The 64,907-nt window shown below is 48.1% G+C and overlaps 1 protein-coding gene across 1 annotated transcript; it reads right to left on the reverse strand.

Moving 5' to 3' along the window:
• Positions 1-4,240: 4,240 nt before the first annotated feature.
• On the reverse strand, positions 4,241-28,200 carry IFNLR1 (interferon lambda receptor 1). Its single transcript, XM_040229612.1, has 7 exons — positions 28,067-28,200; positions 23,099-23,222; positions 17,088-17,272; positions 11,428-11,570; positions 9,492-9,651; positions 8,773-8,906; positions 4,241-7,600 (listed from the first exon to the last, which is right to left on the reverse strand). Exons 1-7 carry the CDS (start codon positions 28,122-28,124, stop codon positions 6,830-6,832), a joined length of 1,575 nt encoding a protein of 524 aa, XP_040085546.1. The 5' UTR covers positions 28,125-28,200; the 3' UTR covers positions 4,241-6,829.
• Positions 28,201-64,907: the final 36,707 nt, after the last annotated feature.

Raw genomic sequence — 64,907 nt, forward strand, 5'->3', positions numbered from 1 at the left:
AGTGAAAGAGTAGAGTGAAAAAGTTGGCTTAAAGCTCAACATTCAGAAAACGAAGATCATGGCATTTGGTCCCATCACTTCATGGGAAATAGATGGGGAAACAGTGGAAACAGTGTCAGACTTTATTTTTGGGGGCTCCAAAATCACTGCAGATGGTGACTGCAGCCATGAAATTAAAAGATGCTTACTCCTTGGAAGGAAAGTTATGACCAACCTAGATAGTATATTCAAAAGCAGAGACATTACTTTGCCGACTAAGGTCCATCTAGTCAAGGCTATGGTTTTTCCTGTGGTCATGTATGGATGTGAGAGTTGGACTGTGAAGAAAGCTGAGTGCCGAAGAATTGATGCGTTTGAACTGGGTGTTGGAGAAGACTCTTGAGAGTCCCTTGGACTGCAAGGAGATCCAACCAGTCTATTCTGAAGGAGATCAGCCCTGCCGATTTCTTTGGAAGGAATGATGCGAAAGCTGAAACTCCAGTACTTTGGCCACCTCATGCGAAGAGTTGACTCATTGGAAAAGACTCTGATGCTGGGAGGGATTGGGGGCAGGAGGAGAAGGGGACGACAGAGGATGAGATGGCTGGATGGCATCACGGACTCGATGGACGTGAGTCTGAGTGAACTCCGGGAGTTGGTGATGGACAGGGAGGCCTGGCGTGCTGCGATTCATGGGGTCGCAAAGAGTCGGACAGGACTGAGCGACTGAACTGAGCTGAGAGGAGGCTCGACTGAAGCGACTGAGAGCGCTGCACGCGCCCCGTGACCGGCTTCCCAGGTGGCGCTAGTGGTGAAGTAACTCCTGCCAAAGCCGGGGACATAAGGGGTGTGGCTCCCGGGGCAGAAATAGGCGCTAGCACCAACCAGTATCTCTTGAGCAACTGATTCACGGAACTGATTCACTCATTTAGAGAGAGGTATAACTTCTCGAAAAAGTAAGAGGGTTCCAGGAAAACATCTACTTCTGCTTTATTGACTATGCCAAAGACTTTGACTGCGTGGATCACAACAAACTGTGGAGAATTCTTAAAGAGATGGGAATACCAGACCACCTGACCTGCCTTCTGGGAAATTTGTATATAGGTCAAGAAGCAACAGAACTGGGAATGGAACAACATACTGGTTCCAAACAGGAAAAGGAGTACGTCAAAGCTGTATATTGTCACCCTGCTTATTTAATTTATATGCAGAGTACATCATGAGAAATGCTGGGCTGGATGAAGCACAAGCTGGAACCAAGATTACTGAGAGAAATATAAATAACCTCAGATATGCCGATGACACCACCCTTATGGCAGAAAGTGAAGAAGAACTAAAGAGCCCTTTGATGAAAGTGAAAGAGAAGAGTGAAAAAGTTGGCTTAAAAATCAACATTTAGAAAACTAAGATCATGGCATCTGGCCCCATCACTTCATGGGAAATAGATGGGGAAACAATGGAAACAGTGACAGACTTTATTTTTTCGGGCTCCAAAATCACTGCAGATGGTGACTCCAGCCATGAAATAAAAAGATACTTGCTCCTTGGAAGAAAAGCTATGACCAACCTAGATAGCATATTAAAAAGCAGAGACATTACTTTGGCAACAAAGGTCCGTCTAGTCAAAGCTTTGATTTTTCCAGTAGTCATGTATGGATGTGAAAGTTGGACTATAAAGAAAGCTGAGCACAGAAGAACTGATGCTTTTGAACTGTGGTGTTGGAGAAGACTCTTGAGAGTCCCTTGGACTGCAAGGAGATCCAACCAGTCCATCCTTAAGGAAATCAGTCCTGAATATTCGCTAGAAGGACTGATGCTGAAGCTGAAACTCCAATATTTTGGCCACGTGATGTGAAGAACTGACTCCTTGGAAAAGACCCTGATGCTGGGAAAGATTGAAGGCGGGAGGAGAAGGAGACAACAGAGGATGAGATGGTTGGATGGACATCATCAACTCAATGGACATGAGTCTGAGTAAGTTCCAGGAGTTGGTGACGGACAGGGAAGCCTGGTGTGCTGCAGTCCATGGCATCACAAAGAGTCGGACATGATTGAGCAACTGAACTGAACTGATAACTTCTCATCTGTTTTTTTTTTTTTTTTAATATTTATTTATTTGGCTGCACTGCATTTGGCTTGCTGGACGTGTGATATTCTATCTTCATTGTGGCATATGGGGGTTTTTTTAGTTGTGGCATGTGGGATCTAGTTCCCTGACCAGGGATTGAACCCCTGTATTGGGGGTATGGAGTCCTAGCTAGTGGACCACCAGGGAAGTCGTTGGTTTTTTTTTAAACCCCAAACTCCCATCACTTTAGCTTGATTTTGTACACACAAGAATGAACTCCAGGAAGCTGTAAGCAAGCAGTCAAAGATGCTAAGTTTACAGAAAATAATAGATTACAGGTGGGGGATTAAGGGCTTCCCTGGTGGTCAGACAGTAAAGAATCTGCCTGCAATGCGGGATACCTGGCTTTGATTCCTGGGTTGGGAGGCTCCCTTGGGGAAGGAAATGGCTACCCACTCCAGTATTCTTGCCTAGAGAATTTTAGGGACAGAGGAGCCTGGTGGGCTATAGTCCATGGGCTTGCAAAGAGTTGGACATGACTGAGTGACTAATCTGGGGAGGACAGAAGGGAGAACTCTCCTGCTCTACCTCTTGCTATCAATTGCAGACTCCCCAGAAAGAGACAGAACCTTGCATTGCCCGACAGGAAGAGGGCTACTATGCTACTACCCAGCGGGAGGAGGAATTTCTCTTTGCCTGGCAACAGCCTAGGCAATGAGAGACTGTCCTAACTCAGCCAATGAAGAGCCACTACCCTTTGAACTCCCAGTTTCCTCCAATAGATGGTTTATAGTGGCCCCTCTTTCCCCTGTAAACGAACATTCCTCTCCTTGTTCTTTGGACTCTCTTGTTCACCATGGATCGCATGTCATAAATGGCAATTCTTTGCTCTTTCTGAATAAATCCATTTAGCTGATAAAATGACAGGCTTTTTTTCTTTTTTGTTTAGGTTTTCAGAAGTTACCCTGAGGGAGAATTGGTGGGAGCTGGGAGACCCTTCCCCCGTAGAGAGCTACTGGAATGAGTTTAGGCTCATAAGGCTGCCACATAGGGTATTCTATATCTTTCTGTAGGCCGTTGTTGCAAAAAGGTAAGCGGCCAGGGTGGCCACACTGTGGCACTCGTCTTGTGCCCTCAGTTTGATGGACTCCAATTGCAAGTACCCGGACCTCTCTGGGAGGGAGTGGCTCTCTACACAGGACTCTTTGGGGTTGGTGGATAAATTCCCCAGTTCCTGCCCCTGGTAGTGGAACATATCTAGGGGGCCCAATACTGAACTCCCAAAGCTCCCTAGGAGGACAGAGTCCCACTTGCTCAGAGGCCTTGCCTGTTTGATCGTGCACCTGGACTGGCTGCCTCCCCTCCCTCTCTTCCACTCTCCTGTTGGTGCTTTCTGAAATCACTGCACTGCTGTGTACCCCAAGTCCTTGTCTCTGGTCTGCTGCTGGGGACCCAACCGAAGACCTTATCCAGTAAAGCCCCTACGTGTGAATCTTCAAACCTTTCAAAGATACGAACATGCATCCGATTCCAGCAAGGAACCAGAACCTATGTCCAATGTCAGATATGAGTGAAACTGCAGCTTGCGCTCCATCTCCTATTGCTGACGGTCCTTCAGCTCTACCACCTCCCATCTCCTCTCTCTCTTCCAGTCAGTAGTTCTTTTTGCCTCTCCACTCGATGCCAGCCCTGTATGCCAGCGGGTGTACTTTTCAAGGTACTGTGCGTGGGTTCTCAGTTGTGTCTGATTCCTTGAGACCCCATAGACTGTAGCCCACCAGGCTCCTCTGTCCCTTCTTTAAGGAAGAATACTGGGGAGGGTTGCCGTTTCCTGCTCCAGGGGATCTTCCTGACCTAGGGGTTGGACCCTCGTCTTCTGTGTCTCCTGCACTGGCAGGCAGATTCTTTACCACTGTGCCACTTGGGAAGCTTCAAGGTACTGTACTGTAAAGTGAAATATATGTTACTTTTTGTGTTTGTATGCATTATTTATATGAGAAATATTATAAATCTATTACAGTACAGTATAGTGGATAGTGTTAGCTGGGTACCTAGGCTAACTTCTTTGGACTTAATGAAAAAACTGGACTTACCAATGTGCTTTCAGAATGGAACACATTCGTATGTAGGGGACTTACTCTAGTCTTAACAGTCAAGACTGGTGAAGAGCCTTTGAGAAATAAGAGCACACACTTTTCCGTTCGATTTTGCCTTTTTCTCTAAAAATAGAGCTCTTTATTTAAAACAGTTCAGGGTAGGTCCCAACAAGCATTAGGAAATTATTTAAATATAATATAAACATAAAATAAAGCTAGAAATAAATACAAATATCTCAGAGCAATATATAAACTTCTCAGTAACCTAAAGAATCGGAATGTTGCTTTTACTTAGGGTATCACCTGCTCCACCCCCGCTGTCCTTCACATGTGGCCTGGAGCTCAAGCTGTGCAGTTCCTGGCCAGTGAGTTTATGAAAGGGCTTTGTAAACAGTTCAGTGCTGAGTACACCTAACAAATGATAATATTGGCCAGCATGTTCTTTCCTAATGCTGCCCGTAGTTTTTTGTTTATAACTTAATGACCATCAAGGAGCTGGACTTTTAGAATTCAAGGAGGGTTCAGCCTATGTCAGAAATTAAACTTTGAAAAAAATACTTAGAAAACACACAAGGTTTCAGAATACAGTGCTTAGTTACTTGACACCAGCCTAAGACAACAGTGATGATAGCTTTTAGGGACTTGGAATTACCTTCTTGAAGCAGCTCAACAGGTTCCAGAAAGGTATTTCCCTGGGAACTGGCCCTGGGCCTTCCCCAGTGCCACAGGTACAGCTTGTTTTTCTTCTCCTGTGTTGAGTGATGGATGTAGACAAGCCTCATGGGAGAGAAACCCCTGCAGACAGGCACGTGTGTGTGCCTGAGCATGCAGGTATGTGCACGCCTCCCAGCGGTGGTGAAGGCCCCTGCAACCCCGTGCCCCTTGCTGAGACCTTGGTACTGTCTACATGGCCAAGGGGATCGGGGTTGCCCAGGCGGGCCAGAGACCTGACCTTACTCTTAGCGACGTATACAGTGAAGTCAACATTTCTGCTTCCTCATCTGAAACAGAAGACAGGATTTTCAACTTCAAAGGGGGTTTGCTAACTTTTTCTTTAGCAGTGGAGACTCCCAAGCACCACTGCACGTGGAAAGTGCTGGAGAAAAAGGAGGGGTCCAGGGAGGCTGCTCTGGTTGAACCTGGGGGAACCTCCAGCTTCCCCTGAGATTGAGAATCCTCCTCCCGTGAAGCCCAGGGTCTTTCGGGAGCACAATTTGAGGAGGCCTGGAAGTTTGAGAAGCTTTTCCAAATCATTCTCTCGATGCTATACCTTTATGCTGACTTCTAAACAGCACAGCCCTGTGGGTACAAAGCTTATGAAGATGCTTTTTGCATCAGTGGAAAAACGTATTAAGTCCTGGCAGGTGAAATGGCAGATCCAAGGTTTGTTCTGATCTCTGTGGTGCCTGCAGGGCCACAAAGCTGACAAAATTAGGTTACCGAATCAGTTGTTTGAGAACATCCATCACTACCCCTGGGGAAGAACAGTCACCTATTTCCAGAGACAGTGGTTTCTCAAAATTGCAAGGGGAAATGGGACATCTTTACAACCACAACGGGCAACTGAAGGGTCTAAAGTGCTAAACTGGGGGTCACAGGCCCAGGGGCCCAATTCCCTGCTGGGTTGCTTCCCCACCACCAATTAATCAGACTCCCTAGACAGTGGGCCATCTGGTTTTTTCTTTGCCATGAAAAGGGAGAGGGACCAGGGACCCCCTTGACTGGGCTTCAGCTTTTGAGAACTCAGTTTCCTGACCACAAGACGGGGGGCAGTGAGGGCAGGAGGTAGATGGGAGACTTGGAGTGAGAATCCAGTCACTCTGAGTTTGGGGCCACAGGTGGGAGATGCCCAGGGGTCCCCCCACCAGCCTGGAGCCTGGGTGGATGGGAGAATCCTACTGGTCACCACGTGATGAGGGCCAACAATGTGGCAGGCATCAGGCATCTGTCGGACCTCTCGCCATGCCCCAGGGGGTAGCTGCGGAGGGGAGACTCAGGCACAGAGGAGGAGGGTGTCTCCCCGCCGGCCACACAACTGGTAAATGGCAGGGCTGGGATCTGGACCCAGGTCTGTCTGATATTCTAGATTGTGAAACGCGTGACTCAGAGACTGGGCTTTCAATGACGACGCCCTTCCCCTTCCTCTGCCTCTCCAACACCCAGGGACAACTAGACTTTTCTTCACCGGGGCCCACCCTACGGAACTCGTAAACCAGAAGGCTGAGTTCTGCGGAGGAGGAAGCCCAGCGGATGCTGGAGAAAGCTGCGAGTCTCTGCTCCACCGGGTGTGCCTCCAAGTCCTTCTCTCCCCAGAGCCGGGGGCGCCCTTGTGCTGTCGGCCTTCGTGTCCGCTGGGACCTGACGTTGCCCATTTCACGTTGTCCAGAGATAATCTTTCCAGCTGGCCTATCACCCCAGGGGCAGTGGGGTGATCTACACCCAACCAACCTCTGACCTCTGCCCATTCTTGTCTCCACCCCTCCTGGTGCTTGGTGCAAAGCAAGCAGGTCATAGGGCGGGTGGCTTCTGACGGCTCAGCCTGGTGGACGGCTTCTAATAGCTAGGGTTCCCCAAGGTGCTCTGAGGACCCTCTGCTGCCCCAGCAATGATGCTCCTGGGATTTCAAGTCTTGGTGATGTCTTGGGTCCTCAGAAAGCTCAGCAGCAACCGGACTCAGAGGCACAGCTCACCTGGCCAAGTAATGCCCCAGGGGTCTGACCTCGGTCCTCTGGAGGCTCTTAGCCCCCCAGCTGCTAGCACTGCTGTGCTCACTTTCTGACTCCCTCCAGCCCTCTTCCTCCTCTTCTTCCTCCCCCTCATCATCCTCAGGACTACTGTCCCAGCAGAAAGTCAGTGTCCGAAGAGAAACTGGGGGTTCTCCGGGGACTAGATTCAGCCCTGGTGATGATAAGCCCCAGCTGGTCCAGGAAGAGAGGTTGTCTTTGGGGGGCTCCCCCAGGGGACTGGAGTCCTTGGGTGGTGGGAGAGGCTTCTGGTGTTCCTCCCGACCCCGCCCCTGGCCTGGCCCCTTCTTGGCCAAATAGCCGGAGGATCCAGCCTCATCCCAGGGGGACGAGGACCCTGCAGTGCTGGCCCAGCTTCTGCCTGAAGAACTGCAGGTAGAAGAGCCTGCCCCCTGGACCAGAGGAGTCCAGGGCCCTCCTGCCTCAGCGGGCCCCGGGCTCTGGGGTTCCTGCCCCAGGAAGGGGGGCGGTTCAACATAGGGCTGGAAGCTAACACCGGGATCCGGGTCCTCTTCATCTGTGTTCTCCTCACCGTCCTTCTCCTCAGCGCTGTCCTTCTCTGGTCTGGCCTGGACGGGGGCTGGGGCCCTGACTCTAGAGGTCAGCCTGACCCTTCTGGTCACTTCCTTTTGGGGACAGAGGATCAAGTCGTGCAGGCACTCTGGGCCACTGGGCTGAAAGGTTGCCGCATAGAGTCTGTGTCCGGAGAAGTTCTGATTTGGGGAGAGGAGAGAAGAACAGAAGATTCAGCCTTTCAGGAAACATGACTGTTCTAATTTGGGTTCCCCGGAAAGAGACAAGGGATTCAAATGGAAGTCGTTTCTCTGGGAGGTGATCCCGGGAAGTGACAGCAAAGCACAGCAGCCCGTAGCGGGGTATGATGAGTCGGGTCACCTCGAGGGAAGCTGGAGCTGAGCCTTGCTGGGGACTTGGAGCCGCTGCAGCACTCGGGCCTCAGAGCACCAGTGGGGGAGGGATGGAGGGGCTGGTGGCGTGAACTCCCTGGCACACACAGCCTGTGATGTGCACAGGCAGAGTGGGCACCAGAGGCCAGAGAAAGCGTCCAGGTTGCAGGTGCTGGCTTTAGGAGGTTGAGCACCGTTACCATGTAACGGGAAGGTGGACAGACGAGCTTGGTGGCTACGGTCCATAAGGTCGCCAAGAGTCGGACGTGACTGAAGCGACTACTCACGCACGCATGCTCGGGAAGGTAGAGGGATGGGGCAGGTGCGGGCACGTCTAACACAGAGGTAGTCTTCCAGTTAGTGGGAATTCCCTGCAGGTCCAGGAATGTCAAACACTTCCGTCTGGCAAACCCTCAGAGCCTATCCTCAAAGTTCCCACCCAACCCAAGTGCCCACCGAGCCCCATGTATGACTCAGCTTCCCTTTCCAGGCCTTCACTGAACAGATCTGACCTCTCCAGGCTTCCCTTGTCCCTGTGGCCCCAGGTTCCAAGTGAGTGAGCCAGCAGACCAATGAAGAAATTGCGGGGTCTGCCTGTGCAAGACTTACCCTCGGTTAGATGGTGAACAAAGTGCTGGGACCTTTTTAAGATGTCTCCTTTCCATCCCACCCTCCCTGCCTCCCCTCCCGGCATCTCTCCTGAGTCCCAAGGCTGGGGGTTCTGCTCTTGGCACTTGACAAATCCTTAGCAGAGATGAAGTTATTTTAAAAAGGAACTTAAGGCACTTGTCCCTCCCAGGCTATTTTAATTTGGTGCCAAAGGAATGAATCACTAATGGTGAAAATTTAGATGGGTAGATGGATGTTTTGTGGTCTAGGCCATCTTAATATTCTACCTGAACTACCTACCAAGTCTAGCTCCACTTCATTCCTCTTGGATAACCCTCCCTCTCTGTCCCATGCCCCCAGATTTGCCATACCAGGGCCTGTGGCATCTCTGTCTCCTGAAGCCAGGGGTTCCCCCTGAGGGTCTTCCACATCACAGGCCCTATGGCAACAGCCAACAGCAGTGGAAGCAGAAGTGGTAGCAGCAACAGGAGGGCCCAGGTGGATCCTAGGAAGAAAAAAAATAATGACTAGAGAAACGGGGCTCCTGTCTATCAGTTGCATCTGAGCTGAGGCTTCATATACGTCATCCTGTCTAATTCTCACAAGAATAAGCCCAGGACATCCCTGGTGATCCAGTGGTTAAGAATCTGCCTGCCAACGCAGGTCACACAGGTTCAGTCCCTGGTCTGGGCAGCACACCACAATGACTGAGGCCCACAGTCTAGAGCCCGCGCCCCTCAGTGAGAGAAGTCACAGCAATGAGAAGCTGCTGTACCCCAAAAAGAGCAGCCCCCACTTGCGGCAACTAGAGAAGAACCTCTAGCAGCAGTGAAGACCCAGTGCAACCAAAATAAATGAATACATAAAACTTAAAAAGAAAAAAAAAACAGAATTAAACCCATCCTACAGATGGTGGAAAGCAAGGTTCAGAGAGGTATGTAAATTGCCCAAAGATACACAGTGAGCAGAGGTGAAGTGGGGATTTTAATGCAGGTGAGTCTATCTCTAGACTTGGGCTCTTAACCGCCGTGTGATGAAGATCCTAAGGCCCAGGGGGAAAGTCCTCACTTCTGTACCACCTGGCGCTCACCTGGGGCCTCCAGGAAGAAGCAGGAGGGCTCAGAGAACTCGCTGTATTTAGGATTGCCATAGGTGTAGATGGTTCTGGCGCTGAGGCAGTGGCGCCCGCTGGTGTCTGGCTGGAGAGGAATCTGGACTGGCTGGCCATGAGGAGTGGCTGGAAACTGGGTCTGTGTGGAGAAAGAGGAGGATGGACGTGCGGGGGAAACTGGCTCCATGCAGTCAGGATGGGGTGGGCTTGGCAGGTATGGCACAGCTGGGATTCCCACAACTTCTTTATTTGCATTAAGGCTTAAGCATTCAGAGAGCACTTCTCAACACTATCTGGCTTCTCTTCTTCACTGAGTCTCAAGGTAGAGATGGTCTGGGTTCAAAAGCAGCCCTGCCACCCAGGGTCACTCCCAGGCACACTCTACCAGGGCCCAGTGGTCCTCACTTTCGGGGGCAGTTGCCTCAGGTTTCCCACCCTGAGGGCATGTCAAAATATTAGGGTGGAGGAAATCACCCCTGAAGATTCACTGGAAGGACTGATGCTGAAGCGGAAGCTCTAATACTTTGGCCACCTGATGCGAAGAGCCGACTCATTGGAAAAGACCCTGATGCTGGGAAAGACTGAAGGCAAAAGGAGAAGGGGGCGGCAGAGGAGGAGATGGTTAGATAGCATCATGGACTCAACGGACATGAATTTGAACAAACTCCGGGAGATAGTGGAGGATAGAAGGAGCCTGGTGTGCTGCAGTCCATGGGGTTGCAAAGAGCTGGACCTGACTTAGTGACTAAACAACAACACGGGTGTGGTCCCTCAGCCATTACAGACACAGAAAACTCTAGGGCTGCTTGTCCAACACAGTAGCCACTGGCCACATGGGCCTACTGAACACTTGAAACGTGGCTGGTATCAACCAAGATGGGCTCCAGTATAAAACACATACCAACTTTCATGGGAGACCAACCCAAAAATCTCGGTAATTTTTATATTAACTACATGTTGAGATGATTACATTCTAGTGAATGAAATAAAATCGACTATGAAAACTAAATTCACTTGTTTCTTTTTACTTAACTGAATGTGGAACATTTAAACGACACAATGTGTTCTACATTATCTTTCTACTGGACAGTAGAAAGAACACAAGAACACCTGTGAGGTTCTTGAAGGCAAGGACCACATCAGATGAAGATCTGGGATCCAGAGTGTGCAGGAGGTCAAGGTGAGAGTCTGGGTTCAGTAAAAGACAGAATGAATAAGAACAGGGGTCCGTGGACTTTAACCTCACCTTTCTTTGAAAATAGTTTTCCTGGAACATGGCTATGCCTCTTCATTTACCTATTTACTTAAGGCTCCTTTTGTGTTTCAGCTAGAGTGGAATAGATGTGAAAGACGATATGGCCTGCCAAGTCAAAAATATTTATTCTCTGGCCAATTACGGAAAAAATTTGCTAACCCCTGCCATAAACAAATAGATACAGAAACAAGTCTGAAATTGTATATATACCAAAGAGTTATTTGAAATCATCTCTGAATACTTTTGGTTTTCTTCCTAGAATTTATCTGAATTTTCTAGTGCTTTTTTTTCCCTAATGAATCTGGTGCCTCAGCAAGTAGGCCTCCCAGAGCCCATCATACTTCAATCAGATTTTATTTTTTTAAAAAAGTTTCATAATTCAGAAAAAAAATAGAAAACTGTTCTGTTGTTACTAGCTGTAATATGCAGGGGAAGGATGTCCTGGATTTGGCCCCTTGGGGGCGGGGGTTGGAGCAGAGGTGAGCCACAAGTCAGTCACACTGCAAAGTCAAGGGGGTGACTGCAGCAGTGAGGGGTAGGCATGGAAGGCTTCCTGGAGGAGGCATTCAGGGACAAGGCTCGGAGGGTGAAGAGCATGGGGATCTGCTGGGAGAGTGAGGAAGGGGATTCAGCTTGCAGGGGCATGAGGGGGCTTCTCACCTTGTTCTTAGTCCCCTCCTTCCAGAAATCCACCTCATAGCTCAGATCTGGTTGGGGCACACAGTGCGGCAGCTGGTATGTAGCATTGACAATCAGAATCTCCTCTGTCTGGTTGAACACCAGGACGGGTGGGGCTGGCTCCACTGGAGGAAACAGAACGGGACCTGTCAGGACCTTCCACAGGCCACAGAGCACGCATGCCCCTGCCTCCAGGCAGGCCTGCTCCTCACCCAGCGCGGAAACAGTCAACCTGCCTTGACTGGTGTTGCCCTGGGTGCCCTTCCCCTGCCACTGGCCTGTCAGCACCCTGCCCGTCTGTATCAGTATTCTGTTGCTGCCATAGCATTGCCACAACCTTAGTGGCTTCTGTCAACACAGATTTATCATGTCCCAGTTCTGGAGGCAAGAGTCTGGGTGGGCTTGATGGGGTTCTCAATGCTAGGTGGAAATCAAGGTGTCAGCTGGCCTGGGCTCTCCTCTGGGATCTTTGGGGCAGAATTTACTCCCATATTCAATATTGTTATTAGCAGATTTCAGTTCCCTGTAGCTGTGAGGCTGAGGTTTATTTCCATGCTGTTTGTTAGCCGGGGGCCGTTCTCAGCTCCTGAAGACATCTGTGCTTCTTCTCTTTTTAAATAATTTTTTGGCCACACTGCATAGCATTGTGGGAATCTTAGATCCCTGACCCAAGACTGAACCCATGTCCCCTGTCGTTGAAACATGGAGTCTTAACCACTGGACTTTCAGGGAAGTCCCAGCACCTGCATTTCTAATCACGTTACCCCTTCGTCTTCAAAGCAGAAACACCACATTGAATCCTTCTCACATTTCAACTCTCTGATTTCCCTCTTCTTCTGCACCTCTTCTGCCTCCAGCTGGAGAAAGGTCTCTGCTTTTAAGGACTCAAGGGACTAGACTGGACCCATTTGGATAATCCAAGATAATCTCACTATCTTAACACACATAAACTTAACTAAAATCCCTTTTGCCATCTAATATTAGCATTTAACGTATTGAGAGGTTCAGGGATTAAAGCATGAAGATCTTTGGGAGGAGTCATTCTGCCTGTCATGGTCCTCCGTCTGACTCCTGAGACACAGACTGAAATTCCTGTCTCTCTCAAGGGCAACGTACATTCACCCCATCCTGTGTGTGCAGGCTTGGTCGCTCATCTGTGTCCGACTCTTTATGACCCTCACGGACTGTAGCCCACCAGGCTCCTCTGTCCACGGATTCTCCAGGCAAAAATACGGGAGGGGGTTGCCATTTCCTTCTCCAGGGGATCTTCCCAACCCAGGGACCGAACCTGCATCTCCTGTGTCTTCCACACTGGTAGGCGGATTACCATTGAGCCATCTCACCCCATCCCAAGGCCCCCCAGGGTCTCATCCCATTACAGCATCAACTCAAATTTCAAAATCTCGTCTTCTAAAGTATCTAAATCAGGTTCAGGTGAGAGTCTGGGTACAATGCATTCAGCATGACTCCTGGACTCAATTCCTGTCCACTTGTGGACCAGTGAAAATAAAGTACAAGTTATCTGCTCCCAATATAAAGTGAAGTCGCTCAGTCGTGTCCGGCTCTTTGCGACCCCATGGACTGTAGCCCACCAGGTTCCTCAGTCCATGGAATTTTCCAGGCAAGATTACTGGAGTAGGTTGCCATTTCCTTCTCCAGCGGATCTTCCCAACCCAGGGATCGAACCCGGGTCTCCCACACGGCAGGCAGACGCTTTACCATCTGAGCCAAGGACGTGGGATAGGCAGCCGACAATAATCATGGACATTTTGGTTCAAATAGGGGGAAACAGGAGGTAAAAAACTCACTGAGCCAAAGCAGTTTTGAAATCTAGCTACACAAACTATTAGATTTTTAGGCCTCGGAACTACATCTGCTTGGCTTTCAACACTGCTCTCTGGGATCTTGGTTCCACTCTCTGAATAATCCTTCTTTTTCATGAAAGATATTTGCAGGTAAATAGTGTACAGTCTGCTTCTTTCCAGTAGAAATTGGGGGACCAATAGCCTTCTTTCATTTCATATTCTCTCTGCTTTTCACCCAAACTGACACTGTTTCTGCTGATATAAAATTCTCAAGAAGCTTATGGATCTCCTACAGATGTCAGGGGGACCCACTGCATTCAACAGAAGCCAGTTCCACATATCTTTTTGAGAAGAGCCGTTTCTATTTTTGGCTTTAGCTGAGCTGGCTGAGGGATAACACTTCAGCTTTCTTGATTGAAGGGAACTGTATGTCATACCCTTAAATCTCTTCAAAGAGCCCTTTTTCTGGACCAAACACTTCGATCTTTCTGAGGTTTTAGTAAATAGTTGTACAATCATGTGGGTGTGTGAGTATTCAGTTGCTTCAGTCACTTCCAACTCTTTGCCACCCTGTAGACTGTAGCCCGCCAGGCTCCTCTGCCCATGGGGATTCTCCAGGGAAGAATGCTGGAGTGGGTTACTGTGCCCTCATCCAGGGAATCTTCCCCACCCAGGGATCAAATCCGCATCACCTATGTCTCCTGCCTTGGCAGGAGGATTATCACTAGCACCACCAGGAAGTCCAGGTGTACAATCACATCCTTGGCTACTTCTCTGCGTCACACTCCTGGAAGATATTTCTTGATTTTAGTATCTTTTGCCATTCTGGATAGGCTGAGAATTTTCCGGACGTTCAAGTCCTGGTTCCTTTTTGTTTAGGCCCTTTCCTCAGTTTTTCTCTTTCCTCCTTGCATTTTGCTATAGTTGCCAATAATAAACCAGACCATGCCTTCAATATTTTGCTTGGAAATCTCCTTGATAAATGACCAAATTAATCATTTATAAGTTCTGTTTTCCATGTACATGCAGGACACAATTTTGCTCATCGTTTTGCAGTATATAAGAGGCATCTCCCTTCAGTAACATATTCCTCACTTCCTTCTGCGGGGCAGTACCTTTAGTGTCCATACTTCTACCAATAGTCTGCTCGTGATGATTTAACTGTTCTTGAAAGAGATTTATGGCTTCCTAGACAGCTCAGCGGTAAAGAATCTGTCTGTCAACGCAGGAGAGGCAGGGGACGAGAGTTCGATCCCTGGGTTAGGGAGATATCCTGGAAGAGGAAATAGCAACCCATTCCAGTATCCTTGCCTCGAAAATCCCATTTCAAGACAGAAGAGTCTGGTGGATTTCAGCCCAAGGGGTCTCAAAGAGTCAGACAAGACAGAGTGGCTGAGCACACACACATTCCTGAAGGGGATGTAGGTTTCCTCTATGATGCTCTTTACTTCTGAGCCCTCACTGGCAGAATCTTTACTGTCCATTTCAACGGACAGTCTGATCAAGGTTATCTAGGTTTGACTGATGGTTTGAAGATGGAGGGGGCAGTGACAAGGAATAAAGCAACAAGAGAAAATTAATACACCATTGTTCCAGGTCCAGCTGAAATGCCACTGTTTCCATGCAGCCTTCCCTGAGTACCAAACGGCAGGAGCCCTGACCTCATTGGTCTTCCCTGCTCTGTTTGTGTTCAGGGAAAGCATGGGGCTTCTGCAAGGTGCCACCAGTTATGTGTTCAGGAAACACCCACTGGACTCTGATATGTATTAAGCCCTGGGCAGGGAGCTGAGAGAACTGGGGAGATGAGGCCCCCATAAATGTTGACCTCAAGGAGTTGGAGGAAATTAGAGGGAAATGAAAAATTTAAAAAACTCAAGAGAGAAAGTGACCTGGGTCACAGTTGAGGGCAGAAAAAGGCAGGAAGGATCATTCAAGCTTGAGGTGTGGTCTAGGAGCATCAGAAGAGCTTTAGGGAGGAAGAAACAACAAAAAAATTAATTAAAGAAATAAAAAAGTACGCACCTCTCTGCATCTGTCCCTTTATTGTTCTAATTCTTATTCCTATTCATCCATCGTTCTTCTAGGCAGACAAACTTTCTGTCTACCTTCCCAGCTTTCTTTTCCTTTCCATCCATCTATCCATCTTTCGCGACTATGCTTCTTTTCCTTCCCACCCACACATCCTTCTCAGCCGTCCTTCCTTCTTCCTAATTTTCCTATCTTGCTTTCTTTCCAGCTGACATTTCTTCCTTCCTATCCATCCTGTCTTCCTAATCATTTATACTTTTTTTCTTCCTTTCTTCTAGCCAATCAGCCTTCTTTGCTATCCCTCCATCCTTTCTATCCATCCATTTTTTTTCTTCCCATGTATCTTTTCTTCTTGCTTTTCCTTTCTCCTTTGGCTTTCCTTCCGTCTCCTCCTCCCTCCCTTGCCAGGCACCCAGCCTTTCTTCTGTACTCTCTAGACACTGACCCAGCCATCTGAGTTTCCTTTGTCTCCTGTACTTCACCTATACTAGTTCCTTCATTGGAAGCATTTATCCATCCTTCTAACCTCTTCCTTTCCATGCATCCATCACTTCCTCCTTATCGTTTCCACACTTCCTTTCTTCTCATCCATCCATCCATGCATCCATCCTTTTTGTCCATTTGTCAATCCACCCTGCCAGCTTCCTCCCATCCCAATCATCGCTTCTTCCTTCTCTGTCATTATTTCCTGCCATCCTTCATTCAATCCTTTCCTCCCCTCCCTTCAAGCTGTATTTTGTCCTCAAACATTTTGAGAAGCCTGAGTGATAAGTTACAGATTGCAGCTCCATGAAGCTACTGTGTGAGTATTTATATTCCCTTTCTTACTCTTGACCCAAACCAGCATCTTGTCCAAGATCAGAAAGAGCCATTTCACATCGAGTGATAAGTTACAGATTGCAGCTCCATGAAGCTACTGTGTGAGTATTTATATTCCCTTTCTTACTCTTGACCCAAACCAGCATCTTGTCCAAGATCAGAAAGAGCCATTTCACATCACATCTCTATCACTTACAGTTTCTTAACCTTTTTGAGTCTTGATTGTTTAATTTTTTTAAAAACATGGGTGGATTAAAATGAACCTCACAGGCCTATTGTGAGGATCAGAAATAAAACACACTGGAGAAAAAACTGCTCTCTTCACTCACTGTTAACAGTGGTGATTCCTGAAGGTTATAAGCATGGGTAACGTTCTCCTCCCTATTCTTATCTCTCTTTCCCTTGAAATTTCTATGGTGTACAAAAATTATTTTTGCAACTAAAATTTTAAAAAAATTGTTTCTGAAAGAGAGAGATTAAACATTAACAAAAATAGGAGTAAGTAAAATGCCTTGTGTAGTTCATAACCAAGGTTGTACACAGTAGAAGATCATGAACCTCATTAGTTGGAGGTACAAACAGAACTGGGTTTTCCTGGTGGCTCAGAAGGTAAAGAATCTGCCTGCAATGCAGGAGATCTGGGTTTGATCCCTGGGTTGGGAAGATCCCCTGAAAAAGGGATAGGCTACCCACTCCAGGATTCTTGCCTGGAGAATTCCATGCTCAGAGGAACCTGCTGGGCTACAGTCCATTCGGTCACAAAGAGTCAGACACAACTGAGCGACTCACACACACACACACAGACTGAACTGCTGGGGCTGGCAAACTCTTCTGATTCCCAATCGCAAAGTCAGACTCCTGGGGCCCATGGCGGATGGCTCCAGAGCTGCCCACTGCTTTGGGGAAGTGGAGGGCAGACGGCTAGGACAGCAGGGCCTCTGAGCTGAGCTCCTGGGCAGACAGCCTCCCTCTCACAGGTCCCTTCCCTACCTTCAAAGAAGTAATCCATGGACTTGGACTCTACCCAGGGGGACCTGGCGCTGGGTGAAACTGCTTGCACACGCCCCTTGAACTTGTTGCACAGGTCTTGCTTCTCCAGGCACATCAGAGAACACACCAGCTCTTTGGTTCCTGCACACGTTTTCACTCTCCGCCACCGTCTGGGGGGTACAAAGCTGAGGAAAGAGACAGAAGAGTGTGGGTCATGGGTTCGGCCTCTTGTGGGGAGGAAACTTGGAAAACACACGATTTCTTGCCCCTCCACCCTACCTGATTGTCCATCCATCTATCTGTCCGGCCAGTCGGCCATCGGCTGAGACAGAAGAAGGACCGTCCTGTTAGGAGCTTGGGCTCGAGAACGACAGACGAGGGCGGGAACCCGGGCTCTGCCCGTCACTAGCTCTGGGACCTTAATGCCCTCAAGGCTGAGTCTCCTCATTTGTGATGTCTCCCTACGGGGCTGCTCTGCTAGTAACCATTCTCCACCACGTTTATTCATTCAGGCAGTTACAGGCCGCCTGCTGTGTGTCCCACTCAGTGCTGGGTGCTACGTGAATGTCAGAGGGGACACCCCAGTCCATGACTCCAACTTCCTGAGAACACTGAGGTGCAGAGGAGGGACCCGGTTGCTGGGCATTGTTCGTGGGGAATGTGCAGTTCATGGAAGACGAGGTCCTGCCCTCAGGAACTGACACTGGAGGGAGGGGCTTTCCCACCATCGGCACATCAACAAGATAAATCCAGCAGCGGGTAAGTGCGGTGATAACAGGGGAAGGTGGGGTGACTACTTTCTAAAGGCAGCTCAGGAAAGGCCAGGAAGACAGTGCTGAAGCTGAGGCTGGGATGCTGAGAAGGGAGCCAGGAGAAGGGGTGGGAGGAAGGAAATCACAAAAGCAAAAGCCTTGCGATGGGAAGGGACTTGATCAGTCCAGAAAAAAAGCAAGACCAGGGTGGCCAAAGCCTAGTGGACAAGGAACAGAGAGGGTGGGCAGACAGGAGATGAGGATGGAGGTGGGTGGGCAGAGCAGGCAGAGTCTCACCATCTTGGTTTGGAGTTTGGATTTTGTTCCGTATGTCACAGGAAACCGCCAGAAGGTTCTGAACAGGGGAACTGAGGTTATCCGATTTATGTTTTTAAAATATCACTCTGATAAGCCAGCGCTGAAATGAGTTTAGGCCCCTAGTCTGGCATTTTGTCGCGGCAGCCCTGGCAGGCTACCACATCAGCTTTCTTTTCTTTTGGTGTCCTAAGAAATGTGAGCCTAATTCAAGGCCACGGAGATCCTCCCCTGTGCTTTCTCCTGTGAGTCTTATAACTTGAGCATTTACAGTCCAGGTCTCTTTGAGTTTTAAAAGTTTCTCTCTTTTCACCTTCTGTTTCTTTCCAGGCATTATCTGCTGTATTGATTTGCTCTTATATTTCTTCTAATTTATTCCTCATTTATGAAATGTGGTGGTGGTGGTTGTCATCTGCAGCAACATGGATGGCCCTAGAGATTGTCATATTAAGTGAATTAAGCCAGACAGAGGAAGACAAATATCACATGAAGTCACTTATATGTGTAATCCTAAATGATACAAATACATCGATTTCTCATGGTTCTGGAGACGAGAAGTCCAAGATCAAAGTGTCAGCAGACTTGCTGTCTTCTGAGGCCTCGCTCAGGAGGTGGTCACCTTCCTTCTCCCTGAGTCCTCACCTGGCCTTTTCTCTGTGTGAGAGCAGCCCTGATGTCTCTTCCTCTTCTCATAAAGGTGCTAATCCTATTGGCTTAGGGCCTCACCCTCAGGACCGCATTTAATCTTAACTGTCTCTTACACCTTAAATACGGTGTACTTGTGACTCTGTCACCAAATACAGTCCCCAAGGGTGTTAGGGCTTTAACACATGAGTGACTAAGGGGTGGAACACAATTCATTCAGTCTGTAACAGGGAATTATGAGTTAAGCTGCCATGAAAGTTCACATACAAGTCTTCATATGGTCATATGTTTTCACATCTCTTGGATATAGATCTAGGAGTGGAATCTGGGGAACGTGGTCACTGAATGTGTAACTTTACCAGAAACTGTAAAGCTGTTTTCCAAAGTGACTGTATCATTGTAGTTCCCACCAACAATATATAGTCAGTGTCCACAAGGGATTGGTTCTAGGACCTCCCCCACTGATACAGAAATCTGCAGAGTTAAGTTCCTTTACATAAGGGGCTTTGTATCTGCATACAACACACGCACATTCTCTCATATACCTTAAATCATCTCTAGATCACTTATGATATTTAATATAAATGCAAGCACTATGTAAATAATTTTAAATATGATGCAAATGCTACATAAATATTTGCTACTGTGTGGCAAATTCAAGTTTGTCTTTTGGAGCGGTCTGAATTTTTTTTAATTTTTGTTCCATGGCTGGTTGAACCTGTGGCTGCAAAACCTCCAAATACAGAGGGCTGTATGCCCTCCATACCCACTCCAGTATTCTTGCCTGGGAAATTTCACGGACAGAGGAGCCAGTGGGCTACAATCCCTGGGGTTGTGAAGAGTCGCCGCGACTTAGCAACTAAACAACAGCAAAATGCCCTCCACAGGCCTGTCCACATTTAGCACTGTCACACCTTTTAATTCTAACCATTCGAGTGGTGTGTGTATTTCCTGTAGCTTTAATTTGCATTTCCCTAAAGACTAATGATGTTGAACATCTCTTCATATGCTTTTTGGCCATTTACATATCTTCTTTTCTTATGTGACTATTCAAATATTTTGGGGTGATTCATCTTCTTATTTTTAAGATGTCGGAGTTCTTTATCTATTTTGGATATGTTCTTTGTCAATGTATGTATTGTGAATATATACTTCTCAATGACTGACTTTTTCATTTTCTTTGGGGTTTTATTTTTTTAAAGAACAAAAGTTTTAAATTTACTGAAACCCAGTTTACCAGTACTATTGACTAAATTGTACAGCACCCCTCACCCCGTCCCAGTTCATATGTTGAAGCCCTGACATCCTAATGAGACTGTATTTGGAGACAGGGCCTTTAAAGAGGTAATTAAGATTAAACACAGTCCTGAGGGTGAGCCCCTAAGCCAGTAAGACTAGCGCCTTTATGAGAAGAGGAAGGGACACCATGGCAGCTCTCACACAGAAAAAAGTCCAGGTGAGAACACAGAGAGAAGGGAGGTGACCATCTCCAGAGAAAGGCCTTAGGGGTGCTAATGTAACAAACACCTAAGAATGAGTTAGTGGCTTTGCAGTTGGGTTATGGGTAGAAGCTGCAAGGGTTTTGAAGTTCATGGGAGCAAAAGCCTAAATTGCCTTGAAAAGACTATTGGTAAGAATATAGATGCCCTTCATGGATTACAGCCTTGTGGTGGTGAAGGGGCTTATGTAACTCAATGAAGCTATGAGCCATGCCATGCAGGGTCACCTAAGATGGACGAGTCATGGTTAAGAGCTATAACAAAATGTGATTCTAGGAGTGATCAGATGGAAAGGAGGAATATCTTATTGGAAACTGGAAGAAAATTGATCCTTGTTATAGAGTGGCAATGAGTGTGGCTGAATTACATCCTAGTGTTTTTATGGAAAATCAGAAGTGGAAAGTGATGAACTTGGATACTTAGCTGTGGGGATTTCTAAGCAATGTGCTGCAGATATAACCTGATTTCTTCTTACTGCTTACAGTAAAATGAGAGAGGAGAGAGAGAGAGAGACAGATAGAAGGAATTGCTAAGCCAAAAGGAACCAGAACTTGAAGATTAGGAAAATTCTCAGCCTATGAATATTGCAAAAAAAAGAAAGAAACCATGTTCTGGAGAGAACACCAAACTTGTGGCTGGAAAATTATTTGATAAAGAGATCACGGGTGTGACTCGTGGATTTAATTAGCCATCTCAGTAGAAGCCAGGAATAGAGATGGGGTTTTTAATACACATCACCCAATTCTGTTCACTGAAAAGTTCTCAAAGCAATTGTGCATTAGTGATCAGACAGCTACACAGTGTTCTTTAAAACCATTTTTTACCAAATGGAGACATGGTTGATTTCAGGTTTTAGGTCAGGAATTGTGCAAATGAGTCTGGAACATCTATTTGCAACAAATGACAATAAAGAAATCAAGACTCACTAGGGTCAAGTTCAAAGGACTCAGGAGCCACCCTGAAGAGACTTTCATTGGCCAAAGAGAGAAAATTCAAGCTTCAATGAGTAGTAGAATCAACTGCAATGAACTAAACCATTAGATATGTTTAACTACTTGAGTTGGTGATAATAAAAAAAAAAAAAGGCAATCACCTTTGGGAGATGATAGGGAACCAATTCATTATCTTCCAAACTGGTAAAGAAAAGAATTTCAAGCATTTGTTCTGTCTTGCCTGTATGAACAGTACTACTGAATATCAAATACTACATAAAAGGAAGCATCTCTTTGTAAAATAATTCTAGCTAATAAATGAAGAAATAGTACCATTAGAACATCACAGTTTGGGAATCCGCACAGGTGTTTCAAAAGTGTAAAAGGAAAGGAAAATATCATAAAGGTCTGAGGTTAGGCTTTCAATTCTTTAATTAATTTATCCCACCTCCACTATGTCTAGCTGTGTAGTTTTGAGCGAAACACCCTCTTAGTGCTTCAATTCCCTCCCCGGTAGAGCGGAGTCCCTGAATCCTTCCTCGCAGGGCGGTGTGAAATTAAATATGTTTCATGCACGGACACGTGCAGACACACAGCCAACACACAGGCCATGCTGGGTATTTTCTGCCTCCTGATACAGTTCGGCACCATTCTCTCTTTTTCTTTTCTTTCTTTTGGCCGCACTGGGTTTTCGTTGCTGTGTATGGACTTTCTCCAGTTGTGATGAGCTGGGGCTACTTCTCAGTTACGGTGGTTTCTTATGTTGTGAAGCATGGGCTCTAGGGTGCACAGCCTCAGTAGTTGTGGCCCACGGGCTTAGTTGCCCTGCAGTATGTGGGATCTTCCCAGACCAGGGATTGAACCCATGTTCCCTGCATTGGTGGGCAGATTCTTAACCACTGGACCACCAGGGAAGTTCCCATTCTTTCTCTGGAAAGCTCTCTACAGTCTGTCCTTTCCCAAGCCAGGCGCCCACTGTTTACATCTGGAGGCTACAGATGGAGGCACTGTGATAGAACCGAAGAGCACAAGCTTTGGGGTCGGACGGCTGTGGGTTTTTCTTCTGCTTCCATCACTGACTTCCTTACTCAAGTCACTGCCTGAGTTGTTCCTCACCTCTAACACAGGGGAAATGCAGAGCCTGCCTGGCAATATGGGGAGGCAGAAGGGAGGTACTCATGCTAGGCTCCTAGCACTCAGCCTGGCACAGGAAGAGTCCTGAGTATACGGCAGTTTTTCTCCTACCTGCCTCCTCCTTCCCACCAATTCTAGATTAATGCTGCTGAATATCTGCTTTTATTAGCTTACTCTCTAATGAAAGATCTTCAGATGAATTCCACCTATGTGCAAAGATGAGAAATCCGCTTTCACTTTTAGACTTTTAGACTCCTCTGCATTAGCGATGGATGCCTGGGCTGCCAACGTGAGAAGGACCCCAAGGCTCTGTGCAGGCTCTGTGGGGAAAAGGGTGATCATTTCACCATGCCTAACACAGCTCTGCAAGAGATATCTCTGCCTCCTTTACCTGCTATAGTGTCAAGCACTTTACCCAGGCCCTCAAGAATTCCATTGTTGGGCCCTCACAGCTCCATCCATGCCCTGCTCTGACTTTTCTCAAAGATCCTGCCTCGCTCCTGGCAGGCCCATCACCTGGGCACTGTTCTCCATTCAGCATCACCCCCACCTCCAGAACTTCCATGAATACTCTCTCCCAATACCTGCCGCAGGCCATCACCCATGGGACTCAGAGAACCAGCGGGTGCTGTCCACACTGAATGCAGCTATTTATCGCAGAAAAGCCCCTCTGGCCTCTGCCCACCTCTTCAGACCCACCCCCCTACCCCACCAGCCCAGAGGCACCCCTCCACCTTTGATAGGCCACAAAATAGGTCACGTTCTGGGGGTTTCCAGGCCCTGGGAGCCACGTCAGGTACACACTGAAGTTCTGGGAGAGCAGCGTCACGTTCTGGGGAGGGGCCAGGAGGGGCCGCCCTGTGGAGGAGAAAGAGGTCATGAAGCCTGGAGCCATTCTGAGCTGAAGCGTGGCATGGCAGGCAATTGGGTGCTTGCTCAGTTTAAGAACCAGGCATTATCTGGGGTGGCTGAAGCAGATGGGATGTGAGGTAGGCTGGGGCCCTGGGGGGCATGATTCCAGTTATAGCTGTGTGACCTACAGCCCCTTCCCCTCCTTAAACCTCAGCAGTCCATCTGTGCCAGGCTGGGAAGCCCACCCTGGCACTGGAGGGTCCCAGCAAAACAGCACAGAGCAGGACCACCTGATAGATCCCTGGACTTCAGGAGGGAACGGCCCTGAGGGTCTCACGGAACGGAGGCTCTGTCCTGTCCTCAGCCATGTCCCCAGCGTTTGCCTGCAGAGGTGCCTATGCAGACAGCAGGTGCACAGTGAAAATCTGTTGAGTGAATGGATGAATGCTGTGATGACTTGGATTATCCCTAAGGGCTCCTAACTGCTGTCCCTGCTTCCAGCCTTGTCCCCTCAATCCATCTGCCACACGGCAGCAAGGGTTAAAAGGAAAGTCAGATCATGTCACCCTTTTGCTTTAGAGCCCCAGTGGCCTCTGTTTCACTCAAGGTAAAACCTAAGTCTTTGCCGTCACCCCCAGGACCCTACCCAGCCCGCCCCAGGAAGCCCCAGGACTCTGTCCCCTCCAGCCACACTGGCCCCTTCCTGTTCCTAGAGGGTGTGGGCCTGCACTCACCTCCAGGCCTTTTCACAAGCTATTCCTTCCGCCTAGACTGTTCTCCCCCTGGATATTCCATCTGCCTCACTTTGCTTCCTTCACATCTCGGCTCAGATGTCACCGTCCCAGTGGCTCTTTCCCTGACCGCCTCTAACTTGCCCCTAACTTCCCTCCTTGGCACTTCTTCCTTCTCACTGCTCATCTTCTGAAATACGCATCTGCCTACACAGCTGCCCAGTTCCTGCCCTTCCCTTGCTCTCAGAATAAAGTCCATGCTCCTTATCAGGGTACGTGAAGCCCTGCCCAGGTTGGCCTGGCCATCTCGTTGACATCTTCCTGACAGCTCACCAACACACCTTACCAGGCTGCAACCAATCTTCCTTCTCGCCCTTCTCAAACCACTGCATTCCTCTGGGTGTCCTTGAACCCGAGCGTCCTCGACAGCGTGGCATTCACCATCTAATCCTTTAAAGACTTGATTCCAATGTCACTTCCTCCGGGGAGTCTTCCTGACATTTTTCAGAAGTGGTGGCGATGCTGCTGCTCCTTATGATAGCAGCTAATGTGTACTGTGTCTCAACTATGTGCCAGGCATGATGCAACTATGTTATCTGCATTTTCACCCAAACTATGTTATCTGCATTATCTGCCCCACATCTCCAGGAGGCAGGTACTAATTGTGAGCATCACATTACAGATGAGGAAACTGAGGCCCCCTCAGCTAATAAGTTGCAGAAATGGAATTCAAATCCATCCAGGCCTAGTCAATCCCAAAGTCTGAGCTCTTTTTTTTTAAAATTTTTTAAAAATTGATTTTTCTTTCTGGCTGAGCTCTTCATTGCTATGGGGGGGTTTTTTGTAGTTGTGGGGGCTGGGCTCTTTGTTGTGGTGAGTGGGCTTCTCTTGTTGCGGCAAACTGGCTGTAGGGCATGAAGGCTTCAGTGGTGGTGCACTGGCCTAGTTGCTCTGAAGCATGTGGAATCTTCCCCAACCAGAGATTGAACCCATGTGCCACCAGGGAAATCCCCAAAGTCTGAGCTCTTGATCACACTTCCTTCCCTAGGTTCTCATGGGCCCTGTTCTTCAGCCACGAAGTCACGTTCAGCTCTTTGCAATTCCACGGATTGCAGCACGCCCAGCTTCCCTGTCATATCTCCCGGGGTTTGCACAAACTCATGTCCATTGAGTCAGGAATGCCATCCAATCAGCTCATCCTCTGTTGCTTTCTTTTCCTCCCACCCTCAATTTTTCCCAGCATCAGGGTCTTATCCGAAAAATGAGTCAGTTCTTCGCATCAGGTGGCTAAGGTATTGGAGCTTCAGCTTCAGCATCAGTCCCTCCAGTGAATACTCAGGTTGATTTCCTTTAGGATTGACTGGTTTGATCTCCTTACTGTCTAAGGGATTCTCAACAGTCCTCCAGCACCACAATTCAAAAACATCAATTCTTTGGCGCTCAGCTTTCTTTATGTGAGCCCAACTCTCACATCCGTACATAACTACTGGAAAAACCATAGCTTTGACTAGACAGATCTTCATTGGCAAAGTGATGTCTCTGCTTTTTAATATGCTGTCTAGCTTCCCTAGTGGCTCAGAGGGTAAAGCGTCTGCCTTCAATGCAGGTAGACCTGGGTTCGATCCCTGGGTCAGGAAGATCCTCTGGAGAAGGAAATGGCAACCCACTCCGGTACCTTTGCCTGGAAAATCCCATCGATGGAGGAGCCCAGTAGGCTACAGTCCATGGGGTCACAAAGAGTCGGACACAACTGAGCGATTTCACTTTCCCTAGGTTTTTCAGAGCTTTTCTTCCAAGGAGTAAGTGTCTATTAATTTTGTGGCTGCAGTCACCATCTGCAGTGATTTTGGAGCCCAAGAAAATAAAATCTGCCAGTTTCCACTATTTCCAACTATGTTCAGCATAATTCTTCCAACATCTGTGGCTCACTTCTGGTCAAGGACATCTCTCGATCACTGCATGCCAGAGGTTTCAAAGAGGGCTACAACTCCACTCCTGCCCTTTAGGTGCTCATGGTCCCCTGGAGAATTCAGTGACCCAAAGGGTCACATGCGCCGTGACAGAAATCCATACAGTTTACAGATGGGCATCAGGGAGGGAGGGGCCCATTCTGCTGATTGCCCTCAGTTCAGCTCCACACCCTCGCCCTTTTAGACCCAAATGTGGGTTCCTGCTTTCACCCCAACCTGGGTCCTCTCATTGGAACTGGATCGCCAGGACGCTGATGCTGACAGTGCTCCCAGTTTCTGGACTTTCCAGCAGGTGGCCGGCAGGAGGCCAAAATCTGTCTACAAGGGGCTTATCTGAGAATAGGCCTCACGTCTGAGCTTGGCCACAGTGGAGAAATAGCAGCCAGAGTAGCTGCCCTCTAGGTGCTCGGTCGCTCCATGGTGTCTGACTCTTTGTGACCCTGGACTGTGGCCCGCCAGACTCCTCTGTCCATGGATTTCCCAGGCAAGAATACTGAGGTGGGTTGCCATTTCCTTCTCTGGGGGATCTTCCCGACCCAGGGATCGAACCTGTGTCTCCTGCATTGGCAGGTGGATTCTTTACCACTGAGCCCCCGGCAATCCCAGTTACCCTCTACTGAGCCTTCAAAGGGTGCCAGGCACAAGGGTGGCATTCAGTCAAATCCCCATTCAATGAAAACCTCATTCCATCCTCAGGACAAACTATTCTGTGGTGTAGGTGTCATTCCCCTTCCACAGAGACAGAAGGGGCTACACACCCGTTACAGAGTAATAATTTAAGAGCTAGAAGGGCCCTTGGACATAATCTAATATTAATGTTAAAAGCCAACATTTGTCTGAGCAACTTCTTTGTGCTGGGCACCACATTATTCTAGTTAAGTGGCACAACCCAACTGCCTGAGTCTACACACCCATTATGTGTGGGAGCCAGGATTAGAACCTGGATTCAGCTTTGCTTCACCCTAAATCTTCACACCGCAGCTTATGTTCTGTACATTAAATATTCATCGAGTGTAAGGAGAACTAGGGCTAGACAGCAAAACTACTGAGTTTGGTGGTGAAAAGGGAAGTACAGAGGACCCCCTCCCCTCCCACCACGTAGGTACCCTATTCCTCATCAGCTGCTGTAAGACTGCTGTGAAGGAACCAGGAGCTGGGGCGTCCCTGAACTGACCCGGGTGGAAGGACCAGCCGCCCGCCCCACAGCCAAAGCTGGCCACGCTCGCTTCAGCCTCAGGCTTCTCTGTTCTGTGTGTCTCACCAATGCCTCCCTTAATTGCTCTGAGCCTCAGTTTCCCCATCTGAAGAGGGAGAAAATACTACCTACATTGTAGGACAGTTGGGTTGTGATGCTTAACTAGAATAATGTGGTGCCCAGCACAAAGAAGATGCTCAGACAAATGTTGGCTTTTAACTTGAACATTAGATTATGTCCAAGGGCCCTTCTAAGCTCTTAAATTATTAGTCTAAGATCAGGGTGATATCCTGGGGCCAATCTGGGGTCCTTCTCCCTGGATTGGCTGGGCTTTGGGGGTTGGATCCCAACCACCCAAGGTATTTTCTACCCTGTCACTTTATTTACTAGCGAGGGTGCAGAAAAAAAAAAAGGTGCCTTGTTAAAATGGTAGCATAGCTTAGACTAAGCGGGTGCTCCTTCCCCTCAAGCCTGGATGGAACTTTTGACCCCCCTAACCCCTTCACACCCCCCACCCCCCAGCCCCCACCCCCGCCCCCCCGCCAGCGAGGGCAGAGCACTTCTGCTTGGTTTCCTGTACCAATGAGGGTCAAGAGTGGTGGTATTCGTGCAGCGGACAGGGCTTTTAGGAAACCTTAAAAAGCGCTTTATAAACAAATGCAGCTGACTTTTGAACTGTCAGTATCTGTTTTTCTCTGTTCAACTGGGGCTGAACTGGCACTAGGAAATTGGATCAGTTCCTTCCCGTAAAGGAATTTCAGACTCGAGTCTGTTCAGTCCCCGGTTAGAAGAAAACTGGAGGCGGCGGGTTGGGGGAGGGGGGAGAATGGGCTCTGCGGATTCGCACGACCCGGGTTACCCCGCACAGACCTCTGCCCGGCCACTCCCTCCCTGGGTCTGTCTGAAGGAGCGCCCCCGCGGCCCCGCGCCCGCCCCGCCGCCCCCCGCCCTTACCTGGAGCGGACTGCAGCAGACACAGGAGCAGGGGGGCCCAGCGTCGGGCCCCCGTCATTCCGGTCCTCCCGCGGCCCCGGGTGGGACCAGGTAGGCCTCCCACACCTCGGGCCTCCTGGTTCACACCCGGCAGGTGATGCGACCGGCAGCCAACAGGAGGCCCAGCCGCGGGCCCGCCCCTCCGGGGGCGGGGCCTGGGAGACTTCAGGGACTTCCCCTGGGGCCGCCCCGCTCAAACCCTCCAGGAGCTCCCCAAAGCCTTTACTTCGTTTTCTTCTGCCTGATCCGGGAGAGGGGGTGGAGTGGCGGGGCGGGGCCGGGGGGGGGGGTGGGCGGCGATCAGTATATCCGCCTATGGAGGGAGGGGAGAAGAGGAAAACTGATCATAGTTAATAACCACAGGAATTTCAACACGGGACTTGAAAGAGGACGAACTAGTTCAGGGCCAGTTTAAGAAGGTAGCCTCAGACACCGCTGGCTGTATCCGGGCGCGTTCCAAGTGCCAGGTTCCAGGTCAAGCACTTTGTCCCGTTATTTACTTTAATTCCAGCGACAACCGGGGCGGGGTGGGGGGGGGGGCGGGGTCTGTCCTGTTATTCTCTACATCCTTCACGCGGGGGTGACAGCTTCCAGAGCTTCCTGGGCATGTTCCCGGGAACACTGGTCCCTCTGATGCCAAAGCCTGTGGCGTGGTACCTGTCACTGGAACAGTAATCGCTCCCAGACAATGGAACAAGCCTCACCACAGAAGAGTCTACAGTCATTAAAAAAGATGTTGCCAAGACATACGTAGTCACTCAGGGATGTTTACTCAGTAGCAGAAAAGCAGGTACCAAAATATGAGCGCTTTAAGAAAATGTGTGCCTATAGGCATTTGTGGGCTTCCCAGGTGGCACGGGTGGTAAAGTATCTGCCTGCCCACACAGGAGATGCAAGAGACTCAGGTTCAACACATGGATCGGGAGGATCCCTTGGAGTAGGAAATAATGGCCCGCTCTGGTATTATTGCCTGGAAAATTCCATGGACAGAGGACCCTGGCAGGCTACAGTCCATGAGTTTGCAAAGAGTCAGATATGACTGAGCAGGAACACACACATAGGCATAGAGAGATTTGGAAGGGTATAACACCAATATGTTCCAGTAGTCATGTGTGGATGTGAGAGTTGGACTATAAAGAAAGCTGAGCACTGAAGAATTGCTGGTTTTGAACTGTGGTGTTGGAGAAGACTCTTGAGAGTCATTTGGACTGCAAGGAGATTCAACCAGTCCATTCCAAAGGAAATCAATCCTGAATATTTGTTGGAAGGATTGATGCTGAAGCTGAAGTTCCAATACTATGGTCACCTCGTTGGAAAAGACCCTGATGCTGGGAAAGATTGAAGGCAGGAGAAAGGGATGACAGAGGATGAGGTGGTTGGATGGCATCACTGACTCAATGGACATGAGTTTGACCAAGCTCTGGGAGATGGTGAAGGACAGGGAAGCCTGGCGTGCTACAGTCCATCTGGTCGCAAAGAGTTGGACAGGACTGAGCAACTGAACTGAACTGTACTGAACACCAATATGTTAGCCTTTGTTATCTCTCAGTGGTGAGGATATATTTTTTTAAAGTTTTCTTCTTTCTGTTTATGTCTAACTTCTAAAGTTAAGTAATTAAAAGAATCCAAAACTAATTTCTAATTAATATATATTGCTTTTCCAACAAGAAAAGTCACTTGTATTCTAAAGAAAAATCATACCTCTCCTTTATGAACTCTGTTGTTTTCTGTTCTTCCACAACTCTTGAAGGTGGTTTTGCTTCCTCTTTGCAGATGAGGAATCTGCCATTCTGAGAACCCGAGAGCTCACGCAGGTGCTGAACTCCGGATTCAGTCCCAGGCCTGTCTGACTCCATGGCTATACTGCCTCTGGGTAACTGCTTTGTTCATTCTCTGGGTCTCAATAATGGGCCTGGTAACTGCTGATCAGTTGTTACCAAGCCCATGAACCAGTGACGCTGCAGAGAGAATTCTGGAGCTCATTTGATTGTGTTCCAGCAGTTCTTGGGAGAGAGAATGCATCTTCTGGGGACTTGGTTGCCCTGTATTTGTTCCTGGGTGCAGATGTTCAGACATTTCAGGAGACTTCTGGGATTTGCATCATGCATTGAATTCAATCAGCTCTTCTTAACATGGGCTCACAGAAGCATGTCCAGATCTCAAAGGTGAGCGAGATAGAAGCAGTCTCATCTGGGAGCATACTTAAGTATCTTTGAATCGTCCCTAGAACTGTGGCTTCATCTGACCAACCGCATTTCTTTCAGACCCAGACTCCCACTGAACTGGGAGCAGTTTAGCAGGGGGCACAGAAGTGTCTTTCTTTGCCACCTGTTCCACATGCGTGGCTCCTCTGAATCTGGCACCTGTTTTTTTTGACAAAACCTGCCACATGCTTGCTTCCCCTTGTTCCCTTTCTCCCCAGCCGATAATTTCAAATTAGGAAGTTGTGTGTCTGAATGCCTTGTTGTAACTGTTCGAAAGGACATTTTGTGACCACAGAGGTCGGGTAAAGCATCTCTCAAAATGTTAAAAGACCTCATCTTGAGAAAAAAGAAAGATGAAAGAGAAAATCTCAGCTAGTTACCACAACCTAGCCTCTATGTAGGTCCTCAGGGAGCTGCTTCCATTTCTTTCCGGTATCTCAAACGCTGATTATAAGTCCATTCTGGAGTAAACTGAGTGTATCTCCATTGAGATCTCTTTACCTGAAACAGCATTCAATAGCATTAATATATATTGGAGTCCTTATTATGCAGCAGGCACTACAGTCTACATGTATTATAGTCTTTAGTAGACACAGCAATCCCATGAGGTGGGTGTCAATATTTCTTTTAACTGATGAAACTGAGAGGTTACATTGCTTGCCCAAGGTCACACAGCAGATTAGTGATGGGGCTGGCATTTGGATCTCAGTTTGACCTGTGTGTTTAAAACGTTTTCTACTCAGCCTCCTGATGGTTAAGTGCAGACGAAAATAAAATGCCCTGATCTTGATCACTTCCTGATTTGCAAAGATCATTAGCACTAAACTCACCAGTGCTGGGATGCTAGCTTCCTCTTTGGTGAGAGGAGAGGTGCTGGTAAGTGTTTCAGGACTGGGTCTCATGGGGCAGGGGAAAGCCCTGCTTGATAGCATTTGCCAGTTTCTGTGGTATAAATACCTCCATCAGGGTCAATTTCAGTTTGAAGTCACTGAATACAAAGTTGGAAAGAAATGCACGCCATGGGCTCTGCTGAGTCTGTGGTGGCCGGCTTCTACACAACACAGGGTGGAAGAACCAGAACCGAGCTTCTCCATGTTTTCAACAAACCATATCTCAAGACCCAAGTGGCCCATAGGGATCGCGTTGAAGTCTCTGGTCCAGACTCGTGATCCCTTACGTGGCAGTCAAATGCTTTTACAGCGGGGCCTCCGCTAACCCTTTGAACCTCCCTCCGGTTCTCTGTTCTCCACCCACACAGAGAGTCCTCCTGGAGCCTCTCTCTGTCTCTCTCTCTCCTTCCTCCTCTCGCTCTCACTCTCATGCTCACTCTCTCTCATCTTTCAAATACTGTGCCCAGGGTTCCCTTCCCCAGCTCATCTCCCCCAAAGTCTTCTAGTGTTCTTTTACCCAGTTCCTATTCTTGCTTCCTGTCTCAGCTCATGAGTCATTTTCTCAGGGAACTTTCTTTAACCCCTGACTTTGATTTGTTCTCAGTCCTCAAACATGTTTCCTTTGGCAGTACTAATCACCATTTCACAGAAATCATTTTTGTACTTTTAATATTTCTCCGCCTGGATATATCCTGACAGCTTAGCACATAGTAGGTATTCAATAATGAGTAACAGGCTTTATTTTTTCTTAACTTTTTGTTTTATACTGGAGTACAGCTGATAACAATGTTGCGATCGTTTCAGGTGGACAGCAAATGGACTCAGCCATGCATATACGTGTATCCATTTTCCCCCAAATTCCCCTCCCATCCCAGGCTGCCAGATAACACTGAGTGGAGTTCCCTGTGCTGTACAGTAGGTCCTTGTTAATCAACCATTTTAAACAGAGCAGCGTGTTCATGTTGATCTCAAACTCCCTCACTATCCCTTCCCCCCATTTTCCCCACTCAGCAACCTTAAGTTTGTTCACGAACAGACTTTTAATGTCTGAAGTTCAGGCAACACATTTCCAGATGCCTGAGACAACTCAGCCCTACTCGTGGCTCTTAGCTGACACATGGTAGTTAGTCTGCAAATGTTTATTAAGCTGTACTTGGTGTATGACTCATAATTGAAAGGCCTTAGTATCTCTTCTGAAAGTATGATTTCACAGTCATGCCTTGCTCCATAGACGGGATTTTACAATCACACCTCTTCTATTGACTCTGAGACTGATCTGCATAAATCCACATTACTGGACAAGGAGTTACACCTTTCTTCTTTCCTTCCTGCTTCCAGGATCCAGCAAGGTTGGATCAGGATCAGTGGACTTTGGAAAAGGCTGATGAGGAGGAAAAAGCTAAGAGCCAACTGGGGCTTAGGTGTTTGGAGAAGGAAGAAGCAAATTTAGGAGCCAGCCGCGGTGACTATGAGATGAGAGAGATGGAGAAAATAGATTTTAAAACTTTTTGTTCTCTTTTAGGACTGGCATCTCTTTTGGCATTTTCAAAGAGACTAAAGATTTTAAATGTTTGAAACTATTGTTGTTTTGACTGTTGTTTTTGTTGCTCTTGCTGTTTTAATGCAATTCCAGGCAGGCCTCAAAACAAGGACAGAAAGCCCATTTTTCTATATGGGAGTATTCGGTTCGGTTCAGTTCAGTCGCTCTGCTGTGTTTGACTCTTTGCAACCCCATGAATTGCAGCATGCCAGGCCTCCCTGTCCATCACCAACTCCTGGAGTTCACTCAAACTCACATCCATCGAGTCAGTGATGCCATCCAGCCATCTCATCCTCTGTCATCCCTTTTTCCTCCTGCCCCCAATCCCTCCCAGCATCAGAGTCTTTCCCAATGAGTCAACTCTTTGCATGAGGTGGCCAAAGTACTGGAGTTTCAGCTTTAGCATCATTCCTTCCAAAGAACACTCAGGGCTGATCTCCTTCAGAATGGACTGGTTGGATCTCCTTGCAGTCCAAGGGACTCTCAAGAGTCTTCTCCAGCATCACAGTTCAAAAGCATCAATTCTTCGGCACTCAGCTTTCTACACCCTCCAACTCTCACATCCATACATAACTACTGGAAAAACCATAGCCTTAACTAGACGGACCTTTGTTGGCAAAGTAATGTCTCTGCTTTTTAATATGCTGTCTAGGTTGGTAATAATTTTCCTTCCAAGGAGTAAGCGTCTTTTAATGGTAGTATTACTTAAAACATTTTTTAATGGTAGGAACAGAAACCCCAAACTATCTTAAGCCAAAAGGAAATTCTGCAGGCTCACCAGATTGGGAAATTCAAGAATGGATGTGGCTTTGAGAAGGCTCTGGCAGAAAAAGATTCTGATTGGCTTGGCTTGGGTCAGGTGCCATTCCCTGAGCCAACCAGTGTGGTCAGGATCAGTTCAGTCACTCAGTCGTGTCTAACTGTTTGCGATCCCATGGACTGCAGCACGCCATGCTTCCCTGTCCATCACCGACTCCTGGAGCTTGCTCAAACTCATGTCTATTGAGTCAGTGATGCCATCCAACCATCTCATCCTCTGTCGTCCCTTTCTCCTGCCCTCAATCTTTCTCAGCATCAGGGTCTTTTCAAATGAGTCAGCTCTTTGCATCAGCTGGCCAAAGTATTGGAGTTTCAACTTCAACATCAGTCCTTCCAATGAACACTCAGGACTGATCTCCTTTAGGATGGACTGGTTGGATCTCCTTACAGTCCAAGGGACTCTCAAGAGTCTTCTCCAACACCACAGTTCAAAAGCATCAGTTCTTTGGCACACAGCTACAAAACAACAGGGATGGGGTGGTGGTTGGCAATGGGACTCATGGGGCAGTCTAATTGACTAGTCTGGGTAGTGTGCCCTCCCCTGGGGTGTGAGGCCTGAATGGAACACCCTGGTGCCACCAGTTAGTAGCAAGACTTTACTATAAAAAACTAGAATGTGCTCAGTGTATAAAATTAGAAAGGAAATTTTAAAAATATAGCCCCCTCCCTAAAGAGACTCATTGTTGCCATTTATGTGTCTATCTTTGATTTATGTGTATATAGATAGTATTTTTATACACATTTTGATACTAATTTTTCTCTTACCATTATATGATGAACATGTCATTTAAAACATTAAAAAAATCAACAATCCCAGTAAAAAAATTAAAAATAAAAACCATATTTTTTAAAATCTTGATTTTTTTTTTTGGAACTGCTTTCAGAAAAGTTGTACCAATTTGGGTTGCTCTGGGTACGCTTGGGCTTTGGATGGGTACGCTTTGAAAGGAGCAGCATGGCCCTCATCCACTCTGGTCTCTAAGGATTGGAAGACTATATCTAGGAGAGAGTTCCTTTGAGAGGGTTGTCAAAGGAGCCCCAGGTACCATCTCCACTGGCTCTTCAAGCCACTGGGAAAGCCCCTTCAAGCTCACAGTTCAGTTCAGTCGCTCAGTCATGTCGGACTCTTTGTGACCCCATGGACTGCGGCACGCCAGACTTCCCTGTCCATCACCAACTCCCAGAGCTTGCTCAAACTCATGTCCATCGAGTCAGTGATGCCATCCAACCATCTCATCCTCTGCCATCCCCTTCTCCTCCCGACTTCAGTCTTTCCCAGCATCAAGGTCTTTTCTAGTGAGTCAGTTCTTGGCATCAGGTGGCCAAAGTATTAGAGTTTCAGCTTCAGCATCAGTCCTTCCAATGAATATTCAGGAGTGATTTCCTTTAGGATTGACTGGTTGGATCTCCTTGCAGTCCAAGGGACTCTCAAGAGTCTTCTCCAACATCACAGTTCAAAAGCATCAATTCTTTGGCACTCAGCTTTCCTTACAGTCCAACTCTCACATCCATACATGACTACTGGGAAAACCATAGCCTTAACTAGACAGACCTTTGTTGGCAAAGTAATGTCTCTGCTTTTTAATATGCTGTCTAGGTTGGTCATAGCTTTTCTTCCAATGAGCAAGCATCTTTTAATTTCATGGCTGCAGTCACCATCTGCCTTGAGTTTGGAGCCCCCCAAAATAAAGTCAGCCACTGTTTCCACTGTTTCTCCATCTATTTGCCATGAAGTGATGGGACCAGGTGCCGTGATTTTTGTTTTCTAAATGTCGAGCTTTAAGCCAACTCTTTCGCTCTCCTCTTTCACTTTCATCAAGAGCCTCTTTAGTTCTTCTTCACTTTCTGCCATAAAGGTGGTATCATCTGCATATCTGAGGTTATTGAGATTTCTCCCAGCAATCTTGATTTCAGCTTGTGTTTCATCCAGCCTAGCGTTTCTCATGATATACTCCACAAGTAAGTTAAATAAGCAGGGTGACAATATACAGCCTTGACGGACTCCTTTTCCTATTTGGAACCAATCTGTTGTTCCATGTCCAGTTCTAACTGTTGCTTCCTGACCTGCATACAGATATCATAGGAGGCAGGTCAGGTGGTCTGGTATTCCCATTTCTTTTAGAATTTTCCAGAGTTTATTGTGATCCACACAAAGGCATAGTCAATAAAGCAGAAATAGATGTTTTTCTGGAACTCTCTTGCTTTTTCAGTGATCCAGCAGATGTTGGCCATTTGATCTCTGGTTCCTCTGCCTTTTCTAAATCCAGCTTGAACATCAGGAAGTTCATGGTTCACGTATTGTTGAAGCTTGGCTTGGAGAATTTTGAGCATTACTTTACTAGTGTGTGAGATAAGTGCAATTGTGCGGTAGTTTGAGCATTCTTTGGCATTGCCTTTCTTTGGGATTGCAATGAAAACTTTTCCAGTCCTGTGGCCACTGCTGTTTTCCGTATTTGCTAGCATATTGAGTGCAGCACTTTCAAAGCATCATATTTTAGGATTTGAAATAACTCAACTGGAATTCCATCACCTCCACTAGCTTTGTTCATAGTGACGCTTCCTAAGGCCCACTTGACTTCACATTCCAGGATGTTTGGCTCTAGGTGAGTGATCACACCATCGTGATTATCTGGGTCGTGAAGATCTTTTTTGTACAGTTCTTCTGTGTATTCTTGCCACCTCTTCTTAATATCTTCTGCTTCTGTTAGGTCCATACCAGTTCTGTCCTTTATTGAGCCCATCTTTGCATGAAATGTTCCCTTGGTATCTCTAATTTTCTTGAAGATATCTCTAATCTTTCCCAATCTATTGTTTTCCTCTATTTTTTTGCACTGATCATTGAGGAAGACTTTCTTATCTCTCCTTGCTATTCTTTGGAACTCTGCATTCAAATGGGTTCAAATATGCATTCAATATCTTCCCTGTTCTTTGCTTTTTGCTTCTCTTCTTTTTACAGCTACTTGTAAGGCCTCCTCAGACAGCTTTTTTGTATTTCTTTGTCTCGGGGATAGTCTTGCTTCCTGTCTCCTGTACAATGTCATGAACCTCCATCCATAGTTCATCAGGCACTCTATCATCTAATCCCTTAAATCTATTTCTCACTTCCACTGCATAATCGAAAAAAATTTTATTTAGGTCATACCTGAATGGTCTAGTGGTTTTCCCTACTTTCTTCAATTTCAGTCTGAATTTTGCAATAAGGAGTTCATGATCTGAGCCACAGTCAGCTTCCGGTCTTGTTTTTGCTGACCTTCCCCCCAGACGCTCTTAGAAAATCAATTGCATTTCCCCAAAGTGAACACCAGGAGGCACCACCACCAAAGGAAAGTAACCCTGACTGGGAGATATGTTGGATCAAGAGCTTTCTTGGGCCTCTCTAAGGCAGATAGATAGTGCTTCCCTGGTTCCTCAGATGGTAAAGAATCTGCCTGTAATGTGTGAGATCTCGGTTTGATCCCTGGATTGGGAAGATCCCCTGGAGGAGGGCATGGCAACTCACTCCAACTTTCTTTCTTGGAAAATCCCCATGGACAGAGGAGCCTGGTGGGCTACAGTCCACGGGGTGACAAAGAGTCAGTCACGACTAAATGACTAAGCACAAGGCAGAAAGAAGGTCATTTCTCCTGACTCCCTTGACATCCTCCTGCAGCCTCTGGGGAGGATTACCCTCAGATGCGCCCATAGGAAGCTCTGGGAGTTGGAAGGGCATGTCTGGGAGCACCATGGCAGGGTGCAGGATGGTGGTAGGCGCCACGGTCTGCAGTTTCCCCATTGTGTGTCTCTGGGCCAATCACACCACTGCTCTGAGCCTCAGTTTTCCTCATCTGTCAAGTGGGAGTGACAATTCCCTGCCCCCCTCCCCTTTCTTTCTTTCTTTTTTTCTGTGTATAAGTTATATAAAAGTATTCAGTTGGTCAAAAATTTTGTTTGGGTTTTTCATTGTATTGAAACCCAAACTAACTTTTTGGCCAACCCAATACTTTGAAACCAAGGCATAGGGGCTCTGCAGTGTAAACTGTAGAGGGCAAGCAAATGGCAGGACTAGTTAGACGGCTGCCACACCAGAACAGAGCAGATGATGATGCTGGCAGCTGTGGAGGTGATGAGCCGCAGTTGGATTCTGGGTATATTTTAAACGTAGAACCAATGGGACTTGTTGAAAGATTGGATATGCCATTTGAGAAAAAGACAGGATCAAGGTGATATCAGAGCTTTTGGCCTGAGCAGAGACCAGCGATGCCTGGTACTTAGATGGGGAAGATGGTGCAGGGATGGCTTGGAGGTGCAGGGATGGCTTGGAGGTGCATGTCGAGTGTTCACATTTGAACATGGTAAGTTTGAGAGGCCTTTTCGGTCACTGAGTGAAGATAGAGGTCAGATTGAACCCTGATCCCTTTCTTCGGGTACTAAAAAATATACCTGACATACACTCTGTCACATCCCTTCCAGCATCCCTGGCAGGCATCACTGACTCACCATGACAATCCTTCTCAGCCCAGGATTTTACCAACTAAGTGGAGGTGATACAAAGGGGAAAGCTCCCCATCATCCTTGGACTTGATGGGAGGCTTGAGACCCTGATGCTGGGAAAGACTGAGGGGAGGAGGAGGAGGGGATGACAGAGGATGAGATGGTTGGATGGCATCACCGACTCAATGGACATGGGTTTAAGTAAACTCCGGGAGTTGGTGACGGAGAGGGAGGCCTGGAGTGCTGTTGACCATGAGGTCGCAAAGAGTTGAACACGACTTAGCGACTAAACAACAACAACTGAGAATATAGTTAAAACCATAGATTAAAAAAAATTTTTTTTGGAGTATAGTGGCTTTACAATGTTGCGTTAGTTTCTCAGTTCAGTTCAGTTCAGTTGCTCAGTTGTGTCTGACTCTTTGCATTGGTTTAGTTAATTAATTTACTGTTAGTTTAGTGTTAGTTTCTACTGTACAGCAAAGTGAATCGGTTATACATATATGTATATATCCCCTCTTTTAAAAATATGGAACACTTCATGAATTTGTGTGTTATCCTTGCGCAGGGGCCATGTCCTGCCAAAGTGAGCACAAAAACCATAGGTTTTAAGTCAGAAAGACCTGGACCAGAAAGCTAATCTTGCCACACACGAATCTGAGACCTCAGCAAAAGAATTTATTCTTTCTGCCTCAGTTTACTCATTCGAAAAAAGGGGTTAATAATAGTTCTTATCTCATGGGTTTGTTGTGAAGATTAAATGAGATGATACAAGAGGCCTGCTTAGCACAGCTTCCCTGGTGGCTCAGATGGTAAAGAATCCATCTGCAATGTGGGGGGACCTGGGTTTGATCCCCGGATTGGGAATTGGGAAGATCCCCTGGAGGAGGAAATGGCACTCCGGTATTTCTTGCCCCATGGACAGAGGACAGAGGAGCCTGGCAGGCTACAGTTTATATCGTAACCAAGAATCGGACAAAACTGAGCAACTAACTACACACACATGCTCTTAGCAGAGCACTAGGGACGTAGTCAGTTCTTTATCCGTATAAGCAGCAGCAGCAGTAATAAATCATTGACCTGTATTGTTCCAGCTCAAACAGTCTAGATTTCTTACTTGCTATTTCTGACCTCCAGGACAGAGATGTTGTAATGCTAGAGCTTTCCAGCAGGAGGCACTGTTGACATTTACATCTCCATTGCCTGCAGAGATTCAGGAAGTGGGGAGAAAGTTTTTCCGGGGGACCATCCTCCAGGCACTGTCCTGGCAGCTGCCTAGACCCTTTCTTCACCCAGCTCTTGGTTCTTCCCAAGCCACAGTGTCTCAGCTTTCTTCACTGGGTCTGGTCTATCTTCCTGGGTACCCTTCCTGGCCTCCTCCCGCGGTGGTCCATCCGAGCTACTGAATCTGGCCTCCCAGGCCCCAGCCAACCTCTCCTGACTGTCCAATTTCCCCAAGGTAACCAGGTGCATACCAGCGGCCTTCCCTTTGCACATCGTGTCCACTCGGTATGTGTCTCAGACCCTCTCTCTTCCCCTCAGCTCTATAGGAACCCTTTTCCCAATTCCTCCTCTTTGGGGCAGGAAAGAGACGGAGGTGGGTTAGGAGGGACAGAAGCCAGACACGTGTTCCCTGAACCGCCCAGTCTCGGTCATGGGTGAGCTCAAGAGGAAACCAGAACCCGGGTCTCCCCAGCCTCAGGCGTGAGTGAGTCACTTGCCACCCAGACTGCATTCATCTTCCGACTCAGAGTCTCGTTTGGCCTGTGTTGAGCACCTGTGACTTGCCAGGCCCCGTGCCCAGCACTGGGTCAAATGGAGATTGAAGAAGACCTTGTGCCAGGCCTCAAGGGGCAGGACCGTTTCTGGGTGGGGGTGATGGGTACCACTCCAGTGGGCCATGACAGTGCAGAGCAGATGTGCTGTAATGGAAGGACGGGCCCCCAGTGTGCAGTCTGGGGGTGACTTCTGACTGTCTGAACAGCAGATTCAGTGAAGCATGGCCTGTTTTAAAGGGTCCCTCTTGGATCCATCTTTTCTCGCACTCAGTGGCCGAAATGGACCCTTCCTTAGCCGCCATATCCCTTTCTTGGCCAAATATCACGTCCTTCCCACTGCCTTCAGCACCCCCAACACAATCAGACACACACACACACACACACACTGATGCTTAAAGTAAGATGACTTCATGGGAAAGCCCTGGAAGAGGGCCACTCGCTTGGGAAGTAGCCTCTGAAACTGCCCCCTCTCTGTCCCTCCCTTCCTGGTTCCCTGCCCACTACCCCTTTCCATGGGTCCCCTCCATGGTTTGGCATCCTAGAGGATGTCTGTCCCCAACCTTTATCCCTCTCCACTGGTAACCCCAGTTTGTACACAGAAGATGCCAGGACTTATGGCCTGATGAACTACAGCATGCCTCTGCCGCCCGCCCCTGCCCAGCCCCCACCCTCCAAATATGAAATCTGCAATCTTCGGCATGTGTTTGCTGCACAGAATGCCCCCAGTAGGTCATCGGCTGTCATGATGAACAAACGAGAAGGAAAACAAACAACAAGCAGTGGGCTGCTTCCCGGGGCTCTGACGCCCCAACTGCAATGGCATGCCTGGAGGTTTCCAGTGGAAGGGGGCACGGGGTCAGTGTAGGTGTTGGCTGGGGTGCCACATGAGCTGAAGTGGATAGCAGTTATTCTACAGGTTAATCAAAGTAATCTCTTTATTTCTTTACATAAAAGGATATATATTAGATATTAGAGAAACTAGGAACTAGACATTTTCTGGGTTTTTTATTTTTTTAAGGAAATAGACATTTTTGATATAACAAACAAAAAGCAAAGGCATATAGTCCCCCAACCATACAGTAGGGGCTTCCCTGGTGGCTCAGATGGTAAAGAATCTGCCCACAATGCAGAAGACCCGGGTCTGATCCTGGGGCTGGGAAAATCCCCTGGAGAAGGAAATAGTAACCCACTCCAATATTCTCTCCTGGAGAATCCCTTAGACAGAGGAGCCTTGCAGGCTACACAGTTCACGGGGTTTCAGAGTCAGATATGACTGAGCAACTAACACAACATTTAGAAATGATCCATTCCTGGGAATTTCATACAAACCACACACTTTTCTTTTTTTCTTTGTACTCTTACTGTAGAAGCTGCCTTTAAAAAAAAAATGGAACAGTATATCATAAGTGAAAAAAACTAACACTTACTGACTCTGTGTAAGGTGCAGTGGAAGGACTTTGTATATGGAGTTTCATTTAGTCAACTGTGTGAGATTATTTACTGGCCCCATTTTACGGAGTCAGAAAATCAGAGTCAAGTGCTCTTTTGACCTAAAAGGCAGTTAAGAGACAGGCAGAAGCCTGGTCGGGGAGGTGGGAGACCAGGCTCCAGCTCATCTTTTCTCTGGTTCAGGGCCTCAGTCTTCTCATTTGAGAAATGGGAGAGCAGGGCCAGAATGACCTTCCCCATGCGGAGGTGGTTGCAGACCCCTTCCCCACTTATGGAGGTCACCTCCTCTGAGGCCTTGCTTCACCCTTGTTCTGAGGCTGATGGCAATCGCTCATGTTCACTGAGTCATGTACCAGGTCATTCTAAGCACTTCTTTTTATCCTCCCAACAGTCCTAAGAAAACTTGGGTTATTTTCATTGCCCGCCTTGACAGGTGAAGAAACTGAGGCATGGAGAGCTAGAGAAACTTGCCCAATGTCATTTCATGAGTAAGGGTCAGTGTCCAAATTCAACCCTAGATCCGGTCAGCCCCACATCTGTGTTCTTAACCACCCCCAGTTGCTTTTCAATGCTTCCTTACCCATGGGGAGACAGACACATTACCTCTTGACTCAGTAAACACACGTATATCAAAATTTAACTGGGATACAAATTTCATGAGCTAAAATCATATCTGTACCATGTGACATGCTCTCAATGTTGTTTATCTATTTCATAAAAAAAAAAAAAGAAAAAAGAAAAAAAATCCTGGCTGCAGCTGCTACATTTGGGCTCAAAAGGGGTCGTGACCTATAGTTTGAGAACCATTGCGTATGCAGTCCCCTCTCTGCCCCTGGGGTGGAGGCCTTTTTAATGGGTTCACAGTCTTTCTCTTTTGATCCTAGGAAGTAGCCGGTAGAGGCACTGTGACCTATCTCAGAGGGGAGGGAGCTAAGGACCAGAGAGGGGTAGGGCAGGTCTTGCCGGGGGCACACAGGGAGCCCCGGGGTTCCCACCTAGGGCCAGGCCGGGGCAGACACAGGCCAGCTGACACAGCGCCTTTACTGATCAGCTGCTCTTTGTAGGCAGTCACATACCTTACAGCACAAAGCTTAGGTCTTTAAACTTCTCACCGCCCAGGGTGAGGGAGAGATTAGGGGCCCCTTGTTACAGATGAGACAGCTGAGGCTCAGAAAGGTTGAGTGACTTGGCCAAGGCCACACAGCCCGGAAGAAGCCAGGCCTGGTCTGGGTCCCCACCGAGTTCCCGGGACCACGCTGGGGACCTGAAACCTAAGAGACGTTCTAATGAGTGTGGGCCTCTGGCCGGCCCCAAGCCCTCTCCCTCCCGCTGCCCCCCGCCCGCCGCCAGGGCTCCGTGATTTCCACTTCGGCCCTCTTTTCTGGGAACTTGGGCCCCGGGCGTGGATGGCTCCCCCGGAGTCCGGGGCTTGCTGGGGCTCCGCCTGGGTGAGGGTCCCTGGGGTGAGTACTCTCCTGAGTTTCGGTTCCAGGTCCCTGCACGCTCGCTCACTGGCCCTGCCCTGTCGGCTGGGAGGAAGGGAGGGAGGAATCGAGACCGCTCCCCTGGGCTTGGGGCGGAGGAACCCTGCTGGCGCCTCTGCCGCTGGGCCTCTCCCACCCCGCCTCGCCTCTCACTCCCAGGCTGGGTTCTGGGGCCTCCTGTGGGGCCCAGGCCCTCTCTGGTCCTTCCTCCAGCCTGGGTAGGGGCTCTCCCTCTCGGTCTGCCCTTTTCCTTGGGGGGAGAGATCCCAGGGAGAGGGTTGAGCTTCAGGTCTGACCCCTGTGCCGAGGTCAAGCTTCCCCGGTGGAGAGGAGCAGACACGAGTCTTGCACCCTCTGTTCCATTCTTGCTTCGAAAAATGTCCCTGCCCCAGAGGAGGGGAGGAGGAGCCCCTGGAGTCCTGAAGCTAACCCTTCCTTCCTGAGCAGGAAGGGGTCTGGCCCCACCCCCCTAGCAGGAAGCCCAGAGCTGACTCAGGACACCTTCCAGACCTGGGAGGGGAGGAGGGGGAAGGAAGGAGGGCTGGAAGCCTGGGCAGAGGGCCAACAGCTGGGCTTTGACAGGGTTCCGCATGGTGTGGAAGTGCCAAGTGTTCAAGGGGAGTGCCATTTTCACCTCCACCCTCCTCCCTGCCCATCGGGGCCTCACCCCTCCTAAAGAGCTGGCTCAACATTGCCTTCCTCCAGGAAGCCTTCCTGGGTTAACCCCACCTCACACTGCCTGGCATCACTTTGCATCTTCCGTGAGGGAAGGAGGTGAGACTAAGACCCAGCACTGCATACACTCACAGCTGGGAGCTTACACATCTCAGAGGGCTTGGTCTGCTTCCCATCTCTTGCACAAATATTTGAAAATGACCCTCTGAACCAGTTTGCAGATAACACACACACACACAGGCACACAAGTACCTCTATCATTGCTTGATTGGCCAGGAACAGATGTTTCCAAAGTGAATTCTGGACTGTCCACAGATGTTAATCCACCCACCTGACTTTTCTACCAGAAGAGAGTCCTGTGGCCAGAGAGACTTGGAGCCCTGAGATTTAGGGATTAAGCAATGCTAATCTGCCTTTTCAGGTCCTTTAACAGTTAATGCACACTGTGAATCTCCGAGTGTCTACAGTTTCCCAAATTTACTTGACCTTAGAAATTTTGTATAGTGGAGCATCTTATGTCTAGTGTGCTACTGAGCACCCTTTGGAAAACATTGGGATATGGAATGTTCTAGAAAGAGCCGACACAACTGAGCAATAACTTATATCAACACACAATATACTTCCATGGACTGAGTGCTTACTCCCTGTCAGGCTCAGTACTAAGCCTTGATGTGATAGATCTTAGCAAATTCTCAGAACAACTCATGAGATGAATATTATTTTGGAAGTAAAGAGGATTTTCTAAGTCATTTGGTAGGTTAATTCATGACGATCTCCTAAGCTATGGATTCTGCACTATCTGAAATGATATTCAAAATATTTATCAATCTACATAGCACTGATCAATTTATCAGAGATCTCAGATTCCTGGATAGACTAAGCATTCGTCCTTTACTCTTTGGGTTGCGAGGAGACGTGGAAGATTTGAGTGTAGGAACAAGGATCTCTAGGGTGATGAGGAGGGTGCATTCAACGTTAATTCCACCAAGAGGGATTTGGTCCAATTCTCTGGATGTTGAGACCTGGGGATGGGCGCCCTGGGGAACCACAGGGTTTTTTCTGCATGGTTGAGAAGAGAAGCAGCACTGCCCTTCTTCGTTGGCTTGAGGTGTGACCTAGCTTCAGAGGCGGAGGCGTGGATGACCTGGGTGTCCCGGAAGTGCACCACGGCCAGCATGCACCACGGCCAGTATGTATGGCTGAATCCCTGCTGGACCTGCAAGTCTCCCTGGATAAGCCACTTTTCCTCTCTGGCCTCAGCCTTCCATCTGTCTGATGAGGGTGCTGGAGATGTGATTGAGTTTTGGCCCTGTCCCCAGAGTCAAGCACGGTCCAGTCTTGCTGCTGCCTCTCAACTGATACCCTCTCTCTTAACCAGATCCTGGGCTGTGTCTACCCTGATCCCATTCTTTCTCTCCTCTCCACTTCCCTTCTCCCAGAGCTGCAAGATCTGACTAAACTCTCTTCTCCTCCTAGAAGTCTAAAGTCCTTCTGGCTATACCAGCCTCACTCTCTCCAGTGGTTTCCACTTGTGGAGCCAGAGCCTCTGAACTTTCTCCAGGCTTCTGGAAGATTAACAACAGCTCATACAATATAGCATGTTTATGTGCCAGGTACTGTACTAAACGTTGGATGTTGACTCATCTAATCTTCACAGCAGCTCCTCTGCTCTTATTTCCAATTTGCAGATGGGAAAAGTGAACCAGAGTTGTTCAGTAACCTGCTCACAGACACACAGCCAGTATGTGTTGAAGCTGGGATATAAACGCAGATGGTGTGGCTGTTAGGGCTTTGTTGTCCAATGAGGGAGCCTCCTCCAGCCACATGTGGCTATTGAGCCTTGGACATATGTTTAACTGAGATGTGCTGTAAGTATTAAACACACAATAGGTTTTAAGGTGTGGTATGACACAAAGGATGCAAAATATCACATTAATATTTTTTGCATTGTTTGCATGGTGAAATGGTATTTTAGACTTATTGAATTAAATAAAATAGATCTTTAAAGTTAATTTCACTTTTTCTTGTTACTTCTTGATGTGACTGCTTGAAAATTTAGAATTATACATGTGGCCATTTTATATTTCTACTGGATAGTGCTGTTCTAAACTCTGTGCTCACAGGCACTCTGTTGAATTGTCTGCTTCTTGGGAAAAGGAAGGTGGGGCAGATGATGAGAGTGGTAATGGTAGTCATGGTGATAGTGGTGATTTGTTGGTGGTGATGGTGGTGGTGGTGGTGGTGGTGGTGGTGATGGTGGTGATGGTGGTGGTGATGGTGGTAATCGTGATGATGGTGGTGGTGGTGGTGATGGTGGTAATGGTGGTGGTGGTGGTGGTGGTGGTGGTGTTGGTGGTGTTGATGGTGGTGATGGTGGTGGTGATGGTGGTGATGGTGTGGTGATGGTGGTAATCGTGATGATGATGATAGTGGTGATTTGTTGGTGGTGATGGTGGTGGTGGTGGTGGTGGTGGTGGAGGTGATAATGACAGTAGGGAGGTAACATTAGTGGGGTGGTGATGGATGAAGCCATCTCATTTATAGCATCTAATATTTGAAAAGAAACATCTTTTTTTTTAAAAACAAACAAACATATCCATTATAAAAGTGCTTTCCGAGTGGCTCAGATGGTAAAGAATCTGCCTGCAATGCAGGAAACCCGGGTTCAATCCCTGGGTTGGGAAGATCCCCTAGAGAAGGGAATTGCAATCCACTCCAGTATTCTTGCCTGGAGAAATCCATGGACAGAGGAACCTGGTGGGCTACAGTCCATGGGGTCCCAACGAGTTGAACACAACTGAGTGACTCATGTAAAATATTATCCATTATAAAAAATAAGTTGAACAATAGAAAGTGAAAGTCTCCCTCTATTCTTTTACTTCAGAGATTACCAGTAGTTTAATGGGTGCGATCCTCTAGCCTTTCTCTAAACAGAAACAGCAAGAAGATATAAACTTAAAAAAATAGATGGTTTGTTAATATATGCTGTCCTGTAATCTGTTTTTTTTTTTTTCCCTTACTTAGCAACGCATTGGGCCTATTTTTCTCCGTCAATACAAATGAACTTAATTCAGTCTTTTTTACCATCTTATAAGTATCTTGCATGATTCTGTCCAAGTTATTTAACAAGCCCTATATTACTGTTCATTTGAATGGCTTCAAATTTTTATTATTTAAGCAGAGATAAAGTGGCTATCTTGTATACCTGGTGTATCTTCGAACTTTTGAGACAACATCTCTGTAGGACTGACGTGCCAGAGCAGAGCTGCTTCACATTTACTATTTTGCTCGGATTGCCCACTGGCCCCTCAGAAACTACCCTCCAGAGCACACGTAGGCCCCTATCCCATCTCGGCATCATCAGTTTCTGCTACGACGTGAGCATGAGCTTCTCAACTCTCTGTCCACATTCACCTGCCACCCTCCTGTTTTTCTCTTCACAATAGCCAGAGTTGCCTTTTCAAAACACAGATCTGATCATGTCATTACTTGTCACCTGCTCCAAAAAAGCCCCTTTGAGGTCAGACTGCCCTTGGGTTAAAGACAGAGTCCTTCCCACGCCCTGGAAGACCTGTAGTGTCTGGCCTCTGCCCACCTCACCAGCTGCTTCTGATGCACGTTCTCCTTCAATCTCCGCGGCCACACTGGTTCCCCATGATGCCCTGCATTCTCTCTCTTTTTTTTTTTTTAACCACCTCAGGGCCTTTGCATAAGCTGTACCCTCTGCCTGGAACACGCTTTCCAGCCCTTATTCCACCCTTTCACCTACGTAACTCCTGCTTACCCTTCATCTCCCAGCCCAATAGCGCTTTCTCAAGGAAGCCCTCCTGATGCACCCCAGACGAGGCTCTCAGAGGACACCCCACCCCCACATCAGCACACTCCTCACTACTGCTGAGTGCACAGTTGTCTATATGATTATCCTCCTCTTTGAAGACCAAGGCCCCTCTCCATGGAACCCAGGTTCCAGCACAATGTCTGGCTTCCAGACATTCAGTAAAGATTCATTGGATTTTTTTCTTTAACCACATCAGTTCAGTTGAGTCGCTCAGTCGAGTCCAACTCTTTGTGACCCCATGGACTAAACCACATACTTGTTCATAAAACCCTAACCCCTAGGATGTGTTATTTACTTACTTGTTTTTGGCTACACTGGGTCTCCATTGCTGTGTGCAGGCTTTCTCTAGCTGGGGCAAGTGAGGGCTGTTCTTCGTTGTGGTGCATGGACTTCTCATCGCGGTGGCGTCTCTTGTGGAGCACAGGCCCTAGGCCTGGTGGCTCAGTGGTTGTGGCACACGGGCTTAGTTGCTCCATGGCATATGGGATCTTCCCAAGGATCGAACCCATGTCCCCTGCATTGACAGGCAGATTCTTAACCACTGGACCACCAGGGAAGTCCCATGATACGTTCTTGTTTGACTCTCCCTATGACTTTGCAAGGTAAACAGGGGTATTGTAGTCATTTTACAGAGGAAGAAACAGGTTTGGAAGAGGAACCTGCTTGGGCTAAGATCCCTCAGCAAGTAAATGGCCCGGGTGCAGGACTCGAACCCACCTCCCACTGATACTTCTCATATCTGGACTCTCAATCTTTCCTTTACTCTCTGCAGAAAATTACACCTTTATCATTTTAATTTTGCATCTATTGCTGACCTTCCACCTGGCCTCGTGTGATGGGAAGCCAGTGGGAAGTTCTGGGCAGCAGACTCATACAATCCGATTTATAGTCTTAAGATACCATTCTGGCTGCCATATGCAGATGGACTGTGGAAGGGCAAGGGTAGATGGGACACAGGTTAGAAATGATTGGTGATTCGGACCAGAGTGGTGGTGGGGGGCAAGAAGTGGTCAGGTGTGGAGTATATTTTAACAGCAGACCTACAGGAGGTGCTGATGAATAAGCTGGGGGTGGCAGTGGGAGAGGGTGTGAGGGAAAAAAGGGGAATCCAGAGTGACTCCTGGACTTTTGCCCTGAGCACCTTTTACTGGGTTGCAGAATCTGGGAAATTATTAGGGGTGGGGTGATGATCAGAGTCTGGGGGCATGTTAAGTTTGAGATGCTAAACTCAAGACATCCAAGACAGTGAGCAGACAGGTAGAATATGAACCCAGCCTAGGGCAGGGGTCTGAAGAGGTACACATCTGGGAATCATCAGCTTAGAAATGGGACCAGGGAGGCGTCTAGACTCCTGGCCCAGTGCTCTTTCCACTGTTTCTCTTTCTGTCTGGCCCTTTCTTGCTCTCTCAGATCCCTGGCAGGTCCTCCCAGGAGCAAGCAGCGGGGTGGGTCTCTGGGGTGACGCAGAGCCCTGCCCACCATTTCCCCCACCTGCCCTGGCCCCGTTCCCTTGGCAAACAGCCCTGGGCCTCCTGGGCTGCTGTATTTCAGAAAAGCGTTCCAGTTTGGCAGAGCAAATACAGCCGAGAAGAAAGGCAACACCTTGCAAAATCACACCAGGCCCTCAAAGGAGAGTTTTCTTGGTCTTTTCTTTAACTTTCTCATCTGGCCTCCAGCCAAGAATGTGTCCTGTATTTTCTTCCTTGGTCCCTCCCCACCGCCCACCCCATCCCTGGTGTCTGCAATTCCCATAGTGTTAATCTCCCATCACGAGACTGGGAAATCTCAGAAATGGCCTGGAGCTGCACAGCTGGACTAGGTCCCTCCTCTGCCCTCCCACAAAGCCCTGGCTTCCAGTGGAGCACCTGGAAGGAGTGTGGGCCCTGGAGTGGGCGTGCCTGGACTTCAGTCCTAGCATGTGGCTGTGTGACCTTCGGCAAGTTACTTCCCTCTCTGTGCCTCAGTCTCCTAATCTGTGAAATGGGGACAATAATAGTACTACTTGACAGGCTTGTTGTGAGGTGTGCGTGAGTTAGTATAGGTAAAGCCTAGAATGGTGATAATTATGATTTCTCTGGGTTAGGTCAAGATAAAGTACACAGGGCCCAGAGGGGTACTGCCTGAGTTCAACATCCAGCTCCACGACTTTCTACTTAATCCCTGAGTGCCCTGGGTTTTGTCTAGGGCAGAACTGTCCTCACAGGCGTGGGGGCCTATGCAGGTGCTGCAGGCGGAGCCCTTACCAGTGCCTGACACGCACCCTGAGTGCTCTGTGGATGTTGACTTAATGGAAAATCAGTGTGCTTTCTTATCTGGGCTTTCTAAATCTGGCCCAGGCCTCTGACCTCCTCAGCCCAGGCTGAGATCACTCCCTGGCAGGCTTCTCTGCCCAGACTTATCCTGCTGATGCCTAAAATTCCACCATTATTGCCTCACTTCTTTGGCTTAACGCTTTGCCATCATTAAAATGCAGATAGCCAGGGAAAGGGTCACCAATTCTATATTCTGTCTTTTATTCCTCAATGTGAGGACAGTCATCAGTGATTTTCCTGAGAGGGATAAGGGAAGGAAAAGCATGCTCTCCCATCATGCCCCCTGCCCTGGGCTTGACCCCAGGCTCTCCTGTTGCCCCTGAGGGGAGTCCAGTTTCCTTGCCCTGGCCCCCCGCAAACCCTGTCAGGATCTGGTCCAAGCCCACCTCTCAATGTGCACGCCCCACGTGACCCCTTAGCCAGCCTGGATGTCTTCTCACCCATTGTTTGGGCTTTCTGGCCCCAGTGTCTTTGCTCATTCGAGTCCCAGCACCTAAACTATACCCCATTCTCCTACTTGCAGTGTTCTTCACCACTCTTGGAGGGTCTGCGTCATGGCTTCTGAGCCTCAGCACTCCTGGCGTTTGGGACGAGATAACTCTTTGTTGCGGAGACTGCCCCACAGCATGCAGGGTGTTTAGCATCGTTGCTGGCTCCTGCCCACTCTTGCGCCTCTCCAGGTGTGTCAGCCCCAAGTCTCTCCAGACACTGCCCAGTGTCCCCTGGTGTGGGTGGGGTTGAGAACCACTGGTGTATAATGTATGACAAGGGGTTTGGAGTTGGCTAGACCTTGGGTTCATGGCCTGCTCTGCTTCTGCTAGCTGGGGGATGGGTGGTTCGTCTTGGTTTGCTCAGCTGCAAAACAGGCACCAGAAGTCCTGTCTCATAGACAATACTTTAAGTTTATTTTTATTCATTTATTTAGGCCATGCTGTGTGACACGCGGGACCAGGGATCAAACTCATACCCCCTGCAGTGGAGGCATGGATTCTCAACCATTGGCCTGCCAGGGAAGTCTCCAGACAACATTTTAAAATGATAACTGTTGCAAGGTTACATTGATAGATGCTTGAAAAGGTGAAGCAAAGATTCAAATGGCAACCATGCCATCTGCTCAGACTAAATTCATCCCCTGTCTCCTTTTTTTCAGGAAATGCACGCCTGGCCTTCTACCCAGTACTGTGAGGCCCCAAACTCTGGAGGCTTCTTTGATTTCTACACCCCTCTATCTGTCCATTTGCAAAAGCTTTGAGCACCTCCCAAACCATTCCCAATCCAGCCCTTCCACCAACCTCCACTCCTCTCACCCCAAATCTCCACTGTGGGCATCACAGCAGCCCCCCTAACAGCCTCCAGATTCCACGCTGTCTACTCCACCGTCTACACAGCAGCCAGAGGGCTCTTCTTACAACAAACTCAAGTTAAACCTTAGTTAACCTAAAACTCCATCCCAGGACCTCTAGAGCCTCCTGCCTGGCCCTGCCTTCCCCGCCCCGTGCCCAGCAGACAGCATCCTCCCTGGTCTCTTCCTGTTTCTCAGACAGCATTGTGACCACTGCTGTCCCACCAAGGCCTTCACACTGGTGGACACCCTGCCTGGCACGTGGGCCTCAGTGCTTACCTGGCTGGCATCTTCACACCCATTCTATCCCTGCTCCAGTGCTGTCTGGGGACCTTGCTTGAGTTCCTACCTACAGCAACCTCCCCCACCCCAGTTACACTTGGTCCCTTTATCCCACTTTATTCTCTTCACAGTCTTTATCATGATCAGAAACTATGCTCTTTATTTATTTACAACCTTGCCTGTTAATAGTCTTCCCCAACCAGAACGGTCAGCTTCTTGGGAGAGGAGTCCTGTCTACTGTTACATCCTCAGGGCCAAAGACAGCACCTGGCACATAGCAGGCATCCAAGAAATGCTCGATGGATATGTGAATCCAGTTGTAAAATTTCATCATCTTTCAAATGCAGCCCAGAGGCCACCTGCCTGTAGCCCATCCCTCAGTGGAAGCCATATTCCTCTCCTCTGAGCCTCTGAAGGATCTGTATCTCTCCCTTGGCTGAATCACTTGGCCCTGTTACTTTCTTTTTATTAAAAAAAAAAAATTATTAGACTGTGCTGGGTCTTACTTGTATTACGTGGGATCTAGTTCCTGATCAGGTATCAAACCGGGGCCCCCTATATTGGAAGCACAGAGTCTTAGCTACTAGGCCTCTAAGGAAGTCCTGGCCCTGTTACTTCTTTATGGAAAACGGCCCATTTCTCCAGATGTACTGTGAGCTGGAGGGCAGGGATCTGGACATGCTTATTTCTGTATCCCCTGTAAGCTTGGCACAATAAATACAAATGGGGACAGTGAGTACTTAGGGAGGAGTAAGAAGGGCTCTGTGATTTGCTGATCATTTCTGGAGCTTGGCAGACAAACTTCATCTCCCCTGCCGTAGCAGATTAAAGATGGCTGCAAATTCTTTGACTTTCCTCCCATGGAGAGGTGGGGTCCAGGTCCACTTCTCTTGAACCTAGATGGGCCTGTGACTGCTTTGACCAACAGAACTCAGCAGAAGTGGTGCCCTTCTAGGCCCTGGCCCAGGCCTTGAGAGACTGCAGCTTCTACTTGCTGTCAGGTGGAGTTTTGAGCTGTGCCATGGACAGGCCTTACTACCCTGGCTGGTGAAGTCCCACACAGAAGTCCCAAGACTGCATGGAAAGGGAGAGCAACCCACCTGGGCCCAGCCAGTGTCCATCAAGTCGCCAGGAATGTGGGTAAAACTGATGGACCCTTCAGATGAGCCCAGCTGCCAGCTGCATCAAGCAACCTCAGTAACGCCATGTGGAGCCAAAGTATTGCTCCACCGACCCCTGCCTGAATTCCTAACCCACGAAATCATGAGACGTCATAAAATGCTTGTTTAAAACCACTAACTTTGGGGAATTTCCTGGTGGTCCAGTGGTTAGGACTCGGCGCTCTCACTGCTGGGGCCCTGGGTTCAATCCCTGGTCAGGGAACTAAGATGCTGCAAGGGGCCTGTGATCTATTAGTGATGTCTGCCACGGGTGCAGAGGTGGGTGCAGAGGTGGGTAAGAGGGGTTATCACCCGTGATTCACTTTTCATATGTCTGGCCAATTCATGTTGAATACAGCTACCACATGATTTTGTTTAACCCTCATAGGTAGGGCTTATCATCTGTATTTTATTTTCTGTGTTTTTTAAAATCTGTATTTCCTTATAAATATGGAAAGTGAGGAACAGAAGTTACACAGCTTGCCTAGCAGTTTACTCAGCTCATAGGGGCAGAGGAGATTCTGGGGCACAGAGTCCACTAAACAAGGCAAGAACGCAGGCGTTTCCCCAAAGGCAAACCTCCCGTCCTTCCTGATTGATGGCTGACCCCTCACCCACTCTTCTGTTTGCTAGCACTCAGCCCGGCTTTACTCTGGAACTGAAAAGAGTTGGCACTTGGCCAGCGTCACCAGGGCCCCAGAACTACTGACTTTCCCCGCCACCCCCAGCTTGTCATGGGAGGCTGGTGCTTAGGTATCTCTCAAGGGTGGAACCATCTAAGTTTGTAAAGAGCTTAAGGTAATACCCGTTTCACGTCCCCCCGGCTCCCAGAGCCAGGTAAAGCCAAGCGGTTCCCCGTTCAAGGTTCTTAGAGAGCAGTTACGCAAAGCTTTCCGGGGTGGGGGTGGAGGGGGGAGGAGTCAGAACCCAAGATGGGGGGAGGGTGGGGGAGGGGTTGAGAGCTCAAGGCCCGCTCCACCCCTTCCTGGAGGTGTGATCCTGCACAGGTGACTTCACCCTTCCGACTCTCAGTTTTTTCATCTGTCAAGTGGGGATTATTAGACCTACCCTGCATAGTAATTTTAAAGATAAAGGGATTTAATGTGAGTAAATTCCTAGAGTCACGCTTGGCACACATGGGTGCTTATTAAATATTTCTTGATGAATGAGTGAATGAATGAATGAACAGCTGGGTAACACTTTACATTGCTGAGGTGTATACTTAGTTCTGGATCCCAGCTCGCTGGCTCCCTGTACTCACTGCCTGGCACAGCGAGGGCACCTAATATATATTTGTCAAAATAATTCTTCTAAGTCTAATCTAAGGAAGTCATTTCCAGGCACACACACACACACACATACACAAATCATACCATACTGTACATTCCAAAGCAGACAGAATTTATTCAGGTGATGATAACACTTATGCTCTTCAGACTCCGTATCAGGCAGCCTCATCTGTGAATCAGGAAATAAGCCAAAAAAAAAAAAGACCTCTGAACACACGAAACAGACAGCATAAAGTTCATGCACCGATACCTGTGGCTTTTCTCCTGAAAGTAACCTCTGGTCCTCATTTTTAACCTAGTAACTCTTGGTTAAGAAGCAGATCCAACAAGCATCATATGATGGTTTTGAAATCCACTTTTCTCAGATGAAAAGGCACAAGCTGGAAATGAAGAATGAAGAGACACCCAGGAGGAGATGATTCCCAAGGGAAATGGGGTTTTGCATCCTTAAGATAGGAATGATAACAAAATCCAACAAAACCCCACAATGATACAAATTCTGGTAAACTGAAACTGGCAGTTGGCTCCTGGTCCCCTGTAAATTATGATCAACTAGCTACACAGGCTACTCTAAATTTGCAGTACACAATCTTGCATTTTGCATGATTGAATCTAACCCCTACCACCATCCCATGAGATGGGTTATTATCCTCTTATTACAGGGCAGAGTTTCTCACTGAATTGGGGGATGATATTGATATTTGATATCAGTTGATATCAATTGATATTTAGGGATGGATAGTTCCTTGTGGGGAGAAGGAAATGGCAACCCACTGCAGTACTCTGGCCTGGAAAATCCCATGGATGGAGGAGCCTGGTTGGACATGAGTGAGCAACTTCACTTTCGCTTTTCACTTTAATGCATTGGAGAAGGAAATGGCAACCCACTTTAGTGTTCTTGCCTTGAGAATCCCAGGGACAGGGGAGCCTGGTGGGCTGCCGTCTATGGGTCACACAGAGTCGGACACGACTGAAGCGACTTAGCAGCAGCAGCAGCAGCAGCAGTTCCTTGTGGGGACCTGTCCTGCGTGTTGCAGAATGGTTAGCAGCATCTCTGACCTCAGCCCACTAGATGCCAGAAGCACCTCCCCACTCCTGACTTGTGACAGGAGTGTCTCCAGGTATTATCAAACACCCCTGGGGCAGAATTGCTCCCATCGAGAACTGTTAAAGATTTAGGGATTGAGGTTCAGAGAGAGTGAGGGTTGTCCAAGATCATACAAGTCCATGGAGCAACCTAAGCTCTGAGCCCTTAAAAATTATGCCAAGTTACACTTGACTGTATAGTCAAAGCTATGGTTTTTCCAGTAGTCCTGTACAGATTGAGAGCTAGACCATAAAGAAGGCTGAGTGCCAAAGAATTGATGCTTTTGAACTGTAGTACTGGAGAAGAATCTTGAGAGCCCCTTGGCAAGCAAGGAGATCAAACCAGTCAATCCTAAAGAAAATCAACCCTGAATATTCATTGTAAGGATGGATGCTGAAGCAGAAGCTCCAATACTTTGGCCACCTGATCCCAAGAGCCTACTCACTGGAAAAGACCCTGATGCTGGGAAAGACTGAGGGCAGGAGGAGGGGCGACAGAGGATGAGATGGTTGGATGCTATCACTGACTCAATGGACATGAGTTTGAGCAAACTGCGGGAGACAGGGAAGGAAGGGAAGGGAAGGGACAGGGAAGCCTGGCATTGGGCAGTCCATGGGGTTGCAAAGATTCGGACATGACTTAGTGACTAAACAAGTAACAACAATGCTGTAGAGACTGTTGTGAGGCTCATTTCCTGGAATAAAGGTCACAAATAGCCATTCTTCAGCCATCAGTAACTGCCCCTGGTCCTGGGGGATGACCTTAGTCCTTGGGGATGAATTTCCCTGAGCCGCACCCTTGGTCTCCCTGACCCTCTCCTCTCCGAGCTTGACAGCATCTGCACCCCTCTAGGCCCCACCCTCTGTGATCTGGACCTGCAGGAGTCTAGGTGGAGGGCTCTCTTGAGGGTGTGTGTGTGGAGTGGGGGCCTCTTGCGCACAGAGGTAGACAGGGAGCTGGGTATTTGTTGAGGCCGCTGAACGCAAAGCTGAGGGAGCCTGGCATGTGACAAAGAGAATTCAGCAGCCTGATGCAGTCTGTGTTTATTTCCCTCTGATCCACCCCCACCCTTCAGTTTAGTTCAGTTCAGTCTCTCAGTCGTGTCCGACTCTTTGTGACCCCATGGACTGCAGCACGCCAGGCCTTCCTGTCCATCACTAACTCCCGGACTCAGACTCATACACATTGAGTCGGTGATGCCATCCAACCATCTCATCCTCTGTCGTCCACTTCTCCTCTCGCTTTCAATTTTTCCCAGCATCAGGGTCTTTTCCAATGAGTTGGTTCGTCGCATCAGGTGGCCAAGGTATTGGAGTTTCAGCTTCAACATCAGTCCTTCCAATGAACACCCAAGACTGGTCTCCTTTAGGATGGACTGGTTGGATCCCCTTGCAGTCCAAGGGACTCTCAAGAGTCTTCTCCAACACCACAGTTCAAAAGCATCAATTCTTCTGTGCTCAGCTTTCTTTATAGTCCAACTCTCACATTCATACATGACTACTGGAAAAACTATAGCCTTGACTAGATGGACTTTTGTTGGCAAAGTAATGTCTCTGCTTTTGAATATGCTGTCTAGGTTGGTTATAACTTTCCTTCCAAGGAGTAAGCGTCTTTTAATCTCATGGCTGCAATCACCATCTGCAGTGATAGTAGTGTCTTATTTAAAGGGTCTCAGCTGTGGTGTAGGGAATGAAGCAGAGAACTCTAAGGGTGCACATTAAGCAGACCATCAAAGGGAGCACCGTGCTTCCTTCTCCAAGACAGCAGGGATCTGGGAGAAGGTGAGTCTAGAACCCCAGGACCTGGAGCTTCCCTGCTCAGTGGCCCACCTTGGAGGCTGGGGGTTTTGGCAGGCAGATTCCTTGTAAAACACCATGCTCCCCAAGATTAGGGGCTGATTCAGATCTTGAGTGGGAGGAATCTGGGAAACATCTGAACACAATCACACCGGTATGCCTCCATATACAGGTCACAGCCCCGGGTGAACATTTGAAACAGCCCACCGTGCATGGAGACCACAGACGCTGCATATTCAGGGCAGCTGCTTTCAGATAGTCAGACGTCTTATTCCAAACCGGTAAATGACAAAAAGCTTTAAAATAATGGTAAGCACAAACCTCTTCTTGGGATGAATGAATTCATTCAGTAAATGTTTATTGAGCACCTCTGTGTGACTAGGGTACTATTAGGCATGGCACTGAATAGAACAAAGATCCCTGCCCTCTCACTCGAGCAAGAGAGACAGACAATGCCAAGCAAGAGAGTGAAACAGAGCACATGTTACACAGTGTTGGTGTTAAGGGAGAAAACAAAGCAAGGAAGGGTAGGCGAGGTGGGAAGTGACATATTAAAGGAAAGAGATGACAATGAGAGAGTGGTTGTCAAGTAAAATCCTGGAGGACACGAGGGTGCCAGCCAAGGGGTAAGAGGGGAAGAGCATTCCAAGCAAAGGAGACAGTAAGTGCAAAGGCCCTGTGGTGGGTGTGTGCCCACCTCATAGGAGGAACATCTGAGAGCCGGAGCAGAGTGGGTAGGGGGAGGTGGGAGGGGGGCAGAGACGTGAGAGGCCCAGGCTGTGCTGGGTCCACAGGGTGTGGTAAGGAATCTGAATTTTCCTCTCAGCACAGAGGCCATGTTGCACAATCCCTGCCCCCCCCAACAGGAAGTAGAATTTTGGATAATTTGTCTTTGTTATTTGTGTGTTTGCCTGTTAATACAATGAATATCCACTGCTTTTAGAGTAAGAAAAAAAAGAAAGCCAAACAGCTTTCTAGTTTGAAAAGTTTTACTGAGTTTCAAATGTTTTTGAATATTTTCAAAATATTTGAAAGTATTTTGCTGAGTTTTCTGTTTTCACCCTATATTTTAGAACAGTTCTTAAGAACATCACAAAATTCAATTTGCATTATGAAAGATTTTCCACAGAGTGAAAACCCACCGAAGTCTTTAATGGAATGAATTGGGTAAAAATTAATTGTATTAAAAATACAAAGTAGAGGGACTTTCCTGGTGGTTCAATGTTTAAGACTCCACGCTCCATGCAAGGGGGCTCTGGGTTCAATCTCTGGTTGGGGAATTAGATCTTGCATGCCCCAACTAAGACCCAGCACAGCCAAATAAGTTTTTAAAAATACAATGTATAATATGTTTATAAGGTAGGAAATACGTTTTCCTCCAACCCAATTATTGAGGGTGTTCCCAGGGTGTAATGAATGCTGAGAAGGTCGCAGGCACTTCCAGAGAGCCTGGGCAGTGGCTAAGGGCACTGGCTGGGAAGCTGACCGCCATGTTCTAGCGCCTGTTCCCACTCTGCCACCCTGGTAGGTTTCCTAATCACCTGAGGCTCAGTTTTCTCATCTATAAAAAGAGAATAATAATTATGCTTGTGATAGTGTAGGAAACAGAAGCCATTCAAGGTACATTGAGCAAGAGGGATTTAACACAGGGAAGTAGGGGCTTATAGCATTGGTTGAAGGGCTGAAGGAGAAAGCTCTAGGATGGGCCTCTGGGAGCTGTGTCCAGAAGTGACCCCTCAGGGGGCTGTAGCATCTGAGATTGTGTTCAAGACATACCCGCCTCACTGCCAATCACAGAACAGGAAGGCAGAGTTTGACGCCACCATTACAGTTGCCTCCTGGCACCTATGTTTAAGAGGCACAGGAATTTATTGCAGAAAAGCCTCATATTTTCCCAAACTTCATTGGCCAGCAGAAATAATTAAAAGCAGAGGAAAAGGGGGCCCTGCCTCTCTTCAAATCTCTCACTAGAGCAACTAACTGGCAGAATCTAATTTATAGCTAGAACCCTAGGTGCAAGGGAGTCTGGGAAATGTAGTTTTTAACTTTCCCACCTTTTCACAAAAGGTGAGATCATCTGGGTCTTCTGAGAAGCAGAGGCCAAGACAGAATATTAGGAGAAATGCTTGAGTAGAGTAGAGAAAATAAAGTAGTAGGTAAAGGGCCGAGTGAGGCTGGAAGAGTTGTCAGGTTGCAAAGCAAGTTGACTCAGTGAAGGGGAGATGGAGAGAAAGTTGGGTGGAAGCATTTGAGGAAGTTTCAGCAACTCAGTCTGAGAATCTTTGAACCAACCTTGGTCTACATAGTAGTCTACGTCTCCAAGGAAGGAGTCTGTCTTAGCATCTCCATTACTGTCAGTCATTCGTGGCATCATTCCATGGGGATGGGTTACAAAGCACCACTGCTGGGGTCCTTAGGCAACTATACTCCCTGTAGTTGGACGCCTTCTGGGCCTGTTTTCAAGGCCCCTCATAAGGATAGGAGGTCAGGCAAATCAATCCACAGAGCCTACCCTGATAACAATACCCGTTTCCTGGGGTTCCTGTTCTGTACCTACATGCATGCTCAGTCGTGTCTGACTCTTTGCGACTCCATGGACCACAGCCCGCCAGGCTTCTCTGTCCATGGAATTTTCCAGGCAAGAATACTGGAGTGCATTGCCATTTTCTCCTCCAGAGGATCTTCCTGACCCAGAGATTGAATCCGCATCTCTTGCGTCTCCTGCATTGGCAGGTGGGTTCTTTACCTAGGGTAATGTAAGGGTTAAATGAGATAATAGAAATAAAGTGCTTAGAATAGTACATGCCAGAGAGTAAGTGCTCAGCAAGTGTGCGGGGCAGGTTGGAGATCACGGAGGCCCCTTCTGGCCTGCAAGGCCTTCCCCACCTTCTGCGGGAGACCTTGCCGAGTGTCCTGGAAACAAATAAGGAGAGGACGATGTACTGCAGGCAGGGAGGGTGTACATGGCTGCCTGTTCTTAACAACAGAGAAGCTTATCGCGGTTTCCAGGTCCCGCCCTGGGAGTGCTGATTCAGCTGGTGGGAGGTGGGGCCTGGACACACACAGTTTGCTCATGAGGCCTGGGGCTCTGAGACCAGTTGCTTTGGGATCCCAGTTGTACATGTCAGAGGAAGCAGTACTTAGCGAGGTGGCGGGTAAGGAAGAGAAGGTAGGAAAGACTTTGAAGAAGAGATGGAGCCTGAATAGGGTCTTGAAGGAGGAATAGGAGTTGAAAGTGAAGGAGCAGAGGACATTCCAGGGGAAGGGAACAGTGTGCACAAAGCAAAGTGGCTTTAAAGAGCTCAGGGTGTTTAGAAACCCACAAGGTTTGGTGTGATTAGGCCAGTGATGGTCTTTTTTCAATTGAACATTTACCAATGGCAGGTTCAGTGCTAAGGATTTAACACGCTTTATATTACTGAGTTCTTACAACAATTCTATGAGATCAGTATTATTATCCCTCCCATTTTGCCGATGAAGTAACTGAGGCTCAGAGAGGTTGAGTGACTTCCCCTAAATCACACAGCTATTTTAAGATGAAGTCAGGGTTGGAATTTATTTGTGTCCAAAGGTTGTGCTGTTGACATTCCTGGGAGAAGAGGCTAAAGAAACAGGTAGTCATCTGTAGAGGACATTTGTGCAGTTGGAGTGTGATGTCTATTGATAGGAACACAGGCTTTGGTGTCATCAAAAGAGGGTTCACACTGCCCCTATGGGCTCTGGAGCTTTGGGCAAGTTAGTTAGGCTCTCCAAGCCTTGTTTTCTTCATGTGTAAAATGATGTCATAATGCCCGTCTTAGGGTAGGTCATGAGATGGAATGAGTTATGGAGCACACCAAGCACAATGCCCTTTTCATGCTGTTCACAGGGTCCTCAAGGCAAGACTACTGAGGTGGTTTGCCATTCCCTTCTCCAGTGGACCATGTTTTGTTATTCATTGGAAGGACTGATGCTGAAGCTGAAGCTCCAATACTTTGGCCACCTGATATGAAGAACTGACTCATTGGGAAAGACCCTGATGCTGGGAAAGATTGAAGGCGGGAGGAGAAGGGGACGACAGAGGATGAGATGGTTGGATGGCATCACCGACTCAATGGACATGAGTTTGAGCAAGCTCTTGGAGTTGGTGATGGATAGGGAGCCCTGGTGTACTGCAGTCCATGGGGTCGAAAAGAGTTGGACACCACTGAGTGACTGAACTGAACTGAGCATGATGCCTGGTTCTTAATAAGAACATGGTGATTGGCAGCTATTATTATTAACTCATGCAAATGTGTTGGGACTTCAACTTGTAGAAGCTGGGAAACCTAGAGGTTTTCAAGTCTAAAGATCGTAAATAACTCTAGAAGGTCCATGAGGGAGCAAAGCCCTGAGTTCAAGGAATGCCACTCAGATGGTGAGCTTTCAGGCATGAATTGGGGGCCCAGGAGGCTTTGGGGGCAGGTGTGATCACAGAGCCAGTTGACTCTGTGAGTGTTCTGGAAGTCTCACCAAGTGGTCAGTTGCCCACTGCTCAGTCCATCAGAGAGCATTGGATATTACTTTGGAAAATCTCAGGAGGGGCTTCCTGGGCCGGGTTGAAGGAGAAGGCCATCTCACGGTGCCCACTGCTGTAATGTCAGGGTCACGATCCTGTAAAGGCTCAGTTCCCCAAATATTCGAACAAACACCAAACTGTGACATATGCGTCTTCCATGGGCGGTGGAATCACTGGGGGTCCCTTTTGTGTTTTTGCATGTCTTCTACCCTGAGTATGTACTGATTTCTGTTTTTTGAAATAGCAAAGCAAATGTTATTTGAAAGGAAAAAATAGGGACTTCCCTGGTGGCCCAGTGGTTAAGAATCTGCCTGCCAATGCAGGGGACCTGGGTTCAATCCCTGGTTCAGGAAGATGCCACAAGCCTTGCAGCAACTAAGGCTGTGTGCCACAACTACTGAGCTTGTGCTCTAGAGCCCATAAGCTCAGATTACTGAGCCCACATGCCTAGAGCCCGTGCTCCACAACAAGAGACAGTGAAAGTCACTTAGTTGTCTAACTCTGGACTCGCCCATGGAATTCTCCAGGCCAGAATACTGGAGTGGGTAGCCTTTCCCTTCTCCAGGGGATCTTCCCAACCCAGGGGTCTACCCCAGGTCTCCAGCATTGCAGGCGGATTCTTAACCAGTTGAGCCACAGGGAAGCCACTGCAGTGAGGAGCCAAGCTCCGAAACTAGAGAGTAGCCCCCACTTGCCACAACTAGAGAAAGGCCTGCCCACAGCGTGAGAACCCAGCGCAGCCAGAACTAAACAAATAATTAATTGATTAAATAAAAAGGAAAAAAGAGCCCTCTCATGGGAAGGCTGATTCACATCCCATCAAGAAGGGCTGTGACCACCGCCTACCCCCGCCCCACCCTGACTTCCTCTGTGGGAGCAGTGCCATCAAAACCCTCCGGGGCTGACAAGTCCTTTATCCTCATCAGCAAGCCGTTGGTGGCGTGAGTGTGTGTGTGTGTGTGTGTGTGTGTATGTGTGTGTGTTTGTGTGAGCGGGGGTGGGGGTGAGGTGGGGGAACGGTTAGGGGAGCCGTTCTCAAACTTCATCGTCTCAGGATCAGTTTACACTCTTAGAAGTGATTGAGGAATTTTATGGGTTATATCCATTGCGAATTTACCTGGCTCCAAACGTCGGTATTGCTGTTGTTCAGTTGCTAAGTCCTGGCCGACCCTTTGCGACCCCATGGACTGCAGCACACCAGGCTCCCCTGTCCTTCACTGTCTCCCGGAGTTTGCTCAGATTCAAGGAGGTTGCCAAACCCAATTTAAAGTAAAGATAATAAACTTTCATAAAAAGTAGCAAATTTTTCCAAATTAAAAAAAAATTAGTGAGAAGAGTGGCTTGTTTTTAGATTTTTGCAGATCTCTTCTATGTCTGATTTAATAGACGACAGATGGATTCTTGATTCCACAGTTGCATTCAATCTGTTGTGATATCACGTGTCATGTAGCTTCTGGAAAATCCCAGAGAATGAGTTTTGTCAGAGAAGGAGAGTGAAAAAGACAAATAATATCTCAGAACTACTATGAAAATAGTTTTGATCTTGTAGACCCCCTCCGAGGGTCTCGGGGACCCCCAAGGAGTCCACAGTCAACATTTTGAGAACTGTTGCTCTAGGCAGACTCTCCCAGACTGTTTCCAGAAACAACCATTGTGATTTAGGTGTGAACACATCTGGCCCGCTGTCCCAGGGGGAGGGCGGTCGGGGAGAAGGGACTGATGAAAAGCCAAATGTGTGTCTGTGCCCCGAGCAAGCACAGCCCCCTTCTCTCACCGCATTACCGTGTCAGCTGCTAGACAATCCGTGGAAATTTCTAATGACAGCTCTCACGTTTCACCTCTGCTGAGAAAACAACAGGCCAGACAAGGGGGGATAAAAGGCCAGAGAAGAGAGGGTGGGGGAGGTGGCTCTGTTGGCTGTTCCGAGGGGCAGAAAACGGTGCTCCGTCCGGCTTTGGGTCCCTGCGGGGTGTGCATGTGTGCAGAGGGCCCACGCCTTGAGCCAGGCCCCGGGAGCAGGCCTTGAGGTGGGCCGCCTGGTCTCTATCTCACCCACCTAAGTGTCACCGGATGCAGCTGGCTAATTTTTGGAAGGAGAGAGGGAGCCCCAGTCTCTGCGGCCCAGGAGGGGTGAGCCTCACCCCTCTTCTCTGAAGAGGCCATGAATCCAAGTCGGGAAGCGTGGCCCCCTCGGTCCTCCTCTGGGCTGCATCCTTCCTGGTCTCCACACCCCCTCCCCAGGTGGTGGAGGCTTCCAGCTGCCATTCTGGGGGTCTGAGGAAATAGGAGTGTGAGGGCATTTACTGAGCGCTTGCTGTGTACAGTGGGCTCTGAGCTAACTCCTTCCAGCACCTGCTGCATTTAACCCTAGCCTGTGCTGTGGGAGTCATTACTATTCTTCTCCTTTTATTTTATTTTTTAATGGTTAAAAAGGCAATCTTATTTAGATGTTACTTTTGCATAATCTTTAGTAAGATAGACAAACAGATAAAAATTGTTTACCAGGAGGTTTTTTTTTTAATGCCACTTTAAATTCAATTTACAACAGCATTGGTAATAATGCAAGATGACAGACTCCAGTTTACAAAACAAGAATTACTTACTACACTGGTTGATACTTTCCCATGACTCTTCAGTGGATGAAAATATGTCGTGAGTTTCAACCGCAAATTATTACAAAGCTTTCACAATCTAGCCACTTGATGCTCAGAAAAAATTTCTGAATTCTAAAAATGTACTTAAGTGAAAGTGCTAAGTTTCCAACAGTGTGGTTGATTTTCTGTTGTTAATCGCAGATTATTCCCCTTTTATCTGTGAGGATACAAAGCCCAAGGAGGAAATGACTTGTCCATGTGCCAAGCCAGGGACTGAAGCCGGCATTGGACTAGGTTTCTCTAGACCCATAGCCCAGACTAGTAACCCCTCTTCTATAAATTGTGCTAAGAATCAGGCTCTGTGGCTCAGTTGGTGAAGAATCTGCCTGCAATGTAGGAGACGCAGGTTTGATCCCTGGGTTGGGAAGATCCCCTGGAGAAGGAAATGGCATCCCTCTCCAGTATTTTTACTGGGTTAATCCCATGGACAGAGGAGCTGGGTGAGCTATAGTCTGTGGGGTTCAGGAGTTGAACACGACTTAGCTACTAAACCACGACGAACCACAAGAATCAGGCATTTACTAATGTACCAGATTACTGAACCCTGGGCTAGCTGGCCCCACACAGAATGGAACACATTCTCTGCCCTCCCCCCAGCTTGTGGTGTACTTGGCTGGGAGATGTGGGGTGCGTGAGGGCTGAGCAAGCAAACAGGTGATGACAACTGGTTGTGCCAAGTCCTGTGATGGGGTGAGGAGGACGAGGGAGCCAGAGGAGGTCCTAACTCAGACGGCTGAGGGGGTGGGCAAGGATGGCTTCCTGGAGGAGGTGGTGTGTAAGTGAGAGACAGCCTGGGACCTCCAAACAAGGAGGAGGAAGACAAGTGTCCCAGGGAGGAATTGCAACTCAGGGGCACACAGCTGGTGACCGTGTTCCCCTTTCCACTCATTCCTGGGGCATTGCTTCCCATCCCAAGAGGAGTTCCAGGATTTTTACCGAGTCTCAACCTCCATTTACATTCTATTTCTGGAGTGAGAATCAGATGGTGGTGCCAGCTAGGAGAGTAACTGCAGCCTCTTCCCCTTCCTGGAAGCTGGGGCCAGCGGTGGGGATGGGGTCTCAGGGTGGCTTCCAGGGCCCAGGACAAGGGAGGTCAAGCCACTTTTAGAAACTGAAATTTGTACCTGGAGCCTCTTTTCATGTCAGGCATTGACCTGGGCTTTCCTTGTGGCTCAGCTGGTAAAGAATCCACCCACAAT

This window comes from Oryx dammah, unplaced genomic scaffold (assembly GCF_014754425.2).
Source record: "Oryx dammah isolate SB20612 unplaced genomic scaffold, SCBI_Odam_1.1 HiC_scaffold_27, whole genome shotgun sequence".
Lineage (NCBI taxonomy): Eukaryota > Metazoa > Chordata > Mammalia > Artiodactyla > Bovidae > Oryx > Oryx dammah.

What these genes read in the sequence shown, in the direction of transcription:
- IFNLR1 (XM_040229612.1), bottom strand. Translation starts at nt 28,124, where the DNA reads ATGACGGGGGCCCGACGCTGGGCCCCCCTGCTCCTGTGTCTGCTGCAG. An exon ending in TCTGCTGCAGTCCGCTCCAG is followed by an intron (nt 23,223 to 28,066) that starts GTAAGGGCGGGG and finishes TCTCCTCCACAG; the next exon opens with GGCGGCCCCTCCTGGCCCCT. An exon ending in AGGAGGGGACTAAGAACAAG is followed by an intron (nt 9,652 to 11,427) that starts GTGAGAAGCCCC and finishes TTCTCCACACAG; the next exon opens with ACCCAGTTTCCAGCCACTCC.